Source organism: Callionymus lyra, chromosome 18, assembly GCF_982586985.1.
Source record: "Callionymus lyra chromosome 18, fCalLyr1.hap1.1, whole genome shotgun sequence".
Taxonomy (NCBI): Eukaryota; Metazoa; Chordata; class Actinopteri; order Syngnathiformes; family Callionymidae; genus Callionymus; species Callionymus lyra.
The window spans coordinates 20,087,065-20,157,975 of record NC_141835.1 but is presented as its reverse complement, the minus strand read 5'-3'; the positions used below and the strand labels follow the sequence as shown (position 1 = coordinate 20,157,975).

The following is a 70,911-nucleotide window of genomic DNA, read 5'->3' as shown; positions in this document are numbered from 1 at the left end:
CATCAATATTTATGAGTCCGTCCGTGTTTCTAATTTAGACTTTAAACCCGCCAGGATTTACCTTCAAACATGACGGCTGAATCAGAGCCGCTGAAGCTGCTCGGAATAAATCAAGACGCCGTTTATAAGTTGTGACGTTGAGATGAGTTTATTTTAACTAGTTCGACTGTCGTGAATCCAACTGTTAAACAATGGTAGTATATCAGGGTCATCAGAATATTGACTGGTTGAATATAACATTTAAGTGTTGAAAATGTTGCATTTACTTAATTATTTCATATAATTGAATGAAATACTTTGTCAATTAAAACCTAATGTTTGTATTTTTGTATATTGAATATGAAAAATAGATTTTAAAAACAGTTTGATATTGCAGGTCCAATTGTTTATAAATATATATGTTTTTTAAAATATTAATCAATTTGTCTTTTAAATGTAATATTGTCTTGAGTTACCTTTATATCAACATTTTATATTGAATTTAAATTACTACAGTTTTGTAATATTGAATTCAGAAAACGTGTTCCTAAATAATGGAAATATCAACCATGTATAAATATTAAAATTTTGCATGAAATTATTAAAAAAATATTTAACTTTTCAATTTAAATATTTAAATATTTAATTAAACAACAAAACACATTTCAACCTTTGAACAAGTTTTTTTATTCAATTCCAAATTTTGAAAAATGCAACCTTTCCATATTTTATTTTTTATTTTAAACTTTTTTTTAATCAATCTTATAAATTATCGAATTTAATTATATAAATAAATACACAAACGTACAAAAAAACTAATTCAACCTTTCAATATGGATATTATTGATTTCAATTATTGGAAAAAAAAAAAAAAAGGAAAAATAAATCTTTCATCATAGAAGTGAATAAATTATTAAAAAAAAAAAAAAAAAAATCAACGTTTCAGTACATAATAACAGTAATTAATTAAATGAAATTCAACATTTAATCTTAAAATATTGATTTAAATTATTGTAATAAAATATATATTTTATTATAGAAATTTATAAATTAAATTACATAAAAACAAATCCAACCTTTTAATTTAAAAATTGTAGAATTAAAAAAAATAAATAATTATTGAATAAATTCAACTAGTAAAACGTGATGAAAAAAGAAAACATTTGAAATCTTAAATACTTCCATATTAACTTCCATTCACACGTCACACTCGTACCAATGTTTTCTCCAACACGTCTGAACAACACAATTCTTAATTCCCTTCATGTTCGGCTCAAGCCAAATCCCACCTGTGGCCGGCATCGACTCGTAAAGAGAATAAATGAGCAACAAATAAACAGCAGCAGCTTCCTGTGTGACGCCGTAGTTACTCACACTGCAGCTCCGTGCACAGCTCTGACCCGCGACGTCCCCCGAGGGTCCCGCTGTCCCTCCCTTTATGGCGCTCCATCAATCCCGCCACTAAAAGTCCTGCGGCCCCACCTCGGCTGGGATGAAGCTATTTGAGGATCAGCTGTTGGTCACAAGGTAATTGTGTAGTAGATTTAGTGAAGCCCTTCGTCACTGTAGGAAGTTTGGAGCACCCTGAAGTTACACAGCAGAAGCTAATTGTGGAGCTGAAGAAAGAGCTGAGCCAAGAGACAAAGCTTCACATTATTCTCATGTATGGATTATTTGATGGAAAATACTGTAATGAATTAATATAAAATGGGACAAATAGAGTGCAGCAAAAACATCCAACATGAATTTGCGAAAGATTTAAGCTCATTTAGTTGTTTGTATTTCACATTATATACTTTTTGTAATTGAATTAAATATATTTTGTATTGGAATGTTGAAAAGAAAATAATTATTTTTTTACCCCCATATACTTTGACATACTTATTTAAAACAAATAGAATATTGTAAATTCAATATTTTTTATTGTGATTGTTGCATTTCAATTAGAATAAACAAAAACTACTTCAACTATTCAAGATTCTGATGTCTCCATTTGTTTTTTCAAGAATATACAATTTCTTAATTGAATAAAAAAATTAAAATATTTTACAAACAGTATATTTTTATACAGACATAATTCGACATTCTAAATCAGTAAATTCCATAATACATTTTGTTTATTTCTTTTTGTATTTTAATTCATTATAAATAATGTTGGTATAATATTGCCATCAGATAGTATTGAATTTAAAATTAAAAAAAAAAAAATTAAATCAAGAACATAATTTACTTGAAAATATTCATTTAAAAAAAGAAGAAAAAAAAAAGATTTCTATATTGACAGCTTACTATTTTTCAAAAAGAAGATTCAATGAATGAAAATATTTCAACTAAAACTTTAAAAAAAGATTTCTTGCAAGAAAATATCCTAAATGATATTAATTGAATTTCAAAATGTTGCCAGAAATTATACAATTTAAAATACTATCAATTTAAATATTTATTTAATTTATTTAATCTAATATTAATTGAGAACATTTTTTTTTTATTATTGGAATTAAAACTATGTGCGAGAAAACATTTAATTAATTTTAATAATATTTTTTTCATTATTAATGAAAAAAATAAAACTTGTCAATATAGAAATTATTAAAGAAAAAAAAACACTTCAATGAAAAAAAAATTGAAATGTTAAATTCAACATCCAACATTCTAATGGTACTTTCATAGTTTCCTTGCAAAAATATGTCCTCAATGTCACCATTTTTCTTTAGTAGAAGAGCCACAATATTGTTTTTCGGGAGTATTTGTGCACTTCGACAGGAACATCGCGGTCAAAGTGACGCACATATTTCACTCCCGCCCGTTCACTCGTGCCAACAGGCTGCAAATGGAAGCGATCGCCGCAGAAGTCATTAGGCTCGAGCTAATAAGCGCGAGCAGAGAAATCGTCGCCTTTTTAAAAGCCTTTGATGATCGAGTCTCGTCCCGGTGGCTCGCGCCACAAGTCGAGTCCTGAAAGAAAATGGAAAATTGATTTACCTCAATTTTCATCCCTCGTCATGGCACGCGGCGCCGCACGGAGTCGTGGCCCTGCACGTGGCACCCGTGTGGAAAGACGGCGCTATGATCTGCATTTACGCAGCGGTGACGTCGTGCTGTGACACTTTTAATGTGATGTGAAACACAGTCGTCGCGAGAATAATTGGGCCGACGCTGCGTCGAGGATTGGGATCCTCGTTCTGGTGTAATTGTGTTCAATAGCAAATGTGTTCTGGACCGAGTCAAACCACACGGTGGGGGACTAATGAAGGAGCTTCACTTTCAGAGGAACTTCGGGACCAGTACTTCCTTCTCACACACACCGTATCTGCCAGGTCTGCCCCTGATCTGCCTGATCTAAACTGCTGACTACAGGTGTGAGTTTTGTCCTCTGGCTCAGCTCATCACTGAAGACCCGTCCATTATCCCCGCATTCCCCTCACTGCTGAACAAGACCCTTAGATTATTAAACTCCACATAGGGTCAAAAGTCATTTCCAATTTCAAGTGGGCATTCTGCTCTTTTAACAGGGACCCTCACATCCTCAAATGTCAAGGTCCAGAGGCCACTTTAAGCCAGCAGCAGTGAATGTAGCCGACGAGAGATAACATAATTGGTAAATTTATTAAATAATGAAGAGAAAACGAACAACTTTACAGTGTCAAAACATCAGAGACATTGACTTGATTGATGACAAGCAATACCAAAAATGACCACAAGAGTCCAATCTCAAAGAACAAGTCAAAATTTCAAACAAATCCAACAAACAAGGATGTAACTGACTTTAACACAATGACCACTAGATGGTGGCAGAGTGAAAAGCTAAAGTGTGGCACCTATAACACCTAAGCTCGTGGCATACACCGCTTGTTGGTTTGTAGTGATGCTCTGATGAAGCTTCATGAAGCAGTGTCATTATGTTCAGAGTCCACTAGATGGCGGTCTCTGTATGCTTTTCCTTTGTTTTAAACAACTGTTCTAATGTAACATCACATAATTTCTAAACTAATGGCGCCACCTACTGACCACTAAATAGCAAAATACGTTTTTTATGATGCTTCTCAATCTCATCGCTACTGGTTTGTCAAAAAAGATCCTGGAAGCTAATTTATTATCGCTTAAAAACATATTTTTTCCCACATTCCTGTTACATTCGTTGAGTCACTGACAACATCTGTGGGAGGAGTCCTCGAAAAAAAAAAAAGGAAACCAACATTAAAGTCAGAAACAAACGCACAATCGTTTCATTGTTGTTGTGCTCAGCTTTAATTGCTCATTGTTTTCACTCGCCATCTGTCTCACGTTTCATTCCCACTTTATGGGTTGTGGCTACAACGGCCCGGCGGCGGCGTGTTATTTTGATGCAGGCAGCTCATTAAGATGACGGAGAAGTGTTGAGGTGTGAAGGCGGCTCAGACGGAGGAGCCGAATAAAGACCTGAGCACACATCTGTGCTGATGCTCTCACTGTGGAAGGTGGGAGATTCTGAGCTCGTCGTAATGGCTGAGATTACACAGACTAAACTCAAATACATCAGCAGAGACACGGAACGACTTTTTCTAAACTCTAATGGAGACGTTAACGGGAGTTAATTTTCTTCTCGGAGCAGAAGATCCAAATGAAATCCTGATCCTGGTCAGGATCAACAGAGTTTTCCCCCCTCCATCCTCACCAGTCCATTTTCTTTCACATCTTCATAAGAGGAAATGGAACTCTTGATGCCAGCTTCATGGCAGGGGAAGAGAAATGGTGACGTAGATTTATTACGAGCTGAGCCAGAAGACGAAACTATACATTTTCCGGCCCATCAATGTTTCTCTTTCCCATCTGCTTTGTGCCTTGTGGCCTTCACATAGGGCTTCCACTTCTCCAGGTCAGCTGCTGTAGACCATGATGGTTTTTGGTCTTCCTTTTCTTCTCTTCCCTTCTGGTGCCCATGTCATTGCTATATTGCAGTCGTTGTCGCAGTATATGTCCAGTAAGTTTCCATCTATGCAGCTTAATTTCTTCGCTCAGTGGCTTTATCTCTGCTCTTTCTAGCAGGTCTCCAGTTCTGACGTGATCTTGCCACTCTATACCCAGTATTCGGCATAGGCACCTACTAGCGTTTTGTAGAGTCTTATAGAGAGCTATATGTAGAGAGCTATGTTCTTCTTGTATTGCTGTTGGACTTCCAGATCTTCATGAGTCTGATGAAGGCACCCCTTGATTTTGATTCTTCAGGTCCTTCATTCCGCCTCCCTCTTTACAAACTGTTGCTCCCAGGTAAAGGAACTGCTGTACCTCTTCGATGTCTTGGCCACTGATCTTCATTGTTTTTGTTTTTTGTGTGTTGATCTTAGCTCCTGCTCGTCTGGCTTCTTCATCCATCCTTGTTGTTTTATCCGGAATGTGTTATTTTGTAGGGGAGAGTAACACTATGGAGCTATCACAAGGAGTTGTCTCGCCTGCAGTTGATTAAAATTTCTGACCCACTCTAGTAGAAGAACTCACATTTCTCCGATCCATAAATATCTTCACTGGCTGCCAGTTTCTTTCAGGATCAATTTTAAAATTCTGGTTGTTACTTTCAGAGCTATTCATGGTCAGACTCCTCCTTACATCACTGATCTGATCCAGCCTTACACCCCAGCTCAGGCTCTGATGTCTGTGGATCAGAATCTACTGATGGTTCCTCGCACACGGTTCAGGATCAGAGGAGAGAAATCCTAACTGTTCTTCTCATGATCCAATCCATCACAATCAAAAATAAGAATCCCGACATATTGCAACCTTGTTTGACATTGGTTTTAATATCAAACCACTCACATATTTCACAATTGGGATTCCTTACTTTTCCATGATTATCCACAGGCTTTTGTGATGGACAGAATCAAACACTTTTTTTAAGTCTGCAAAGTTAATGTATAGTGTTGCTTAACACTCATCGACTTGTTCTATGATGTTTCGTAGTTTTAAGACTTGCTCTGTTGTTCCCCTTCCTTCACCTATTCCTAGTTCTTTTACTGTGAACTCTTCGATTCTGTCGTTGAAGCCCCATTCATCATCTTCTGTTATTGGGTTTTCTGGTTCTTCTCTATTAAACACGTCCTTGAAGTGTTCTGTCAACTTTAACCTCATCAGCGAAAGAGACACAATTAAGTTACCATTTTTGTCTGTTCACTGTCTGGGTCTCTTATTGCATAATGTCTTTGTGAGTCCATATAGTGTCTTCATGTGTTGCTAGTGATGTTCTCCAACCATTTCCTTTTGTCTGCTTTTATACTTTTCTTCACCTCTTTGTTCTTCTCTGCATACTTCTTTTTTAGCTGCTTCTTGATTCTTTCCCAATGTGTGTCTAGGATTGTCTTATTTATTCTTTCTCTTTGTTGTACAAGACTCCAAGAACATTTCCTGATCCATGGCTTCCTCTTTTTCCGTGGTCTACCAAGGACTTCTTCAGCTACTTCTATGTATGACTTCTCCATTACTTGGGCGTCACGTTCTACCGCTTCATCTCCTACTCCAAACCAAGGTGAGAAGCTCAGTCATCCGGGAGAGACTCGGAGTAGAACCTCTGCTCCTCCACATGGAGAAAAGAGCTTGGAGAGGCTATGTATCCCTCTTGAACTGGAATCATTTAAATGACATTTCTGGAGACAGGAAAGTCTGGACCTCTTTGTACAATCGCTTTCCCCACAACCCAAATTTAGGGAATAAAACACAAATAACTAAAAGATTGTAACAGGCTGATGAAGCTTCATGAATCAGTTTGAGTTGTTTAGAGGTCAGTTAGAGGTCCAAAAACAGGAAAATAGTGCAGAGAGTAGTCTCTTCAAAATACTGACACTGCTTCATGAAGCTTCATCAGACCATCACTACTAAAAATGTTTAACTGTATCAATTTCTACTCAAATCAGAATCAGAATCAGAATCAGAAATCCTTTATTTGTCCCGCGAGGGGAAATTCGGTTTAAACAACAGCAAGAGCAATATACCACAAATAAAACACCCAGAAATAAAATAATAAAATGAAAAAAAAAAATCTAAATAGAATAGAGTAGAAATCTGCACTATATTATATATACACAACATATTTACAAAAATAACAAGAAGAAAGGTGCTGTTAAATATTTATCTGGCTTTGTTCTTGTTGTGGAGTCTGATGGCAGCAGGGAGGAAGGACCTGTGGTACCTCTCCCTCACCTGGGATGGAGCATCCTATCACTGATGGAGCTCCTCAATGCCCTCAGTGTGTGCTGGAGAGGGTGAGATAAGTTCTTCCTCATGGAGGCCAGCTTGCTCTGTATCCTCCTCCCAGACACTTCCTCCACAGGATCCAGGGGGCGCCCTAGGACGTAACCGGCCTTCTTAATAAGGCTGTCCAGTTTAGCCCTATCCTTTGCTGTCATGCTGCTCCCCCAGCAGACCACACCGTTGAAGATGGCAGAGGCCACTACTGAGTCATAGAATGACTTCAGGAGTGGCCCCTGGACACCAAACGACCTCAACCTCCGGAGCAGGTAGAGTCTACTCCGCCCTTTTTTATAAAGAGCAGCAGTGTTATCCACCCAGTCCAGGCGGTTGTTGAGGTGAACACCCAGGAACTTGTAAGACGTGACAATCTCAATGTCCTGTCCCTGGATGTTCAGTGGTGAGGGGGAGATGGAGGGACACCGCCGGAAATCCACAATCAACTCCTTAGTTTTGCTGGAGTTGATCTGGAGGTGGTTTTCCAGGCACCAGTCAACAAAGTCCTGGACAAGTCCCCGGTACGACCCGTCATCCCCGTCCTTAATGAGGCCGACGATGGCGGACTCGTCCGAGAACTTCTGCAGGTGACTGGTGGGAGACAGGTGTTGGAAGTCTGCAGTGTACAGTGAAAAGAGGAACGGTGCCAACACTGTTCCCTGGGCGACCCCTACACTGCACAGTACAGTCTTCGAAACACCATCCCGGGTCCTCCAGTCCGTGAGGTGAGTGTCCGCTCCAGACAGCTCCAGCTTGTCCCTCAGGATGTCTAAGGTTGATAAAGATCTGCAGTGAATGTCAAATAATTAATTAAATCAATACATTTTGATTTAGAAATATTTATTCTTACAAACAATTCATTAGATGGGGAAATAATTAAATTAAATTTCAAAGTCAAATCATGAAAAATATGTGCAAGTAATTAAGAATACATTTCTGTGCATGGACGTAATGACAGAATTCATCTAGGTCAGTGTTGGGCAAGTTAATTTCCTCAGGGGCCACATTTTATACAGTGACTGTTTTGAGGGGCCATCAAGCAATGGTCTATGGCGAGCGATAAGTCTGTATAATGTAACCACGAAATCTTTCTTTTTTTTAACTTATTGATATTTATACTTTTATATACATTTATTATTATATTTATTCTGTTTATACTATATTGCACTATTTTTAACTTATTATTATTTATATTTATACTTTTTATATATGCAGTCACTCTGCTGTGTTTTTTAACGGTTGCCAAGCCGCAACTTGTTTTGTAAAAAAAAAGGTAAATTGGCTTCGATAATTGTGTTATTGTCTTATATAAATAAAGTATATTTTAATCAGGTGCGAAAGCACTTCTTTATATATTTAACGTGCAATAAATACTCACCAAAATGACAAAAAAATAAAACATAAAACAAAGGCCCATATTTAAAGGTAAACAAGTAATTAATAATACAATTAAGATTATTATATAAATATAAACATACACAGGTTCTCCATAAAGGTCAACAAAATATTTGTCAATGACTGGTTCATCCAAAATAATCTTTGAATCAACAACAAAAATAATGTTGTACAAACCCAAACATAGAGGTACACAAGTAAATAAAAATCTAAAAGTTTGAACCAAACTTGTAAATTAAATGCTTGTTTTTTTGAGCCCCATTTGATGAATTCATCTCCACACGGATAATATTTCACCTCAGACCTTGACTAATGTCTCACTTTTGTTACACAATCTTCACGCCTGCAGCCAGGATGAACATCCTGCAGCTCACGAGCGGAGGAGCACACGTAGGCGAGAGGTCCTAGTGTTGCATTCACTGGAATAATATTTGGGTTCTTAACGTTTTAATCTGCATTTGATCTTCGGATCACGCGGAAACTTTTTTAAGAGGTAACACACCAACCTGCACAGATAGAAAAAGCAGCCTCACCAGGTCACGTGATGGGATCTACAGTCACTTTGACCTCAGAGGTCATAAACTATGTTTAATATTATTTAAATTCCTTTTTTATGTGACTATACCAACACTGGGTTTCACATGCAGGTTAATTGATGACTCAATTGTCAGTTGCTGAGTTTGTCTGTGCCCCAGATAGCTGGTATTCCAGGTAAACCAAATCGAGTCGTTTAAAAAGGTTGAGAACACTTCCCTCTAGTGGCGAGCAACGTTATCTTCAAGAATGAAGTTGAATATTTTGAGACCATGAACCCAAGAACGCGATTTTAAGTTATCAGGACGCTACTGCCCCCTGCTGTCTTGTTACAGTCATCTGGATTTGACTATTGCTGATATTAATATTTAAAATGCCATTTTGTAAATATAAATACAGAAACACATCATTGAGTGATGATGAATTACATGTTTGCTCTGTATTAATTTTCAAATAAGGGGATTCAAATTATGTCCATTACTTACCTTTCTGAAGTATTCTAAATTAATTTGTTAATGAAATGTTGTTGAATCATAACATTTTCCTTTTTTTTTACACTAAAGTTTTTTTTTTAATAATTAAATACTTGATTATTTTCTTAATGAATGATTTTAAGACATATAGGTTGATATTTTTATTCCAATAATTAAAAGGAAAAAAAAAACGTTGAGATAATGGTACAATAGTGCCACCATTATTAAATCTAAGAAGCTACGCATAAAAACAATGAATATGGAAAATAAAGTTTTAATTATTGGCATTACAATATTGAACTTTTTGTTTAAAAAAAAAAGAATCCAAAAATGGTCAAAGAGTCCAATCAAAAAATTAAACATTTAATATAGAAATGATTGATTTAAATTATTAAATAAAAACACATTTGATATTTCAATATGGAAACGAATGGCCTCTGTAACTTGCGTTCATTCTATTTTGTAATTTTCTAATTAAAAGCATGCAAAAAAAACAACACATTTTTATGAGCACACGAAAACAGAACAAAATCCAACTGTATGGCTGTATTTTGATGTTACACATATTGAGAAAATGTTATTTGTTTTTTTCATTTGTGTTTCAAAATTCATAATGAATGGAAGGTACACGTTATTTAAAGTTTTAATAAAAAAAAAATTGAAATGTTAGATTACACCATTAAATATTGTGATTGTACTGTTACATTTCCATAAACCAGAGCTAGTTAAGAAGAACCAATGTATATAAGTAGGTTTGTTTTAATCTTCAATAAGAAAATATACTAATAAGTTGCACAGGATGAGTTTCTTCTCACCTCCAGACGTCGTGACTTCAATCGCTCGAGTTCAGCAAACATGAAAACAAAGCTGAATTATTCACATCTACAAACTCTCTGTGGTTCTGTTCTAATTCCGGGTTGATTTATTCACACGGAACCTCCCCGTCTTCTGTCGCCGGCACCGGCGAGGCTGCTGGGCGGGGCCAGACGTCTGAGGATGGGAGTCATTTGCATATCCATGATGTCACACCGCTGTTATATCAATTGAAAGACCGAGTTCGTACCTGTGACACAAACAAGATAATGGAGCAGATAAAGTTCTAGTTTGACTCCAACGGTTTTTTTTTATGCTGCATCATGATGCCGTGTCTTAACTTTTAAAGGCCACTAGAGGGAACTCTTTGCTGTATCATGATGGAGCGTCTTCAAATCCCACTAGAGTTGATAGAACTGAGCCCAATATTACAATGCAAACAACTGGTCATGAGGACTTAACACATGACTACCATGGAGTGTGTATCTTGGGTATGTTCCTGGGCCTCCTCCCGGAGCTGCAGTGTGTCCTCTACAGCCTCTTTAACATTCCCTCTGAGGCGTCAAGGAGCTCTTTCTCTTTGGAATTCCAGCTCCGTTCAACACGGCGATGATGGATGGACGGGTCAGGCGTCTGGTCCGGTTTGGACCGTCACAGCGGAGTCGGACCACACATGTACAAGTTTGTGACGCCAGGACCAGACCAGGTTCGAATACATTTCACAGGTCAACATTACGCTGTCATCACATTGACGTCTTCGTTTCAACTTTCCAGGTCTTTACAACAGTATATTAATGTATGAATCCCCTGTGAAAAATGGATTTTACCCCGTTCTACGTGAAAAAGAATCTCACTGACCGTCTTAGATTTGATAGTCAACTGTGCTGCTGTTGGAATAACACGGTCGTACATCAACTGAGCAAATTGAAAAAGTCTTAAATCCCCAGTACTCCTTAAAGCTTGATCCTTTCTTCACAGCAAGTGAACGAAACATACTGAAGTAGATGTGAGATTAAGTTGACCAGGGAGGAATTCCACCAAGCAAGAGTTTAGGAGAGAAAGCCTGTGATAAACATATGAAGCGTCATGAAGTATCGTTCAGTTTTAAATCTGGGTGACACCATCAGTTCAATGATCATGCGAGGTAAAATGCCTCTTCAAATCTAAATTACTGCGCAGCAAGTGCCACCTGTTGGACCATGAAGATGAAGCTCCAGCAGCAGCTGACATCTTCATGTAGCATTTCAGATGATGAGCAACATTCAGACTATTCCCACCCTTTTCTGCTCTGCTAAAATAAACAAACAAGTCGGTTCAAGGAGACTTTACAGGTTTCATTTAATCCCAGCAATCTGGTAAAGAGGAAGAGCTCATACAAACAAGAATTATTTTGGGGGGGGAACATGATGGTTGAACTTGCCGAGCTAGACCATTTCTGACCTGGGCTGGACACCGTACAAGGACCTGGTCCAAGGTTGATGATCAGAGAGTTTGGAATGCAGACCGCAGTGGAGACGAACTTCCTCCTCAATCATTACTTCAGTCATTTTCCAACGTGAACTCGACAGCCCACCTAAGGGTCGCCTGGACGACGCACACCGACGCCCCGGCCATTTCCACGAGCGAGGGACAGACGGTGGGGTTAAAGTCTGGGGGCGTCGTAGCGTGTGGGTCCACAGTGACTTTTTTCAATTTGTGTAAAACTTGTTTTCTCAGAATAAAATCAAAAGAAAGTAAAACGAAAGTATATATAACTCTCAGGTCCATGTCAGGGATCCTCACTCATTCTTCTTCACTCTCGTTTTCATGTTCCATGTCCTCCTCTCCGTTCTCTTTTGGATCTTTTCTGGGCTCATCCTCCATCTCCTCCTCCACTCCTCGTTCCTCTTCCTCCTCCCAGTTCTGCATGAAAATCACAGCCGTGTTTTAGAGGCGATACTCAAGTCCAACAACATCCAGTTTCAACTCACGTCAGAATCGTCACCAGCAAGTCCTTCGTCGCCACTGGCCTCTTCATCTGAAGACTCTGAGGAGCCAAAAGTCACGTTAAATTACACCCACATCTTTCAGACCCACTACAAACTGCAGCAAATATTTCCCTGCATTACATGAGTGTCTAAAGAAACAGGAAAATCCCTTCACAAGAGTGTGTTAGTTCAAACGTGCGGCAAAGGGGCCATTTGCAGGTCATGAGATTAAAATCTGTGACCCCTCCATTTGATGAATATTGTAGGCTTTACATCAGATTCCATTTGTCACATGGTTTGGAATAAATAAAACAATTTGAACATTTTTTCCCCCTGATTCACAGTAAAACTACACAAGGCCCCAAACAACATTACATAAGAAAAACGTGCAGTTGAGAGATAATTGTCTTAACAAAGTCAAAAACTGATATCTGTTACTAAGAAAATGAATGACCAAAATAGTTGATTTCATCTCAAATTGTTTTTGCCATTTTAGATCCTCCTGTACATTGTTGCCGGGAGTTCTAGGCATTACTGTCACATTTCTCTGCATGTCAGATTGGCCGCCTCAAATGTACTGCATGTGTAAAGTACTGCACATATTCATACAAAACTAAAAACCATTTCTGAATCCTTTAACTCTGTTGTACGTTTTGAGAAATTTAAAATAAACAGTGACTTCAGTAATCAGGCTTTTTAAAGCAGTTTCGGACAACTTTTAACTCTGAAAAGCCGATGGCAACGTTTCAGCATGCTCTCCGAAAAAGGTTATGAGAACAAGTTTATTTTGTGGAAACTTTCCTTAAAACAACAAATGCCTGGGGCTCCGCTGCAGCAGAGGAAACGAGAGCAGAAATTATTCAGCAGCTCAGCGTGGCAGACAAGAAAAAGCACTCCACCAGTAAACATGTCTAATAAGTCAATAATTTAATTACGTGTGTTGATATTGTCAGACAACATCTCTGATGAGCAAACAGACCATTTTCATCTGGCTGAAAAACCAGATTGAAGAGAAGTGGCTCGTTGTTGCACTTGAAGGGGACAACGTGATGCTGCCGTTCAGGTTGCCTGGCAACACCAGACGTAATTGCGTGTTGTGCATGGCAAAGTGAGGCTGCATGATGGACCGTGTGCCACAAATGACTGAGTGTGATTTAACATTAGGATAATTTATTCAGAGTAAGGAAATTATTTTAAAGTGTCTGGACTGTACAATTCTGAGTTTGGGGGCAGGAGTGGAGCAAAATTATCTTGACATTCTATGTTAATCTTTGTATCCTTTTTCTTTGATCTACATTCTTAGACTTGGACTGTGTAATCTTGTTCTTTCTTTTTATTTCTCTTTGTTATTGTTTTTATTTTTACGAATAATTGTCTGTATTGTATGTCTAATTGGAAAAACAATTTCCTGAAAGGAGACCTCCTGAGGGATCAATAAAGTTCTACCTAACATAACCTGACACAACTGAAACTTTAAGATGAAGCAGCACTTACCCTCTTCGTACACCAGTTTAGCAGTGTGATCCACATCTGACACTGTGTTGCTGCTGTCGTTTCTCGCCACCTGGTGGAGAGAGCATGTTTAGCTGCTCAAAGGGTCAACAAATAAAGACTAAAGTATGCTTTTTTTTGGTAATGCTACAATGAATAGAAAATGTGTGTTTTAAGCAAAACTTGACTGGGAAAACAGATGTTTCGATAATTAATCTATATCTACAATTTCAGATATTCCAACTCTCAACTTTGTGAGTCCTAAAACAAGACAACACATACAAGCTACATTAATAACTTATCAACCCGCTCATATAGCGGTAAGGTGAGTAGCCAAATCATTCAGGACAGATCCAAAGTAGAACATTTGGCAGTTGAGGGAGGTTAGGCACCTTTTTAGGATTAATCCCTTGGGTAGGTTTCTGGCGATAAAGCCCTCTGTCGCAGCCAACATTTTCACAGCGGAGTCAGTGACCATATGATGTCACTCACCTGTGTTGTGAGGAGATACAGTTTCCCGTGTAGCTTGGTTAGCTTGTTGAACATCTTCACTCGGCTCTCGATCATGTGATAAAGCACACCCAGTTGGTTCACCAGGTCAGGCAGCTGACAAAGGAGGTTAAAAAACATTAATACAGGATGTCCAATGACAAACCGTAAGTTCAGCAATATCCTTGAATACAAATACAAAGGATGCATGTCGCTCAAACTTAAACTTCACACCACTCCATGGATTGTTACCAGGCCTGCACAACAAACCACATTTTCATCTTTATTTTGATGTGAGCATATAGGAAAAAGACCATGAAAGTCTTAAATGCAGTTTTTATTACCAGTTGAAGTCACCTTTCGTTTTCTGTTTGATGCAAATGACTAAAATCTCCCTAAATTAAATTATCTGAGAGCGGTCATTCTCACGGATGAATGGAAAAACAATCCCGTTTAGGACTTCAGAACAATATTACAACTGGAGGTCTGTAAACTCCAGCAGTTGTCATAGCAACAGGGAAGAGTGCGGTGCAGCTTGGACTCACCGAGGCCAAGTACGATGTGTGGTGCATGAGCACGGCCTTCAGCCACCTCACCATCAGAACCGCTCTGTAGTCAGAAAAAGGCATCAAATTAGAGGAAAAACTTGCACGAAAAGGTTCACGTCTGGGCAGCTACTCACGAAAAAGGATGCCCTTGGAGTCTCTTGGTGATCTGCAGGTGAGAAAATGAGCAGTGATTAAAAGGTCCTGGCAAAGATTCAACCATGGAGGTTGAAAAATACACTCACAGATTCCACCAACGGCAGAACAGCAGGCAGAGGTAACCGAGCAACAGTTTTCTTTATCACAGCGTCCTTGCGCGTCTGGAAAACTTTCTGCAGAAATAAATGAGATTCAGACTACATCTATAAACTCTTCATTTTCATGATGCAACACAGAAGGATGCTCACGTTTAGGATGTTGGCATCGTCACTCTCCAGGCCTTGAACCAGCAGGACGGCGTAATTGTCAGTCTGCAGAGATGGCGCGTCTTTCGGTCCTCCCTTCTCTGCCGACACGCTGGCGAGGTTGATCTCACCGAGTCGCTCGGCTATCGTCATCTGCAGGAGAATGCAGTTAGTCACCCACTGATACTTTAAACTAATAAAAAAATATACAGTAAACTACTAGAGATGGCATGAGTCAGTAAAAGTGCATGTATATTTGAGACCAAAAACTTGGAAGATAATAGATGTGTCAAATATATCTAATTTATTTGGCCTTTGAACAAATGGTTTAATTTAGAAAAATGTAAACCCCTCATCTTAAATTATCCAAGTTCATCATTAGTCATGGATGAACTCAACCTGAAAATGTAGGTGAACAAAAACCAAGTGAACTCCATGATTGTAAGGATGTTAGACATTTTAAAAAAGAGAAAATGCAACAAAAATGGATTAAGGATGACAAAAATGTAATTTAGTTAAAAAATATATACCTATGAGTGCGTATGTACATGTGTGTGTATATACATTATATATACATATATACACATACATACATGTTGATTTGAGTGCGTTTTTACTGTACCCATTTGTATGTGCCCGTTTGTATAAAACTTTGTTTAAATATTTACATTATAAAATGTGCTTAAGCCCCGCCCACTGAAAATTGTTTCTGGGGATGACCATAACCACATTGAGGTTTGTCATGGCACTTCATCAATCCCATAGGTCTCCATCTTGTATAAACAAAGTGGGGCATTATTGCACGTGCCTGGAGGAGGAGTGATGCCCATTATCATGTTATAGTGGTCTCTGACTGACTCACATTAGTTGCATTTTAATGGGAGTTAAAAATAAATATGTACTGAATATTTTTAAACAGATCAACAAGAACAAACCAGAAAAATCACAACATGACCAAAAACCGAGGGTGGGAAAAAGTAAAAATGAGATGAACTAATCAGGATTATGTTAAAACAAACCTCTTTGGCTCCAGCATCATTCTTCCTCTTCTCTGATCCTTTGACAGGAGCTTGATGACCAGGAAGACCAGGGACCAGCACTTTGCTCTTGTTATTGATGACTGGAGTTTTCAACTGTCAAAGATTTATGACACATTTATTAAAAAAACACTGATGCTACATTTAGTAAATATTAGCTGATCCATAATTTATCACAACCATTTTATTATGTGGATAGTAAGGTACATAAGCACTTGTTTGTTAGCAAGTAAGCTGCCACAAACGCTGGACAATCGATGGTTACCTTGGAAACGGTGGTCTCAATGGAAAGAGACAAGGTTGTTTTAACATCCCGGGTTAAACAGACATGTCTCTCTGAAGTGTTGATCTCCTTCAAAGTAGAGTAATGGCAACATGAAGACACGTGAAAAACTGCCTCTATATCTGAGACATTGCAAACACAGTAATGTAAGAAGAACTCACCACTTTCTCCATCACCGGCTGCAAGTGGTTTCCATAAGCCAAGTGCACAGACCGGGTCTCTGCCTCCAGGGCTGCTGCCAGGAGGGGTATCGGCTGTGGGCAGGCGTTTGTGTCTGACATTTGCACTGAACACAAGGGTGACAGCGGCTTCTTACAGGGCCTGAGGGGACAGACGTGAAAGAAACGTCATGGCTGAGAGGTCAAGGAACCAACCAGAGAACTATGCTTTGAAAAATGGTTTATGTTTATGACAGCAAATATCGAGGCACGCAAGTCTGCAACAGTGAGTCACCAAAAGTTCCAAATCAAATCCTATTAACACTTGTGCATGCAAGATTCCATGAGTCTCATTAATGTACTGTTATAGCAAGCACACACGAAGAGGAAAGGGGGTAAGGCAGCACCATCTACAGGAGCTTGGTTGTTAATGCATTGACTTTCATAAAGCTTTTAATGTGTGCGAGGCAGTGGCAAGTGGACGCATTTAACAGCTAGATAATAACCTAATTTTCCAACCAAGACTGGCCACTAAGATTTTTACACACCATCAGGGGCCCCTCCATGCAAGTACATCAGTGCCATCAGAATATTTAATGGTTTCATTTTTTTTTTCAAATATTCAATATTTGTGATATTTTAATTTCAATTATTTAATATTTGTTAATATTTTTAAATTCAATATTAAAAAATTCTAAGCCATCTAAATTCAATATTAAAAAAATACGAAGCCTTTTAAATTCAATATAAAAAAAACGCAGACAAAACCAAACGAGTATCGAGTTACTGGATCAAATTTGCATTAAGGTAAGGTAAGGTAAAACTTTATTGATCCCTCCATTAACGATCAGGTGACGTCATCACTGCCCCATCAGTTTAGATATTTTTATGACTAAGTATCAACTTTGTTTCAATGTCTGGAGTTTAAACATCTTACACGACATCTTACGATCAATCTGAAGATTTAAACTAGAATGATGTTTTAATTTCATGGTCACGTTCGTTTCCACAACGTCCGTTTAGCTCAGCGAGTTAATGTGAGGTCTCATCTTCTGGAGTCACAGTTTTGAAACCTGCTCTAGAACTTTTGTCAAGCGATGTCATGTTTTAGAATAATCTCATATCTGGTGAGACTGACCCCCTTATAACGCTGGTTTCGGTTAAAAAGGGTACTTTTTGCTTTTTACTTTTAAGTTGCAGGTTCAAACCTCGGAGCCTTATGATCCATGAGAGCATAGTCATACATGTCAACGTCCATATGTATCAAGAATGAACAGAGCTCGGAGCTCGCCTGAACTCCTTTGTGTGATCCATGTCAAAAAATATTTTAAAAGAATGATTATAAACGGTTAATACAGTCTCAATTGATGTTTTCACTGCATTTCTTTTCTGATCACAAAAAGGTAAATCATTGGGAGTTATTTCTATTTTTTTTCTCATGGGAACATTATAACGAGTCAGCCTCAAAAGAAATGAGCTAATTCTAAAACATGACATCTCTTGACAAAATGTTCAAGAGCAGGTTTCAAACCCGCGAACCCCCTCCAAAAGACGAGACATCACATTAACTCACTAAGCTAAACAGACGTTGTAGAAGGGGCTTCAACAAATTATTATAGTCAAGGATCAGACCATCAAAGTAAACTATCATTTCCTTTTAAAACCTTTGACATCCAAATCTACTGATTGATCGTGAGATGTAGTTTAACATGTTTGAACTCCAGACTTTAAAACAAAGTTGACACTTTGTCATGAAAATATCTAAACTGATGCAGCAGTGATGACGTCACCTGATCGTTTATGCAAGTATGATCAAGTAACTTGGTACTAGTTTGGGTTTGTCTGATGGCACCGTTATGCTGTATTTACAAGGCTTCACATGTTTTAATATTGTATTTAAAAGGCTTCAAAAATATTTATTTGAATTGAAAAAGCTTCAAATTGTTTTATATCAAATTTAAAACTGAAAATTAAAAAATATCCAATAATAATAACAAATATAACAAATATTGAATAATTGAAATAAATTCAACCATCTAATATTCTGATGGCATGGATTTACATCCATACTCCTCTAGCAATAAAAGAAAAAGTGTAACAGACACGGGGTAAGATTATGAAATAAAACGGACACTGGTTTTAATTGTTTGCGCATCATACCGTCTTATCATGGAAAACACACCGATTAATGCACATGGGGCAACTTTTAAGTGGAGCACATTTTTCCGTTTTGGCTGCACTGATGCGCGATGAGGACGACAGCGCAATGGTGAATGTGTCTCAAGATGCGTTTAAATTTTGGTTCTGTTCAATTAAAACAACAAAACGTCTGTCTGCGTTTCTGTCTTCATTTCACGGGTTTGTTTGTTTTTTAACCAGACATGCGCTTAAGACTTGATATGTGGCTAAAAACAGAAGGCTGCAGTGACGACAGCAGATCAAAGAAGGCTCTGTGTGAGGTGAATTGTCTTCATGACCGTAAATCTGCACTACCTATTCTTATTTGTGTGAAATCACTCCGAAATAGACACATTAAGAGGGAGAAATCCTACTAGCCATGGTAGCGTGCACATCATTCACAAAGTTAATGCATTCATTAACAAAATCACTTTAGAAGACATTGAATTCTGGCATCATTACAGGTCATTTGCAACAATGAAAAACCTGCAGCTTAGTCGACTACACTTAATAGTCCTGACATTACTTTAGTCATTTAGATCTTTTAGCTGTACTGTTAAGAAAGTTAGCATGTCTTTTAGATTAGACATGGTAACTTTTTTTTGGTAGAAAAATGAATTGTGATCAATATGGTGATTCAATTACTACATTGTTGTGATCTATAGATATCACTATTGTTACATACCCATTTAGAAAGTGCTCAAATAGGTGCAGCTGTCCATCCTTACACACCACCGCGAGCTTGACCGCCTGCCAGAGAATACATTTTGAAAAAAAGTTAGTAACAAAACATAAATTATACAACAATAACAAGCTTGGGAGCCTGACCTCTTCCTTGCTGTTGGATGCAACAAGGTCGATATGTTGGGGTTCATCTGAGAGGGTGAAGGACACCACAGAGTTCTTGTCTTTGCCATCTTCTCGTACTTGCCTACACAAGAGTTTAACGTGAGTCACAAACCAAAGGAGTTTCAATTCTAGGCCATGTCACTACACGCACCACACATTGAGCAGTCTGTCATGTGCAGCTCCAGATAGGAAATAGAGTCCGTTACTGTCTGATGGTCGTGTGGTGGCGAAGCATAGGGTCGTCACAGCCGTTGAATGACCTGTGAACTTCTGGAGACGGAGACAGAAAAGTCAGGTCATTCTGAAGAGAAGACGGCTGATGCAAGTTGACTCAACTGACCCTGTAAACCATTTTGGTGTCCAAGTCCCACATCTTGATGGTCTGTCCAGCCGAGAGCAATAGTTTGCCATCAGGACTTACACACAAACTAGTCACAGCTGAACGATCCGCCTTCCACTTTCTGCCAAACGGAGAAGAGCCAAAGTGTTAATTTCGTTAAGATGACTATTTTTTAATTAATAACGAAACCCTAATTTTGAATCACTTGGGAGACTGTCAATCTAAATAAATCTGAGCATTTGTCTTATTCTTTTACGTTATTTTGAATGTGTTCATGCAGTGATCTAGCGAGAGAAGCTTGTCTATAACAAAGTAAAACCACTTCATTTCAATTGTCCGTCTTGTTCGGCTCTTATTCTTTGGCATGACACTTCTTTAGATGCTTATGATAGTGATGTTTGGTATTGTGGTAATTTTCCAGCTTAAATTTGCTGTTCAGTAGAGACTAGAGTAACTTCCAGTCGACCACATGAAAGTCAATAATATTCAAATAATTCTTAAGTGTTAATGTTGATTTAATTATTGAAATAAAGTCCATTAGAGTTTGTGTTTTAACCTTGTTGAATTAAGGCAGACAGCGCTGACTTCCGTGTGTGTGACATTCATCTCCGGTGTGGGAAGACGTGCAGACTATGGCTGCACGATATCGAAAAAATATCACGATATTGGCACGTGCTATATGGATATCAAAAACATGTGTGATAATTTAGAATTTTCCATTCTATAAATCTAGCATTTCTTAAATGCACACTTTGAAAAATCAGTGTCACGTTCTGTGAAGTTGTCCATTTGTACGTCTATGTCTCGTTGTCGTTTACATCTCAGTCTGTGAGCTGTGCGGCGCAGCTTGCTAGGCTCGGTTGCTATGGCAAAGCGTCTTGCTGTCACGCTGAAATAGCACGGCGCAGGATATACATGGAAGTAAGACTAACTTTTGGGGGCTACTCAAACGCGACTGATCCTGACCCATTGCTAAAGCAACGCATTGCAAGTACTTTTCATCTCGTCTCAGCTGTATTCAGAGTTCTTATAAGACAGAGGAGCTTCCAATCAAATGTAAACTGTCCGTCTTCGCCGTGTGTTAATAAGCCAAGTTGTTAGCATCAGATAATTTATAAACTGTTAGGCGTGTACAAGGAGGTGGGATTGATTATTTATTTGGTGAAATTGCGATGCGTTGGCGGCTCTTTGCTGAGGTCACTCAGTTTTGCGGGAAACTAAAAACAATCCCAACCCTTAGTTGACATGTGGACAGGTAGAAAATCAGCCTCAAATTCAAAATGTGGGTGAACCATCACTTTAACCTTTCTTGAAAGACACCCTTAAATGATTTAGAAAAGCATAAGTTGCACAAACTGTGAGGTTTATTAAATAATGTGAAAGAAATTATACATAAAAACTTAAACAGCTTTGCTTTACTGGTGAATTTATGGGCAGTTTAGAAGTGCATTTTGTGTTGAACCCAACAATATTACAAATCAACTAAAACTAGTGCAATCACAACACTTTTCATAGTTTAAACAAGACTCAATAATTAAGGGAACATACTTTCTCGTCTTTCCCGTTTGCAGGTCCCACTCAACAATGTAGCCGTCGTCTGAGCCGCTGTATAATAAAGTGTCTTCGGGGTGCCACTGTACACAGTTGACTCCTCCACTGTGGCCTCCGTCCTGACAGCAACAAAGCAAATAATTAAGCACCCGACAAATAGACTATATTATTATTATCATAGCTCCATGTTGGCATACACATTTTTCAACGTACCAGAGTGCAGTGCAGGGCGCCCTTTGCTGTACTGTAGATGAGGACGGTACCAGCTGCCGTGCCCATCGCCAGTAGGTCTGTCCGCTCCTCCACATGCTTCACCTCCGATTTCCTCTTTTTCCTCTGAGGTCCCTCCTGAAACACGCATTAAATCCTAAATGTTACAATTGAACTCAAAACAAAATAATTTTTAAATGATCGTTCCAACTTCTCCTGACCGGAAAAAGACTGATAAATGATTCATTATTTATGTCATTTTATTCTAATGCATTTTACTTCATTATTCTTTCATTTCATTTTTATATTCTGTTATCCACCACAAAAAAATCCTGAGTTGTGTTTACAATACTGGCAATTTAAGTTTTTATGATTATGATCATTCTGAAACAGATGAAAAACTGCCAAATGCATTTCCTGTCGCTTTTTATATACATAAAATATGTGATATGGGTTAGGAATTTACAAAACGAAGGGATACATAAAAATGAACATGTTCTCGAAAATTCAATTTCAGTGAAGAACAGTTACAATGATGACAAAATCAGAATCTACAATAATAATTGTAAATGAGCCATGTTTAGTTGTGAAAAGTGGATATTATATTAGATGGATCATCATTGAATATCTGATATTATAGAAATTATCTTGATGTGATTTGGAAGAGTAAATAGATATTCAACCAGGATTTAAGGTTCGCTGAATTTGTGATGCGTCAATATTGGAAGTTTTTAATACAATGCACTTGGACTGACAAGGTTTCGTTTACAAAGAAGCCAAACTGGAGAATCAGGGCACAAATCTCCACAACCATACAGTTGCACTTTTATATTTAAGTGTTTAAGCACGGATTTGATTTGGCACACTTCCTCCCCTGTTGCGAATGTAAGATTAAAAAAAAATAACATTGCTTGGATTTCATTTTGCGTATGGTACTTGGACCACATGATAGGTTAAGGTTAAAGAACCAGAATGTAGTACAGAAACAGTATATAAGAAGGTTGTACTTTAAACGCAAAAGTGTGGTCTGATTCAAATTTTAACTTTAAATATTTGTTTTAACTTAGTATATGAAATGAATCGGGTGTTTCTGTATATTTCAGCATGGGAATATGTCGGATACAAACTTTAAGTACAAATACAAGTGACCTGGTGCCACACGCTGCTTAAGCAACACTTTAGCTAATGCTAAATAAACGTGTAACTTTATACGACTTCCCAGAGGTTGGCAACAACACACACATATTTTTTGTGGTCAATATTGCCCTGGCAAAACTTTGTTTAACGTTACATTGAGTTGAAAGAACATTCAGGAACACTGGTCGTATTTTCGCAACAACCATGTGGGACCAACATGTGCGTTCTGTGCAGCTGTTGAAAGTTAGCACGCCGCTAACGTGGCTACTTTAACACAACTGTCACAAACCTACCGGAGTCTCTCACTACAACGCAATACAAGTCAAGTTTATTTAAAAGAAAAATACCGCTACAGAAAGTATTAAAACTGTCGTGCTGTGTTTATTTCACGCGAGAGAGCTGAGGCCGCGCTAGCTCGGGAAGCTAACTGCCTCCACGTACCTTGACTGTCCGGCATGGTCCCCAAGTTATGCAGGTACAAGTGGCACTCAAATGGGCTGAAGGCACATATTCTTGGTGAAGTGTTTTGCTGTCTGTGTTCCAAATACGAAGCCTGCCATCCTGAGCGCACAAAGCCAAAAACTGTCGTGATTTGGGTGAAAATACGCAAGGTAGCTGCAGCGCCGAGCTTCCACCTTCGGCCGCCATTTCTGAAGCGCTGCGTACGTCTGCGTGGTTTACACCAACCACGTGTGTGCTCTCCCCGCACATGCTCAGTGCAGCGCACGGAGACTCGCCTGCTCATTGGTCGTTGACAGCCAACAGGAAGTTGCCATTTGAAACAATTTGCCTCGAACTCGAACCGGAAGAAAGCGGTTTCTTAACCTAATTTATCACAATAATATAATTGAACAGGTATGATCACGTAATACTTCTCCATAATAAAACAATTTCTATCCAAACCGTGTTTTCATTTTAAAAGATAGATTTATAGGTGGATAGAAAGACGGAAAGGAAAACTATTTTAAGATATAGAATATTAACAGTAGCATATGCACCAAATTGTGTTATTGGTCTGGTTGGTTATTCAGTTTCATTTTTATTTCTGATCCCAGTGTTATTATGCGCTGCAGAATGGCTTCATTGGTGCTTTGTTCTGTTTTTTTGTAATTGTTTTGTATGTTATCTTATTTAATTTAATTATTGTATTCTGTACTGACACCACAGAATTTCCTATGTTGTGTTTACAAAACTGTCCACAACATTTATGATTCTGATATGTTTCTCTCTATGAGGTGTTCAATAGCTTTATAACAGGCATATCCAAAGTAAGGCCAGAGGGCAATTAGAGGCCCTTGAGCAGATTTTTATTTAGCCCGAGGTCTCCCTCAAATGAAAACACAACAACGTGTAGCTGCTAAGATAATAATTATGTCCGTCTGTGAACAAGTTTTTCATAGTCATAACTTTTGGTATGATGTCATTGTTTGGCCACGACTCGTTTTCAGATCATTAATTGCGACTCTCTTCAAAAAAAGATTGGAAAGCCCAGCTTTACAGCATGAGGGTGTACCGTTCTTCTTTTGATTCTGTTTGAACTTACTTTATGCCATTTAGAAACAGCAGAATGGCTGCGTTGGTTCTTGGTCCTGTTTTTCAATTGCTTATTTTGTGTTTTATCTTATTCCATTGTTTTATGCCACCACAAACAATCCAATGATGTGTGTATACAGCACTGGCAATAAAAGTTTCTAATTCTAAAACAATGCTCTTCAAGTTGTCCATGTTGATCCATTCTCAAGGATAAAGTGGACTTTACTACAAGACCAATAGTTTACACTTTCTATTGTTTAATAACTTTTTTTGTTAAGCGAAAAAACATAATTGTAATAACAGTTAACCAATGCATATGACACATTTCCAACACTTTTAAGACACCAAGAACACAAATAACACACCGGCTAACTTTATGCCCAAAAGCTTATATAGATAGATAGATAAGCCAAACACCTATACTAGTTTTAAAAATTAAGGAATACACCAGATAAACCAAACTCCGTCACCTATTCAGTGGTCCTACTCCATCAGAAACCTTGAATCATTCATATGAACACATATTGGATTTACATACGTTGTTTCAGGTATATTCTTTGAGATCTTTTTTTGAAAAGTTTCTATTTTTACACATAACCTAACCCCGTTTTTTTTTTTTTTGCACATAGTAGGCCTGAAATGTATACTTTGTTTCTATATCTTAAACATTCAGTGAAAATTATTTTATTTTAAAGACAGGCAAAACTGTAATGGAATTTTCCCAAAAACTTTTGTGTTGGAAATGCTAGTTACCATTGTGAAAACACAAAACACACAAAAAACTTCTCAATTAGGTAGGTAGAACCTTATTGATTGAAACCTTCTTTTTTTTTCCAATTAGACACAGCATTAGATGACCAAATAACATGACATCCATCAGCTGCTCTTCAACGATAATTGGGGAAAAGAAATCTGATCTTTAAAGTGAACTGCTACATTAGTCTATTGTTTACATTGAAAACATGAGCTGATCTGCTCTAATATACTGCGTGAAAGCATTTGCAAACTCTTTCTACAGTCAATTCTTTAGGCATTTTGTTTGAAAAAGAAGCTACAAATTTGTAAATCTGTTCAATGGATTGCAGTTTACGTTTTTTGTTTAATGCGTGAGATGTATCAGTCCTTGTGTAGGGACGAAAAACAACAACTGGAACGCCCTCTGCTGGAAACTTCAGAATACTGCAACTGTCGCCCATTCATGACGTGTTACGCATGCGCCACCCATCATGGCGGTGTCCTACAGTTTTCAAGCGTGACTTTTATTGAATATGCCGGTTCGCATTCATTTGCCCTCTTTTTCTAATTATTACATCTTGAACATTTTAAATAATGGCTGGGAAAATGCCAAGCATCGGACTACTCGTCTTACAGAGACTTCTTCGTGGTGGTAAATCCTCGCCGGGTCATTCAAACTGTACGGATGTTTATCAAAATATTTTGAGGAGGACATTGAGAACAACCCCACGATGGCACGATGAAGAAGTCGTCCCGCAAAATACTGACACAATTGGATATAGATCTCTGTCGAGGAGGAGATCTTTGTGTCCCCTCGAGAGAATCAGCACTTTGCTACCTGAAAATGTTCCACCAGAGCCAGACCTGGAACAGGATTCTGATCCAGAACCAGAACCCCCGGGTGAGACCCCCACCAGTCTACCAGGAGACCGTCTGTTATCCATCGGGGAGCTGCTGATCGTAGAGAGGTGGAAGAGATCTTGTGAGTACCAAAAGATGTTCAGACTTCAGACAGGTGGACGTCTGAACAGCAGCTGGGGTTTCCTCTGCCATGATGACATTATTGGACAGTCAGCCGGACGCTATTTTACCTCGAACCTGGGAATTAAAATCTTTATCCGACGCGTCGCTCTGGAGGAATATGTGATGTTTATGAAGAAGGCGCCCGTCATCAGCTATCCAAAGGTATTTGTCCTGAATCATCCCCCGTTCAAATATGATGTTCTTAGGTTTTTGTTCCCAGGATATGGCGAGCATGCTGTTGATGATGGACTTGACGGAGGGAGACCATGTTCTGGACGCAGGATCAGGATCTGGAGCCATGTCCTTATTTCTGTCCCGTGCAGGTCTGGCAGCTACTCAACATATTTTAGATGCTCTATTTCATCAATACATACGGCGACTGACTAGACGTTGTTTGTGTCAGTTGGCTCTAAGGGTCGTGTGGTGAGTGTGGAGGTCAGGGAGGATCACCATAAAATAGCTGTTTCCAACTACTCCAAATGGAGAACGGCGTGGCAACTGCGGCGTGGGGTGGACTGGCCTGACAATGTCCAGTATCATCTCGCCGACCTCAGAAATTCATCTGCTCTCCTGGCTGCTCATGGCTTCAATTCGGTCTGTTGTTTTTTTTGTGAAAGTATGGAAGGAACTGGTTATCGAACTGAATGTTTTCCCAGGTGGCTCTTGATATGATTCAGCCACAACTTGTGTTAGGAACGGTGATTCATCATCTGCATCCTGGCGGTGTGTGCGCCGTTTACCTCTGCAAGTGAGTGTTACAATATGCACATCCATCACTTCATGCTCCTTTGTTTACTAGTATTTTTTTTGTAATCCAGTATAACCCAGGTCATCGAGTTGCTTGAGGGAATTCGATGTGAGCAGCTGCCTTTGCAGTGCGAGAAAATCATTGAAGTGCCTGTGCGTGATTGGCTGGTGGCCCCTGCCATCCGCCAGAAAGACGGGAAAACTCATTGCAGGGAATCTCCTGCTCTGGAAGAAGCCCAAAATGAGATGGAAGTGGATAAGGCAAAAGAAGGTAGATTGTTGGGTATGGATGGTTGAGTGAGTTCAGGATCTAATCATGTCTTCTAATCCAGTGGTCAACGCCCCATTTGGGAGTGTCTTGTACGTTGCCCGACCTCACTCTGTGCAGAGGACCCACACAGGTGAGTGCTAAAAATTCAATAAAAATGTTCGTTTTTTATAACACAATTGTGTTTTTCAGCTTTTCTGGTGAAGCTGAGGAGGTACTGTCCTTGACAAGAGATTCTGACGTCACTCATGACAGCGCTATATGGTCGCGGAACACCATGATGTCACTTGGATTTGACTTTTTTTTACTGTAACAAACGTTATAAATATACAATATATATATAAACCAAAAAGCAGGTTTCTGTGTTTTTCTCGCTGAAAAAAAGAGTTGAAAATTTAACCCCTGTGTTGTCTCTGGGTCAAAGTGAATGACCTCCACCACTACATATGAATTTATGGAAGCCAGGGAGGTCATTCACATTGACCAAGAGACAACACAAGGCATACCACAAACACATTTATTTTCTGTCCTCAAGGGTTTAGAAAACGACCATGAAAATAGACTGAAAGTTAAATATATTTTAATATATTAAATATAAATACACCAGCGACAGTGAACATTTTAAATGAACTCTTAATACATTAATATAATAAATAAATAAATAATTATGGGTTTAAATGTTTAGGTGAACCGTTTGAAACTTTTTTATCGGACGACTTTAAAGCATTGTATCACTCCTCGGGGTTCCAATCCAGAGGTGTCATGTCCGCAGGAGCCGTGGCTGACTAGAAGATGAAAAGCACATTTATTTAAATGCTTTTCTGCGTCACTTAAATCAACCTGTAATCATAAAGTTAGAACTTCTTGTACCTGGAATTTCTCAGCGAAGCGACTTAGGCTGCAGAGGGCACAATTGACCGGTGTGGCATTAGGTCCGAAAGAAGAATAGCATTTGTCCTCATAAATTCTCTCCGCTCCTCCATGGTGTTCAGCCCGTTCTCGCTTCCAGAGAACATTAGAAGGAACCAACGCCATTATCTAAAGGCACGTAACACAAAACCAGTTTATTTTTGGTGGATGTATGAGACAATTTTTCAATCTATTTGGATCACCTTTTCGCAGCAGCGCCTGTTCACTGCGGCTCTGTAATTCATTCGAGCCCACATTCTGTCCCGCTGCTTCACAAAACTCGAAACCTTTTTCCTCCAGTCGGGCAACAGAGCCCAAAACAATATGTCGTACCTGCTGAACTCGTCCTCCTCCTCCATTGTGTTGGCTAGAAACCTGCCGGCACAGAAGCCGAGTCAGAACAGAGACAAAGGCTCTGATAAAGATTTATAAAAAATTCTCCTGGACTTGCAAGGCAACGAAGAAGTTCTCTTTGGTGTATTCTTCGATAGTGAAATAGCATTTTTTGAAGTACACAAAGACCATCGCCAGAAGATACTGAAAGATGAGGAATAGAAACATGTTAGAAATGGCGGCGTAATGGTGATATCATTAAGACTAATTTTACGATTACTCCAATATTTCAGAAAAATAAAGGAATGATCACTTGATCTTTAAAATATATACTTTATTGAATATTGTTTTGAATGTTTAAGCGCTTTGTGACCCTGGTCTGGAAAAGCGCTATACAAATAAAAATTACTTACCTACTTACTTAAATCCTACATGAATAGATGATATATTTATTTTTTCTTTGCAAAGGTGATGACCAGGAAATATTTATGACCGACAGGATCTCACCTTGTCTGCGAGTATACAGCACGAGTCCTTCCACAATAAATTCTTCAACATTTCATCATCTGAAAAAGAAACATCTGTAATTCTTGTCGAAACCAAATGAACTTGAAATGCAGATAAATTTACCAAAAATCCTCAAGTATGCTGCGATTTCTTCGCTCCGAATGACGACCGTTGGCCTGCTGGGCGTTTTGAAAAGATCCACATGATCCCAGAGTCTCTTCGATCGCTTCTTCGACTGTAGTTTCCTTCTTATACTTAGTTTGAACTTGACTCCTACTTGGAGGGGAGTCACATTGACGCCGTGTCTCATGTTTCAGTTGTGAAGAACCTGAAGAAAAATACAAACAAGTTATGTATTATAGTTTCTATTTGTTCAGGCTTTTCCTTGATTTTCTGGAACTCCTGTTGTGTTATCAGTTTTATCTTGATCTTTAAAATATATACTTTATTGAATATTGTTTTGATTGTTTAAGCGCTTTATGACCCTGGTCTGGAAAAGCACTATATAAATAAAAATGACTTACTTTTTCTTATAAGGTGTTTTCATTAGCATTCAAACTAGCATCAGCAGTTCCTTGTCTCTACGTGCTTTTATGTGCTTCTAGACAAACCTTTTCAATACTTTATATTAACACATACTAAAAGTAGGTGGAAACAATGAGATATAATTAAATATATTAACATTAATGTACTTTTCGAAGCTACAATTGTACATAGCTAGCAAAAGATGGAGAAAAGTCCAGTTTTATAGCTACACACAGCACTTTTTTAGCACTTTATGTGGAGTTTTAATATATATAAGTTGAATATTCAGATTACTTACAGAACTGAGAGGAAACTTTTAGATATTCGAAGCCGAAGTTGATGGAACTCTTGGTTAGCATGAAACGATCACGTTCGCGGGGGTCGACCTGTCAATCAGACGCGAGGCTGCGCACATGACTAAGAACCACAACAAGATGGCGCCACCGCTCTGTTGTTGACCGACGAATCCAGTACACTTTTAATGAGCATTATTTGTTAAAAACTCAGGTGGCAATCAACTCAACTAATGGCATTAGTTACCACAGATTTAACAGGGGAGTTTGAAGTCTGACATTGTTTTCACGCATTTTTACTTTTAAATAAAAAAATACAGATTATTAGTAAATTGGGTAAGACATATTAACTAGTATCAATATATTTATTCATATGTGTAGTAGAGTCAAATAAAACACTTTTCAACCATTATAAAATACTAACTCGAACCTTTTTCTATATTGTACCCTTATTATTAAAGATTAACTTTGGTGAAAACTAACTTTTCTTTTTTTACCCCTTATTATATTAAGTACCATGAGAGAAGAAAATCCCTTTTAATAATACTCTTAAAAGAAAAAAATTCAATACTATACTTGTATTGGTAGCATCCGTTTAAAAATAAGTTTAGTGTGTTACCACAGTAGACTGAAATGTGTTAAACATTTTTGACGTTATAACTGACAAATACAAATATGCTGCCACTTTAGAACAGGAAACATATTCACAATTACCATTACTTACTTTTGAGTATTTAGGAAGCTATAAATACTTTTTATAGTTGTAGTTTTTTTTTCCATTAAAAGCGACAAAATTGTTATTACTGCATTACTTCCCTCATGGTACTTAGAAATAAATATAGAAATAGAGAAGCTAGTTCTCACCAAATTTAATCTTGAACTATGTCTTATTTCCTTTTAATAATCAGTAATTGCTGTGTAGTTCAGATACTTTTGTATAGTCACAATGAACAAGGTATGAGTTAGTACTTTATAATGGTTAATATGTGACTAATTATCTGCTAATACACATATAAATAAGTAGCTTGTTAATAGATATATATGTTTCCCATTCTACAAATGTAACCATATTGTGTTCTAATCCATCACAAAAATGTGCAGCGCCACTAAAGGAACATGAAAAAAAGTACTGTTAGAGAAAGTTTTAATATATAAATAATGTATACACTAGCAGGGTGAATGAATAAATATTGTTTATTTTGGGCATGTCCCGAAAGGGAAAGCGGGAGAAGCAGAAGCGTATCTGGTCACGCCCCCATTATTCTAGTCCCGCCCACATTTCCAGTACTCAGGGTGGGTACTATTGTGAAGGCTATAAAAAGCCACTGGACCTTATTAGCCAAATAGGCTTAGAGATCCAAGGTGAGTTTTATTCGTTCTTACGTGACATCTGTTCATGCCGAGGAGTTCACTGAAAGCCCTCGTAATCCTTTTAGCTGCCAGTACTTGTTGACGATAGACAGAATCTCTTCAGCTGCATTTTTTAAAGAAAAATTGACCAGTTTGTGGATTAATTCCTTTTTTATGTATGGATTTGACTTTGACAATGGATTCAACAGTTTCTTGGCTTCCTTTTCTGGAGCATGATCGAAAGAGATTAGACCACCATCGTCATCTGAAGCTAAGAGATACAGCAGGTGGCTAGGTTAGCAATTTGCTTCGCTGTTTAAAGCCGAAATCTCTGGATATCAAGCTTACACGTGTTTTTCAAATGGGCTGCTCACCATCTAAAGGTAACAACTTTGTTACTATGAACGCACACAGGAGGAATAGAATGCTGCCATCACAACCTCGGGATCAACAAAGGGATTTCATTCCAGGTGAGGGGAATCACAGCGGTGTCAAACCAGCAGATGTTCATATCCAGGAAAATCTCATGCCTGAGAAAACGCAGCAAAGAGAAGCACAAAAGACAAGCGAGATCAGTTCGGAAAAGGCAGTGAGTCAGAAGACGAGCGGTGCTTCACTACAACAGAGAAGGGAGACACACGTGGACAAACAGGAAGCGACAGAAAAAAAGTCTGGCAGGAGAACGAAGAAGAACACGAAAGGTGCTAAAGGGGGCAAAAGGAAAGATAAGGATAAAGTTGTTGACCAAAAAGTCGACTTTCCAGAACAACTTGTGAGAGCACATCAAGCAGCTTATGCCTTTTTAAATCCCAACATCGACAAATACAATTCAGTGCTTGAACTGTTGGAGCAGGCGACTCAGACGCAGGAGTCAGTCCAGCCTATGGTCGCCTTCATGGCCTTAAGCTATGAGCAGACCATCCTTGTGTTGGAAGAGATTGCAGATGAGGGCGAAAAGGTACTGAAAGAATACGGAGACTTTCTAGCGTGGCCAAGCCTACAAAAGAACCCCCCTGCGTCCTCCAAATCTAGCTCCTGTAGTGAACAGCCCCCTCCGGATCTATTGCAGCAGCTTCTTCAGTACACGACACAGAGGATGCGGAATGTGATTCAGACCATCAGGGGACTCGGGGACTCGGCATTAGAGGAGGCTGTAGAATACTTTTCGTCTGTGGCAGAACTTTTAGAAGAAAAGCTAAAGGTCAAGAAGACAGCGGAGATAAGGCTGATGCAGCTTTTATCACGTATTGAGTTAGCCTCACTTCGTAAACCAGGCCCAGAGGATTGTGCGCTATTCAGTGAAGACAGTGGTATAGGAGGGGAAAGTGAATCTGTCGCCGGGTCTGAAAAGCGTCTTTGCAGAGAGAGTTGTGGGTCCACAGGGACAAGAAGAACAAATCCCGTTTGTCCAAAAGGACTTACCTCCATGAGCACTAGAAGAAGAATACAGCAGCAGATAAGTCCGAGTGACTCACTTTCTTCCTTGAACTCACTAGGGTCGACTGGCACTGTAATGTTTAGTGAAAATAAAGAACCCTTTTTAGCATCAGTCTACTTGTCCAATGATAGTGATCACAGCACCATTATGGAAGAGGGGCCCAAGAATGTACGTGTAAGGTTTAATAAGCAATCTCCGCTTCTGAATCGAGAAACACAGCAACCAAGGTGCATTGCTTCAAGACACGTTGAAAATCCTAAAAATGTAGAGATGAAAAATGCAATCAGCGTTGTCACACCCTCGAGTTTCAGTGCCAAAAAAGCATTAACAGGCAGTCCAAAATGTACAATAAGGCAGTGGTCAGATGAGAAAGGAACAATTCCAAAGAGGCCTCAAACTGTAGCACCAGTCCGCAGAGCAGTGGTCAAAACCCCCCCAAAAGCCATAGAGAGACGATCCCGTTCCGCAGAATCCATTCGGAGCAAAAGTGAGGATCCAACTTTGCTAGAACTTGAAAGAACACAGAAAACCTTGAACCAGAGACTGCAGAAAATAAACAAAGGCAAAGAAGTTTCCAATAAAAAGAATGAATTGTCAAGACAAAAAAAAGGAACACAATCGCCAAAAATGAATCCTAAAAGGCAAACATTGCAAAAGAGCTGCCAAACATCAACTCAAGACCAAGAAGGCCTTACACAGACACACATCCAAGAACAAGAGAGTACCACGGATTTAGAAGAAAACTTTGAAGAAGGGAAGAAAAAAATCCCTTTTATTCTAAGGGCCACCCCTCCTCCAAGCCCACCTTTGTCCCCAAAGCCTTCCACAGGTTTTCATAGAGGTAGAAATTCAGTCAAAAGATTGATTGATAGTTTCAGCCAGGAAATAGAAGACCATGACAATGCTAACATTATGGGACCCCTAAAAGGTGTTCGCAAATGTGGAGTTCCAGTCCTGCCAGGTTTGGGAAATGTGGAGGCTGCGCTAAGTGTGAAAAACTCTGCTAAACTGGAATCGTCATTATCAGTAGATCTGGACAGTCTCCCTCCACCCCCTTTGGAAGTTTTGATGGACAATTCTTTTGAAAGCGCAGAACATCTCATTGGTGGGGAAGAAGAGGATGCAAGATTTGCAAAGTCACCTGTTGTAAAACGGGCAGCCATGTCAAAGCTGCGAACATCAGTGCAATCTGTGCTGCCTAGTAAAGGAAGCTTCCCACAGGGCTTGAAGGGGTTAGTTAGAACTAGTCAAAGGGTGATTCCATGTAACTTAACGGCCAGTGAGCCTGAGAGTCAAACAGAAAAATCAATGAACTACAGTGAAGATTGTTCATCAACAATTAAAGAAAACTTGCAAGGTGCCTGCAAACCTTCTGTGTCTGGGCATAATGCTACATATTCAGGTGCCACTAGTCAAACACCTTCAACTGGGCCAAGAGGCCGAATGCTGCCATCCACTCCCTCCACCCCTTGCACATCCAATCGAAGACTTCCGAGTCCTCAAACCTTCAATAGGCAGCCCACGCCCCCTTCTTCAGCGAGTCCTCCTGTGTACGGAAGACTACCCTCACCCAATGAAATACGAAAGGTCCACACGAGTCCTTCAACAAGTCAGAAATTCTCAAATACTTTTTCATCTTATTCTTTTAAAGCACCTTCTCCGCCAGCATCACCAAAGGTACAAAGAAGGAAGAGCAGCACAGAAGACGCTGCTCGTTCCTTCAACAATGCCCGGTCCGTCTTCTGCCCAGCATCACCAACGATGTTTGAGACTCTGCCTTGTCCCAGACCTCCACAAGCGTGGACCTGTTCTCGAGTCTCTGTTTTGTCAAAGGCTTGGGAAGGTCGGGGGAGATTTCCCGTGAGTGTTCAAGGACCAAGACCTTTCCTTCGTCGAAGCCATTCGGACAGAAGACCAAGTCTAACGCTTCCATCTAGATCAAGGAGAGTCTCAGTGGCCGAGACTTGTGGGAGTGAACCGTCCATTTCAACACAGGGGTGAGTATTCTTCGGTCACGTTGTGTTCAAGTTTGGTCAAGTTCTCTTAGTCCTATGGTTAATTAGGGTTTTCATCTCATGTGCACAAAGCAATCTGTCTGTGTAACTGATGGAAAGATTATTAAAGATTTATTTTCCAACTCTTTATAAAGGCTAATTTAAATTGTTTATATTTATTCATTTTATTAGTTAAATAGTAATTCTACTGTATTGTAATCATTAATAGGCGTATGTTTATTCTTAATTAAAGGTATTTCCATAGGTAAAAAAAGTACATCAACCATACTTTTAATTAAAATAGTTTTATTTTTACTTTTGTAAAAAACTTTCATTTAATTTTTCAAGGTTTTCTATTTCAATGTATTCTATTGAGCTCACACGTTTTTAAAAGTCAAATTATGAAGGCATCTATTTCTTATTTGCTTATATTCCTCATGTACCAGAAAGTAACTTAAACACTTATAAAATATATGTATCTTCTAAGACACTACGACACCTCCACAAATGTAGTTAAAAGTTTTATTTCTGTCTCTTTTGTTTGTTTGTGTTGTATGCTTAGACGAATAGAATCCTCCAGATACACGTAATCTTCTTCTGACAAAAAACAATGTTTTCATGAAAAAGTTTCAAGGCTCTTTCTACTCTCTGCAGGCTCGACGACGTGCCGACCACGGAAGACGAATTATGGGGGAGCCAATCAGACCTCAGCTTTACGTCACGCTCTGCCTCTCATCCAGACCTGTGTGTTGTCGGACATGCCTTCTACAGAGACTGAGGCGCCTGGTGGAGCCCAGTTATGGATTATCAGGCTTAACCAAGGACATAATCTGACCGGGAGGGAGGAGAAGCTAATTCTATTTCCTTCCACCCATGTGTGGAATTTAAAGCACAACAACATAGAAACAGTATTTGACAGTTTATAACATAGAAGAGAAGCTTGTACTCATTACTGTTAGTCAATCAAACATTCTTAAGTTCTGATCAGTAAGATGTTCATTATGTACCACACTGTTGGATCCAGAATACGTTTTAAAAGCAGGGTTTTTTTATATTTGTATGTATATTTCAGAATATCATGATATTTTTTTCTGTCTCTCTCCTGTTTTTTATTTATTTTATAATGTTTTATAATTAAAAAAAATATTTGAAATGGCTGACTCTGTGGTTCAGTGCTGAAAGGTGACTCAGAAACTGATAGAGTTCTGTCAGGAACAGAAATTAGTTTAACAATTGAATATCACTCGAGAATTAGTCAGAGAAACACTAAACTGACAATCAGAGTTCAAAGTCAAAACCTCACAGTATGAAGGAGAATAACAAGGAAAAAAAGGACGAGGCTGCAAACCTGAAACATAAAACAGGGAGGTGAAAACACACTGTAGTTGGACAATATAACACAAAGTTACAAGTGTAAGCAATCACACACAGGCACACATACACACATACTGAGGTCAACACATGTAATGAAACCATAAAAAACAAAACTAGAGGTGAAGGAACACACTCACACAATGGAGGAGGTTTAACACAAACTTACACACTCATGCGTGTACTCACAAACAAACACGCCAATCTGGACACACCTACTCACACACAAAACACATGCGCACATAGCAGGAGGTCAACACACACGCACTCAAGTATGCTTATACACATACACACACAAATTCACACACACACATCTAGACACACAAACACACTCACACTTGAAAAGGAACAACAACTCTAAGAAGTTAACGCACACGTACAGATCAACACACACATGAATGAAACAATAAAACACAAAGTTAGATGTGAAAGAACACTCACGCACTAAAGTGGAACACAACAACATGAAGATATTATCTACTCCAACACAACAATCTGTACTACACACGTTAAAAAAAAGTAATGAATAAATCAATAGTATTTGCTACTTGGTTCAGGTGGAAGATGTCATGTAGTACACTCTCTTGGCCACTGGTGGGCAGTCGTAGCCCAACATCCAGACGAGCACAGTCACGTGATTAGAACTGGTCTTTTACATTGAAGTCAAAATAAAGCAAGGCTCTGTTGTACGATACGAGAGGATATGGTTGTTTTTGTTTGGCTCCATCTGCAGAAGGAGAGGAGCAGCTGATGAACCAGGAGCTTCATGGGTCGACGATGATGATTAACCATTGGAGCCTCAGAGCTGCTGAGTCAGCAGCAACCAAACACATAATGATTGATGGCAGGAGGGAAGAGAGACCTGCTGGGAAACATTGCCAGTGTTTTTAAACTCAGAGTATGAAAATGATCAGGATTGAATAAAATTAAAACCATTAGCTCACCTCACCGCATCAGTCACTGATACCAATACTGGTATCCCTGTGTTTCTTCTTTTTTCCGGCTTGTTTCATTGACGGGAACAAGTCCTGTCGACGCTGCTGTGCTGTTATCACCCATGTACACTTTGATCCGGACCCATCTGAGTGCCCTAGGGCCTGGCACTCTTTCATCTCACACTGGCACAGAGTCACGTTTCGGTGGTTTCATCGTTCATTTCGTGCTGATTTTATGCAACTGAACTGTTTCCACAGAATTAATGAAACATCTGAAGTGTCAACTATGTTGTATGTCTATAGATAAAAATTGAATTTGAAGAAGAAATAAAGTTACATGAAAAAACAGCTACTGCTGCTACTAGTGATGGTTTGATGAAGCTTCATGAAGCAGTGTCATGTTGTGTAGAGGTCAGTAGGTGGCGCCAGTTTAAAAATGATGTCATGTTTCATTAGAACAGCAGAGACCGCCATATAGTGGACTCTGATAATAATGACACTGTTTCATGAAGCTTCATCAGACCATCACTAGCTGCTACTACAACAATTCCTTGTTTATTAAGACCACTAGATGGCACTCTCTGATCTATAATCATTGGATTATATCCATTTCATCACTTATTCATCACTTATTAAAACTAATAACGACACTGTGAATTAGTGGTCTGTATTTGCAAAAATCTGGGCATACGATACATTTCACGATACAATATATTGTGACATTGCATTGCGATACTGTAGGAACAAAGATTATTATTATTATTAAATTAATCTTTTTTTATTATTATTATTATTTTAAACAGCAAACTCTAAATGTTCAAAATGGTATGGTAAAAAAAAAAAACTAATTTGATTTGATATACAAACCTTTTTTGATCGAATTAAATAAATAATAATAATTGAAACAGTGCTTTCGAATATTGATAAAGTATCGTGAAAAGTGCGACACCGTCCTGGGTCACTTGATCCAGAGTTGTTCTGCTACTAAAGAAATGTGTTGAAAGTTTTGTTTTCTAGAAGAAAGGAGAAGAAGGAGTGTGACACTAGCATGTAATAAATCAAAGTGACACAAGTGTGTGTTTAAATAAAGATCCTTCCCACAACATTTTTCACACAGAAGTATGAAACACAATAAGCCACCGACTGCCCGCGACATTTGCATATAGATAACACAATCACCACATCTGTGGTGGCAGGAGAGCTCAAATTTCCCAGACTGCACCAGTGTTAACGCCGCGAACGGACGCAGCCTCGTGATTAACAGCTTTAATCTGTTTCCATGTGATCATGGCGGACCATTAAAAAACAAGCGAGGGGAAGAGGAAGGACGAGCAGGCCGTCGTCCTTATTATTCAGAGTGAGATCACGACGAGACAAACGGCGTGTTTCTGTCCCGAGCTTCAGAGACGACGCATACATTTGGAGGCTCTGTACACACTGACACTCCACATGAAGGCTTACTCAGTTCTCGCATGGTCTGCATCCTAATAGCACCAATCAGCATTCCTGCTGGATTCCTAAAATACTAGCTGGCTACATGACTGCTAACGATCTTATCCGTAACATCTATTTTATTTTTTATCTATTATTTATTATTATGGCATTTTATGGTAATGTTTATTATTTTATTTCAATTTACTGTGATTGTAGTAATCTGTTTTTATTTATTTTGTATTATTTTTTTTAAATACATTTATTTATATATGTAATGCCACCAAAACAAATTCCAGTGGTTCGTTTACAACACTGGCCATAAAAGTTGATTTTCATTCTGACATATATTTCAATGAAACATACTAGTTTCAATAACTATTTCACAAATGCTGTTGTTATGAAATCTAAGTCTAAAAACAATTGTTTTATAATAAAAGTTGTATTTAATGAACATTCATGTGTTTCCTAGTTGTTTTTTCCAATTGAATTGTTCTTTATTACATACAGTACATAATAGTATTTCCTACGTTTTTCGAACATTAATATTTGCATAGTCACTTCCCAAACTGTAGCTGGTTGAAGTTTGCATCGTAATTAAATTATTTATATCATTGTTTCTTAATGTGCTGCAGTTCTTCAACTTACCACTGGGTGGTAATGTGAGCACATGCGTCCCTGCATCTTAGAGTTGCTCTTTCTTGAGTTCCTCCCAGGCACGATGTCCACGCAAATAGTCTCATTTCTTTTTTAAGCTAACATCAATATTCGTAATTAGATTGTTGTTGAAACACAAATGCTGCGCATCTTTTGTTGAATTGTTGCTGCAGGGTTAGAGTAAACTCGTGTTATTTCAAGAGTTATTTCTTAAAAAAAAAAAAGGAAAAAAAAGCAGCATCATGACATGGGCTCCTTGTTGAGGTACTGTTCTCAAAAGAGTGTGGCCGGAGACTTTGTGAAAGGTCACATAAGCAGCTGTGACATTGTTCCACTCACCAAATGTCAGAATGTCCCCGGGGTCGACATGACTGACAGGGGACCTTATCTGCGGGGATAACACCAGCACTGGTGGAGGACCAGAGGGTCGCTGGTGAGGCTCAGAGGGAGATAATAGTGCTGGGAGGAGAACATGGTGGTCAAGTGGCTAATGGTGCGCTAGGGTCTACGTTTATAAATTAGAATTTGCTGATCTTGCTTTAGGGTTTCTTGAGGTCTGGTGCTTTTGTTGCTGTGTTGTATTTTCTAATGCGTAAAAAAAAACACACACACCAGTGTGAATAGACAACAACTCACAATCAGTACATACAACACACAACTGACTTATGCACTCATATGACCGACACGACACAGCAATAGCTGAAACAACAACACAAATGCATTACTATATATATCTGTATAGACACAGCAATAAACCCACAACAAAAGACAAAATACACTGCAAAACTACACACATGCACAGAGAAAAAGACATGCACACATATATGCACTTTGTCATGCACAAAGATACACACATGAACACATACACAAATACAGACACACACACATATATATGCACACATAAACACAAATACAGACATGCACACGTGAACACGCACACAGACAAACACACATTCATTCACACATATACATGCATGCACACATGAAAATATGCACACACACATATATATATACACACAGACAAATACAGACACGCACACTTGAACACACACGCATATATACACACATTCATGCACACACATATATATACATATATATACACACAGAAAAATACAGACACGCGCACTTGAACACACAAGCATATATACACACATTCATGCACACAGACACAGACACGCACACATATATACACACGTTTGTACACACAAACACACAAGCATGCACACATATACAGAAAAGCACACACTAACACACACAAACTCCCCGTCACTAATCCAATGAACAGCAGCACGGACACACTTGTGGACAGAGGGTGAGACGTGTGGACAGCTCTGAAGGTTCATGTCGCACCAACATGTTCCTGAAAATAAGTAGATCTGAGGTCGATGCGATCACACACACAAAGATGTGAGACTTTTCACGCTGAAACAAACCCGTGCATCCATCAGTAAGCGAGCGTGCGGCAGCTTGTTTCATCATCGTTACTGACTTCCACGTCCAATACTCGGCCGTGATATTGACCTCCGCCAACCTTTTGATGCATCCACTGACTCTGGGCTGAAACTTTTAATTAGAATTGACTCTCACGGCTGCTCACAGCCATAGTTCTTCCAAGCTACGCCTTAGACCGCTCTCCCTGGAAATTGTTTCTCATTTCATTTTATGTCCCATTGATCATTTCTGATTATTCTTTCTTAATGTTTTGCATGCAAACTGGAACTTTCTTTTTGCTTCAGATGATGCAGGGAAGTGGGGCGTCTCAACGGAGCTAAGACTTTCCAAATAGAAATGAGATTGAGGCTCAGGATCCAGACTCTCAGTTTGTTTGCCTCAACGCTTTCCTGCGTGGAAGAGTTCAGACTTGAGGGTGAGCATCTTATGGAGGTGAGTGAAGACTGCTGACATGGGATCATGAAGATCATGAAGATTGGGCACCAGCCAAGGTTTTGGGTTCAAGAATACCTGCAAAAACACTCTTCATTTTGCTGGAATACAATAAAAAAGAATTAAAAAATTGATATGAAACTGTCCGCATTGACAAGAATAAAAATATTTTTTATTTTTCATTGGTGTAGCCGGTTTTGTAAGGAATCTTGCTTTCCAATGTGTGTGATATTTATATATATTTGTTCAATTGTACTTTCCAGGTGTGTTTTCCAAATGTTCAACAAGTCATCTGCAAAACACCCACCATTTTTTGAAAAAATAAAATACAAAAAATAAAATACAATTAAAAAGTGCTCAAAATATGTTTACATATTCTGTTAGTATAGCCAGGTTTATTTAGCATTATGCAATTGAAATGTTGTGATATTTATAAATATATGTTATATTGTCCACCTTCCAGGTGTATTTTTATGGTTTCAAGGCTAAATAAAGACATTTTATACAAATCATTTTATGACTTGTATTGCATTACCAAGCCAAGGTTTTGTGCTACTTATGATTAAAAATAAAGTAAAATTGAGAAGATTTTTTTGCAGCCTAGATCTAGTTGTTCGAAGAAGTTCTAGCAACTACTTGTTGATCAGCATTAGCTGTCATATCCAACTCAGAAGTTTAAGGTTTTTAATTTTTACAGTTAAAAAATTAAATGAATATTTTTTATTCAAATTAATTCATGACTTGTATAGGATTACGGAGACAAGGTTAAGTGTTAAACAAGTCACCTGGACATCTGGCTAAAATAAACACAATTAAATAGACTGCAATAATAGACTCAACACCAATAAGCTCAGGCTCCCTTTCAGCTCAGTCAGGGAGGAGTTTATCATGGCAAGGGCACGGGAACACCTGCAGTACTCTGGATCCAAAGATGCCAAAGTGTCCGGGGGAGGGATTGGGGTGAGGACAGGGCGGAAGTGGAGGGCAGCCGAGGCGGTCCAGCAAGCTGAAAACCGATGGAAGCATAAGGCCATTCTTGGAACAGTGGCGCAAGGCAGAGCTGGACTTGGGAGCCTAACAGCGACTCGGTACGACACAGCAAGAGGGAGGGAGAGGCAGAGGCTGTTGCCGGAGGAGGTGCAAGCACCTGGATAGATATCTGGATAGGGAACCCTCAGAGGATCAAGGGGGGTCTATGATGTCCTCCCAAGCCCATCGAACCTGTGCACATGGGGCAAAATAGAAACACCTGCATGCCCCCTGTGTCTCAAAATAGGAACTCTGGAACACATTCTGAGCAGCTGCTCCAAGGCTCTGAGCGAGGGACGGCATCGATGGAGGCATGACCAGGTCCTGAAATCCATTGCTGAGGCAATTGGCAAAGGGATCAAGGATAGCCGGTACACCTAGGCCACAGCTAAGGCCATGAACTTTGTCAGGGAAGAAGAAAGGCCCAAGAAAAAAACAAAGAACTGCTCTGCTGGTTTGCTCTTCACGGCCCAAGGCTGGGTGATGATGATGCTGACCTGGAGAGGTAGCTGAGAATTCCACCACCCATCACCCAGTCCAGATTGAGACCTGACATCATCTTGGTCTCAGATGCCACAAAACAACCCACCTTGCTCGATGAGAGGATGGATGGAAGAGGCCCAAGAAAGGAAGAAGGCAAAGTACCAAGAGCTGGTGGAAGATTGTCGAAGGAATGGTTGGATGACCAGGTGTAAGCCAGTGGATGTGGGCAGTCGGGGATTTGCCAGTCCTTGAGCAAGGCCTTTGGCACACTGGGCATCAAAGGAGCCAACCGAAGAAGAGCTATATGCAACAATGTGGAAGCAGCTGAGAAAACCTCCAGATGGCTCTGGCTGAAGAGGGGAGAGCAGTGGGGGCAGTAGAATGCCACTTGGGCACAGGCCGGAGTCTGATCAGCCTCGGTCGGGTCGTCTGGAGTAGGGTGTCTGTTGCAAGCCCCGAAACACCCAGTGATTCCAGGAAAGAACACTAATGACACTCGAAGGTTGTGCGTCAGTAGATGTATCCGTTAACTGAAAACCCCCCCCGCTTATAATGACTGTACAGTAGGTGCCAGCAGAAAAAAATCGGACTTCCTAATCGCAATATTGAAAAAGAATAAATAAAACGCAATTCAATTATTTTCCCCCAAAATCGTTCAGCTCTTTTTTCTTTCTTAATCCTTTTCATAGAAAAACATGAGCGAACATGAGACTATATATATCTATCTCTCTACCCGAGGGCGCCAGCCGGCAGACGGCACATAAACAAACGCCGTTAAACGTTCTATTTGACCTGAAGCTTTGCTGTATTTCGTAAATAAATCGACGCGGCCTGATCTGCAGTTTTGTCACTGTACGCCTCCCGGCTGATGTGGCTGCTGTTTGTTTTCCTTCCACGGAGAAATTACTTCTGTTGGTGTTGTTGACTCAGGAAAACTGTGAGCCGCAGACAAAAGGAAAAGCTTTAAATCTGCCATAAATGGAAGGATTTATGTATCAGAGCGCTTGTGTGAGGATTATACTTTAAATCAAACCAATGTTTTCTTAGTTAGTTTGAACGTCAGGAGCAGAACTTTAGTCTTGATCATGTGATTACCCTCGAGAGGCTATCGCTGTAGAAAATGTCCCTAATTTGTTTCCATACCGGAGGTTTTTCCCTCCAGGGTACACTTGAAAGTTCTAACCGTGACAATAGCGTCCTCTTTTCCAGCCTGATTCTATTTATGTGAACAAGAGCGTCACGCTTATCACCTGTTGTGTTGTATAATGTGTCGTGTAACGCTGAGAGTTACAGTGTGGGTGTCCAGTCGTGAAACAGACTACGGTCGTGAATAGATGCTCGAACTAGTGTGATGAATCAGTTTGAAATAAAAATAAACCAGTAATGTAAAACCAGCCATGCATCATCTCTCTTGGACACACACAAACTTGGCATCGGAAGTGTTATCATGGGATGTCCGGCTTCAAAGCCAGGGTCATAGTGTGCAGGTAGAGGCACGTGTCAAGAGTCGTGCCGAGTTGTGTTGACCCTCGATCCCGTTCCTGGTTGGACGGTCACTTGTGGAGAAGCAGCAAGAATTAAAGGAAGTTGGTGAAAAAAAGAAGAAAATGTAAATAAACAAAATAGGAAAAAAGTGAATTAAATTATATTAATAATTAAAAGATATTTTGTTATGAAAATAAGTAAATATAATTTAATTAATTAATCTTCTAGAAACATCTTTAAATAAGTTATAATATATAGTCAATATATTTGATAATATACATTTTTCTTCTAAAAGGATAACAACAAATGAAGTTTCATTTTAGGAAAAAATTAAATTAAGTGAAATTTTATCCTTGAGTCTCAATGTCAATTCAATTGTATTTGACGTGTCATAACAACGTTATCTCAAGACACTTCACAGTTTAGGTAAGACTATATGGGAGAAAAAAAACTGGATCCCAGCGAATCAACAATAAGAGAGTGAAAGCGGTGAAGAAAAAAAACGTCCTTTTAGAAGGCAGAAACCTTGAGCAGAACCAGTCTCAGTGTTGGCGGCCTTCTGTGTATCGAGGGAAATCTTGAACTAACTATTAGTGATGGGTTGATGAGTTCTCATGATGCAGCATCAGCTGTTTGACGGATCATGATTCAGTGTCTTACCTTTGAAAGGCCACTAGATGTCACTCAACCCTTTCTGTTGTAGTTTGTATAAACATCACATCCTCAATAGATCAAGCAGAACTTTCGGTTTGAAAATAAAAATCAACAATCTAGGCAAATGTTTATGTTTTATATTAAGTGTCAAACAGATGACCTACTTGTACTTGACAAGTCCAGATCTCAAGATATTATGAAAAAAAAAAAAATTAATTGGTTTTAATACAGGAAACTAAACAGTTTTTCTCAACATATTGGCAATTTGTATTTATTCTTAAGCAATTGATCTCAATGAGTCTTTTATCTGGTTGAATAAAGGTTAAATAAATAGGTAAAAAAAAACTTTGATGTAAATGTGACTCATGTGAATTCTTACCAAACAATTTTAACTTGAAACAAGACTTTTAGAAGTTTTCTAGAAACAGAAACTATTTGATGATCCCAAGTTCAGGCTTGTATGAATCGGAGCCTCTTCTCAATGATGAGTACCAAGAGAAAAACTCGCCGAGCTCGTCTCGAACGTCTCTCTCGCGCCTGCCACCTCGGTCCAGCTGTCAGGCGTCAGGCGACTAATGAACAGGACAAGGAGCCAGAAGTTCTCACCAAGTGACGAGTGCAACTTTGCAGTGGCATGGTAAATGTCCAAGAAGTGCCCAGAACTGAATATATGAGCGTTACATTTCCATACGCTCGGCTTGACAAGTCGGCTGCGCTGCTTAGCATATGTTTGAGATCTATGTTGGAATTTTGGTTAGAAAAAGAATAATAATTGGTGGCCCTCTTTAAACGAGATGATTTAGAAATTTAAAATGTGATACAATTTGAAATAACGTGTCCTGAATCTTCCTTCTTTATGGTTGTCAAGATCTCTAAATCTGATCTCTAGTCAGCAATGTCTCCGCTCTAGTGTTACCTGTAGATAAGCTGCATTTAAACATTTACCTACTTACTTACTCATTTTCTACTCACCCTCTTGTCAACTAAAGCCCGATTCGCACCGAATAAGTATGACCTGTGGACAGAAAGCAATTTGTAATAATTGCGGAGAATGTCGGAGATTTTATCCCGTGAAAATGAGCCATGTCTGTGATTTAAAATGCAATAATTCTGCCGCAAATTACCTACTGTATTTACCTACCACAGGCTTCAGGTGATAATACTAGTGCAAATCGGTATATGCTATCTTTCTCTTTCAGTAATTGCGGGACTTTTTTCGATCTGTATCACTAGGCCATTGTTATAGAATAATGGAGGCTGTGAGGAAAATTTTGATAAGGGGTCTTGGCAGCTTTTGACCACAGATTCAAACATTTGTTGGTATAGGGCCTTGCCCCCTACAGATATTAAATGTAGTGTCTCGTCTTGAGTCCAGTGCCTACTTTTGGAGTGTTTACATATGCTAGGTACCATCTTGTCATTGCCTGAAGTAGTAGCGTATGTGACATATCCAGCCATAATGTCAGTAATACAGACGCTGCTTATCCTGTGCGAATGTACTTCAAGTAACACAGACCTTACCCTTTGTAATTTACAAATCACAAAAGGTAAAACTAATCCTGTGCGAAAAGGATTTAAGGGTTGGGATTATTATTAGAGTAATCCGAGTTTCAGGCAAAATTGTGGCCACTAATTCTCAGTCGTCTTTGTCTTTATTTTCATCTAAAATTCAGCACTTTAAAAACATCGAAATACCTCCATACTGCTTGTCTGTAACGTCCCTCTTGTAGTGAAGCCATGACAAGAAGAATTTTCTGAAAAACCTTAAAAAAGTCTTTATTTTCCAATGTTTGAAGCTGAAGTGATCATTCTCTCAGGTCCTGCCTTAAGTTTTTCCTCAATCAAACACATTGCAACTGTCAGTTCAGTAAGATTTAGCAGCGTCCGCTAAAAACAAGTTTAAAAAAATAACGTATTTACGTTTTTCTAACACTTTCTAGTGTCGAGGCTTCAATACAAGAGGGGCATTACAGACAAGCACTGCCAAGGTATTTAGATGTTTTTAAGTGTGTTCTATTGGACAAAGATGAATGTGACAACTGAGCTCCAGTCGCTACATTACAATGGACATACAGTTTGGCCTAGAACTCTAAAAGGGAATAATTCTGGCTGAACTATAACTTTAAAAGGCGCCAGTAAGCTAAATAAAACTGTTTTCAAGAGGGGCTGATAATGCAACAAGAAAGAGAGGGTTATATTAGGTGGTGTTTTTGATGACCATCTGGCTCCACACATTTTTTTAAAAATGCTTTACTCTTTCTGTTATAAAATAAGTTGCAAGGTGAGCTCCTATATTTGCATTTATATGTGTTAAAAACGAATGCCACCTGTTTTCCCGTTGAACCCATTGATAAACAATATTTGAAATGCTAAAAAAAAAGGTATCCAATTATTTTGATAAAATACATTTAGAAATAAAATCATAATATCGGTCTAGAAAAAGGCGTCTCATACTCACCAGATGTCTTATTTTGTTGTTAATGTTTTATGGGTTTTTACGTGGTTTGACTTTGAATTTACACAATTTTGTCTACTTCAATGTTTTATTTAATTTAGAAATATGTTACATCTTAACTATTTATTAAAGCTATAAAAATATTAAACCTTTGATGTGATGATCTGTATTCTTTAACTATCTGATGTTGAACAAAAATAGAGTGTATTGCCCCATGTTAGCTCTTCCCAAGAGCAGAGTTTTTTAAGAACTATTTTGTTTTTATTCTGTGACTCTGTGGCGCATCAAATGAAATGTGCTGGAGGAAAAAAGTTGTATTATTCATGCATGACAGACTCACAGGCTTCTCTGTCTCAATCTACCTTATGCCCCCGGAGCCTGCGGGATGCTCGACGGTGTAAGTAGAGACGTCGTCCGTCCATCTGTTCCAGGTCTGCTCCGTGGTCTTGTCAGGGCTGGTAAACGTCCATGGTGACCAGGTGGTGGAAACTTGGCAGCACTGAGGTGCACGATCTCGCAGCAAAATCAGAACACAGAGATCTTAGACAAATTTTGGCAGTTTGTATCCATGAACTAGTTTTCATGAGGGCATGCATGAAACTGATACGTCTTTCGCATACGTCTCCTCATGTGGCCCAGCCCTATTACCAATACCAAAGACGTATTACCTTCATATACAGGTCCTGTTTTTTAGCTTTAATTAAAAAAAAAAAAAAGCTAAATAGAAATCAAGAATATATGTTTTTTTTTATTTTTATATTCTACACTTACCTACATTTTGTTGCTCTTTAATGAGGTCTGGTATAAAATATATTAGAATTTAAGGGCCTAAAAATTCTATATCTTTCAACCTTTTGTTTTTGTTAAAAAATATTAAAAAGCGTTTATTATTAATTATACATAGCTTCACTTTTTCCTGTGAAGAATTCAAATGGGGCTATTTTTTTTAAATTATTTATTTTGTTGTTGTCATGCCTTGGCTGAAGACAGGACTCTAAAGCAATTCAAGTAAATAAATAACAAGTATATTTCTTTTAACCTGATTCTTCTGAGCAAGGTGACTTACTAACTGCTGGACATCCACAGAGAAACCAAAAAAAACAGACTGAGGCAGAAGACCTCCAAGACTTTGTTCTCTACAGAGGAGGAAATAAGGATATAAGCAATACAATAAACGTCTTTATATATATATTTTTTATATATATTTTTTTCATCACAAATTCACAAACAGAAGCAACTCACTTAGGAGGATCAAGAAAAACTGAAATACCAACTTGTTAACTTGCCATAGTCGTGGCGAGGGATAATGGCTGGAGGTCAGACTTTTTCTGTTACCAACTGACCCCAGCCTCCCATCCACATCAGAGGGAAAAGTTTGGGGACCCCTGCTCTAATGCCAAGACTAGACTGGTTTCCTTCTAGTTTGCTGCCTCGTTGGTCTAACAGGGAGAAGCTCGAGGGCATTTGCCGTGGAGGTTCGGTTCTCTGTTTCGAGAGACTTGATCACCAGATCCTGCTGAGAAGACTAAGGGATGAAGTGGGACTGTCTGGGTCTGTGTTAGAATGGTTCTCATCTTACCTTTCTGGGCGCAGTTTTAGTGTATCTGCCAATCAAATGAGGTCTGAATCGGCAGATCTGTTGTGTGGAGTCCCTCAAGGTTCTGTTTTGGGCCCTTTATTGTTTTTGCTGTACTTGATTCCCCTCGGTAAAATCATTCAGAGATTTCCAGATGTTTCTTATCACATTTTTGCTGATGACATCCAGCTCTACTGCTCTTTTGACCCAACTGAGCCCCAAAGGCTGAACAGCTTAGTCAATTGTTTGCTAGAAATCAAACAATGGCTGAGTGAAAACACTTTACAGCTAAATGTGGACAAAACTGAAACTCTGGTGATTGCTCCTGATGATAAGATTCCAGGGTTGAGTCAGTACTTGGGTGACTTAGGTCAGTCTGTCAAACTGAGCCTGAGAAACCTGGGTGTTGTATTTGATAAAGACATGTCTCTTGTTCGACAGTGCAGAAAACTGACCAGAAACTGTTTCCTTCAACTGAGAAAAATCTCTAAACTTAGGAAAATGTTGTCGGAACATGGAGCTTGTAATCCATGCATTTGTTTCTTCTCGTCTGGACTATTGTAACAGTTTGTTTTCATGTCTTAACAAGAAGGAGCTGTCTCGTCTGCAGTTGATTCAGAGCTCTGCAGCGAGAATTCTGACCCGCTCAAGTAGGAGAACTCACATTTCTCCAATCCTTAAAACTCTTCACTGGCTTCCAGTTTCTTTCAGGATCAACTTTAAAATTCTGGTTCTTACTTTCAGAGCTATTCATGGTCAGGCTCCTCCTTACATCACTGATCTGATCCAGCCTTACACCCCAGCTCGGGCTCTGAGGTCTGTGGATCAGAATCTACTTATGGTTCCACGCACACCTTAAGACGTTTCTATTTGTTCAGGCTTTTCCTTGAATTTCTCGAACTCCTGTGTTGTTCTCAGTATTATCTTGATCTTTAAAGTATGTACTTTTTTGAGTATTGTTTTGATTGTCTAAGCGCTTTGTGACCCTGGTCTCGAAAAGCGCTATATAAATAAATATTACTTACTTACTTACTTACTTGGAAATTCCCTCAGAAGAGTCAAAGGTGGGAGCTCAGTCAGGTGTCGGCGACCTGACCTCTTATAAGCGGGGTTGTTCCAAGTCATCAATGATGTGTAGGATCTCAAGAATCTATCTCTGTGTGATGTTCAATAACGCGGGAGTTGATCCCTTGCTAGCAGGTTCGCCTGACGCTAAAGCTGAGTGAGAGATTTTAATGCAGAATGGCCGCGGCCAGGATAACCATCTGGCCCTCAGGATGAGTTCAAAGTCTCGCCCTTTGTGTGGTTCGCCTGTAAACCAGGTGACATCCATCAAAGATGGCACATCTCTATCTCTCTGCTAACCTCCAGATGTAGAGGCAACATTCACAGATGGGATTTTCCTTGAGATTTATTTTTTTAATCTTTACAAAGACTACTCTCAAAGCAGATAAACAGACAAGAAACAACATTAAGGGAATTTTTAAAGACATTTTCCTGAAAAGAACTGAGCTCACGGTCACAGGCACCTACACTTTCCTCTCCCCTGGAGCAACAAGAACCTTTTGAAGAAGAAAACATTTGAAGATATCAGACACTTTAATCATTCGCTCGGTTTAGAGTTCCGTCAATGGTGGTGGGTCTTAATAAAAAATGCACATCAGTGGTCCGCCACGTCGGCGAGGAACCTAATGTGTCATGAGAAGAGCAAACTGAGAGTTAAAAATAGTGCAAGAAACGTCCAAAGAAAATAGCTTTCTTTTGAAGCACCGAACTAAGAAGGTTGATGGAAAAATACCGATCTGGATTAAGCTCTCCCAGCAAGTAAAATTGTCGTGACTTCCAATCTCTGATGTCTCTACTTTGTCTAAATTCACAACTTCACTAAATTCCTAAACTGACGAAGGTAATCCCTTGTTGAGGCTCAATCATTGGACCTTAAAATTGAAAATATTCTCAGTGAAAATGATTTGAATGTACCTTACTTAGTATAGAATAAATGTGGTTTAAATGTAATTTTATCTGATCAATTTAAGTCAAGTCAGCAGAGATCAGATGTTTGACTCATGGTTCTATGTGATTAATTTTTAAAGGATCAAACTGAGTCAGAAATGTCTTGTCTTCAGGTGAAGTCCAAGAACATGAAGTCTCTCTCTCCTGCTTTATGGTACCTGTCTGGTCTCCAGGGCAATGTTTTTAGCTGAAGCTCACTATGGGGAAAAATTCCTCAGGAGAAGCCTCGCGAAAAGGTGCTACAAAATAACAACTGATGCTGAATATAACATGACAACTTTGTCTCTGGTTTTGTTTATACTCACTCACTTCAGATCCTGGCAGGTTTGAAGAGAGGCAACATGCTTTTGACTCAGTCCTTCTGCTTTCTAGTTTCCAAGTGGGATATGTCTTTTCTGTGATGCCTCGACTCACAAAGCACTCGGTTCTAGTGCATGCTCAGAGATTATATATTTTAAATTTTAAGTAGTAAGTAATAGTTATTTGTAAAGTAAGTTAGTAAGATATAGTTATTTGTGAAGCCTCTTTCTAGACCAGGATCACAAAGCGCTTTAATCATCAAAAGCAATACCCATTTAGTCAGTAGAGTCAGTAGACTCCATCAAGCGCAAAGAGAGAGGAAGATCATTCCAAAGCTTAGGAGCAACAGCCTGGAAGGATTCCTCTCCTCTGGTCCTGAACCTTGTGCGTGGAACCATCAGTAGATTCTGATCCACAGACCTCAGAGCCCGAGCTGGGGTATAAGTCTGGATCAGATCAGTGATGTAAGGAGGAGCCTGACCATGAATAGCTCTGAAAGTAAGAACCAGAATTTTAAAATTCTCGCTGCAGAGTTTTGTATTAACTGCAGGCGAGACAGCTCCATCTTGTTTAGACACGAAAATAAACTATTACAATAGTCCAAACAATTATAAGCTCCAGATTGTGTTATGACACCATTACACATACGATTAGAGATTTTTCTCAGTTGAAGGAAACAGTTTCTGGTCAGTTTTCTGCAGTGTCGAACAAGAGACATGTCTTTATCAAATACAACACCCATGTTTCTCAGGCTCAGTTTGACAGACCGACCTAAGTCACCAAAGTACTGACTCAACCCAGGAATCTTATCATCAGGAGCAATAATTTCAGTTTTGTCCACATTTAGTTGCAAAGTGTTTTCACTCAGCCATTGTTTGATTTCTAACAAACAATTGACTAAGCTGTTCAGCCTCTGGGGCTCAGTTGGATCAAAAGAGCAGTAGAGCTGGATGTCATCAGCAGAAATGTGATAAGAAACATCAGGAAATATCTGAATTATTTTACCCAGGGGAATAAAGTACAGCAAAAACAATAAAGGACCCAGAACAGAACATTGAGGGACTCCACACAACAGATCCGCCGATTCAGACCTCACTTGATTGGCAGATACACTGAAACTGCGCTCAGAATAGCAGCAGGATCTGGTGATCAACTGTGTCAAAGGCTGAGGACAGATCCAAGAGAACCAGAAAAGTGTATTTACCAGAATCAGCCGACATCATGATGTCACTGGACACTTTCAGTAAGGCCTTCTACGTAGAGTGATGTTTACTGAAGCCAGACTGACACTTCCCCTGGATGTCGCTATGATCCAGGAACAAAGACAGCTGCACAGACACAACCTTCTCCAAGATCTTGGACCAGAAAGGGAGCTTAGAAATAGGCCTGAAATTACTGGGGTCAGTCGGGTCCAAGCTTAGTTTTTTTAAGTAATGGTTCCACAATGGCATGATGCATTGGGAAAAACACCAGTAGAAAGGGAGAGGTTCCCCATTTTGGTAACCCAGAGGCCAATTACATTAAAAACTTTAACAAAGAGCCTACACGGAAGGATATCGGACGAGCAAGAGGAGGGTTTCATCTTGCTCACCAGTGCCGATATTTGAATATATTATTTAATTTGTCATGTGTTTCCATCAGTCTTGATGCCACACCATTGATTAGGTCAATAGTGGACTCACCAGTGAAACTTTGACCTCCTACCTTTTTTTTTTCATTTACTGATTTATTTCATTTTACGTTTTTTTTACAGTCTTTGGGCTTTCCAGTGATCTGTCTTATAATATAAAAAATCCCATGCTAAATATTTCTTGACATGCTTGTGCATGGTCCGGACCAGGTGACATATGGTGGCCCATCAGACTTTCATCAAAACAATAGTTCCTAATTGATTTACTATTCAAAGCTGCTTAATTAATATGTAGCGGTATAGTTGTCTCACCTCATGATTTCTTATATTAACATTCCCTTTTCACTACTTTTTTGCATTTTTAGGAAAACAAAGTTTAACGTTTCATCTATGTGCATAAGGGAGGATACCCCATGGAAGACCCAGGACACATTGACCTGGGAAGATCATTTTATTTATTTCTTCTTTAAAATTATGGGTTATATTTTGTGTTTTTATTTTATATTTTTACTTTTAGTACTCTCACCTTATATGCCTCTAGTGCTCTTCTAAAAAGTTCCCTGTAGAGTCTTTCCTAATTTAATCCCAAATATTTACTTTTGTGATATTACTTTCCACTTCGAACTGAAGTAAAAAAAAAAGTGATGATGGTGCTCGTCAATACTTTGTAAAGTTTTTTCTTCGATGACTCACCTGCTGTCGCTTTAGTTACACTGAACATTTGAAGAAATCACACACTGGAATTTTCATCACCTTTCCTGCTGGCAGAGTTTCAGACTCAACCTGAAACAACTTTTTAAAATTCTGTTCTGGAAATGATTTCTAAAACACCCACTAATGTTGCGCCATGTTTTATTTCTCTGCCAGCAGACACATTCCTCTTTCCCTTCTTCAGAAATATTGGTCTATGAGAAAATGTTTTATTATTCTCTCCAACTTCTTATGTTATGAATATTCTTACACTTGGGAGGTTTTACTGCGAGGACGTCGAAGACCATATATTCACTGACAATATATGCACCCTTAACTCAAGCCAAAAGTTTCAAACTAGTCAACGAGCCAGTAAATCATAACCACTAAATTTGTTTTAATTCTGAGGTGGAGGATATGACCAGAGAAGAAGCAAACGTCTTGATAGTATATATTGTAGCAGTTCAATGTGAAGTCGCTGGGATGCTCCTCCTTGGAGACCAAGCAAAAAATGCAGTAGAAATTCTTCTCCAGGTGGAGTTTTAGGTATCTTTAGGTTCGATTTTTCAAGTATGGGAAAGAGGTCTCTGAGCCAGAAAAAAATCTCTCTATATACTGTTCCTACTTTATTTATGGCCACCAACTTTGTGATGCAAAGATCGAGATCGTAGATAAAATTGGCCAAAACGGCTTTTCTCTACCTTTACAACTCAAAGAGCCATTTGGACCCGTTTCCTACAGGAAAGAAAACCCTGGGAGCCACAATTCCCTTTTTGAGTAAAAGAAATGTTCATATAATGTTCATTTTCTTTGTTTTCCTTTATGTTACATTTAAACAAACTATAAATAAAATGGTAGTTAGTGATAGTAGTAGTAATTTGGAGTGAACCAATTCAAACTTTTATTTTATATTCACCCTCATGTCGACTAATGCTGGATTATTTTCAGATGAATCTGTTCCTTTTTAGAGTTGTAGACAAAAATATATGTTCATTTTGATGTAGCAACTGGAGTTAGGATCTCCTTGTCTTCATTTTCCTCCAAAAAAGACACACTTAAAAAGATCCAAATATAAGGAATTGTTCCCAAAAAAATTAAACAAGTCTATAATTTAGGCTTGTTGTTAGGGGATGATACCAGGCGCGCAGCCTAAAGCTCTCATGTGGAAGCTTCAATACAAAATGGACATTACAGATGAGCAGTGTGGAGGTATTTTGACATTTTAAAGTGTCTCTTTGGATGAAGATGAAGACAACGGAGCTCCAGTTGCTAAGTTAAAATGAATAAAAAAAGTTCAATAATTCCAAAAAGAAGAGATTGACCTGAAAGAATCCCAACCCCTTTGTCGACATGAGGTTGAGTAGAAAATGAGTGAAATTTGAATTCTAAGTGAATTGATAATTATAATAACAATGTTTAGTATATTTAATGCTGTTTGTCCTGATGAACTGACACATTTTTGTTTTTAACTCTTTTTATGTAAATAACTATGTGACTGTACAAGGTATATATACATAAGTAAACATCATGATGTTTGCATCACCATCACCTTTAATATTATTATTTCAAAAATGCAAAAAACTAAATATTAGTATATTCATAATGAAATGATTCTTAAATAACTTAATTTTAAATAATATAAGGTTCTCTGTAACTGACTAATTTGCTGAAAAATATAAAATATTTTCTATGTAGGCTGAAAGAAATTAGAGTTCACCAGGTCTTGATATTTTTTTAAGTCTACACCAATTTGAAATTACATTATTGAACTTCAGTAAAATAATAAAACGCTCGTTTTTTTTGCATGTGACTGTTCCTTTAAGACCGAGACAGGGGAGGGAGGGGGCAGGGAGGAGTCAGAGTTCTGCGCTGAAATAATATTCTTATGTTCTTGTATCAGTCTTAAAGTAACATTTTTGTGAAATAAAAGGTGAAGGAGAGTGCTGATCATTGGAAAAACTACGAAACATTAAAATTAAATACCCAAGTTTACACAAATACTTATTTTCCGGCCGAATCAGAGGGCTGAAAGAGCCGCGGGTTGCCTACCCCTGGTCTAGACTCTCCTTAGAGATAAGGTGTGGAACTCAGTCATTAAGGACATATTCAAAGTAGAACCCAGGCTTGGGCACCTTTCTAAAACCTTTATTTTTAGAATTCGCACATTGGCAATAGTATGTCATCCTGTCCTAAAAGGGTTCTCCCAGAAGAGCTCTAAGAAGTTTCTTGAAAAATGAAAATCTCGGCCTTGACGGCAGCCCCCATGACTCGACCTTTGATATATATTGAGGGATGGATGGATAAATATGTATGAATAACAATGATTGAACATAATATGAATGCATAAGTTATATTTGTAGAGCGCTTTTCTAGACCAGGGTCACAAAGCGCTTAAACAATCAAAAGAGTATTGTCCTGTCGCTGCAGTAAAAATCCAGAAGACTGAGTTACCAGAAACATATGACAGACAAATCACTTGGTAGCAAACCAGCCTGAGCTGCATTCAAATCAACCGTTTGCTGATACAGCTGGAGCGTGTAGAACCAGCTTGAACGGCCAAAAACAGGATTAAAATTAAAGGGAACCTAACAAAGCAACATCAGTGAAATAGCAACAGGCATCAACATCAAGTGAACAGAGAAGAAGAGGAAAAGAAAAAAGAGCGAGGTTCAAGGATGTGTTGTAGATTGACGTGAGGGTGATCAAGACCAGTGGAGGACTTGCTGACTGGCAGGTAAAACCCCTGATGGGAAATGCATGAAGAAGAAGAATTTATATTTTTTCAACAAAAAAAAAAACCAAGGGACTGTTTTATCTCTGGAGTTCTGGGATGTTTGCCAGCTCACAGCAGGAACAGCCTTCAGCAACAGCGGCTTGGATGAGGCCTTCAGGAGCAGATAGATGTTGAGAATGACGCCCGCTGTTCGTGGTTGACTGGCCAGCGTGAAAGAGGAACACTTGTTCACATAACAATTTATGTCACCTGGATGACGAGGGAACCTCTGAAGCTGTGCCGCAACATGTGTATGAGCAGTGCCCACTCGACAAAGGAACAGAGACAACACGGTTTGTTAGCCAGGAGTCCTTTCCAGGGTGTCCCTCATCAAATTTAATGTTAGGAATGTGTTTATCCCGGTACACCTTCCTCCTCCCACAATTCAAAACTAATTTGACTTTTATTGAGTGATCGATGTGTCTGCTTGTCTGTGTGTCTTATGGCGGGCCTTTCCAATGTGTCCATCACCTGTAAAACTCTCCTTTGCCTAAATTAATATTATTTTGTGATCCTTTCCAAAAAGATGATTGAATGTGTTGATTTGAGCGTGTCTTAAATTTATCTTGGAACTTTATTGTACTCATTAGTATGTGTCTGTGTTGTACAATAGCCACACCTACTGTACTGTAATTCGTCAAGCTTTGAGGTTCATCACCACATCCCGGAAGTCTCCACCTCCAAGAGACTCGTTATATAAACAAAGCAGGGCATTATTACAACTGGCAGTGTAGGAGTGAAGCCATTATTATCTTGCTTTACCAGACGGGGGATAACATTATAAAGTAATAACTTCAAATCTTTGTCATGAAGACTTCAACATTTGAAAACATGTGAGTATCTCCAGAAAGTTTGAACAAGTTAAATAACCTAACCATTTTGAGCTTGTGGTGGAAGCAGCAAATGAAAAAACAGGCGAGAGATGTTGAGAGGTTGAGAGAGGTTGCAGCTTTGACCACAAATAAAGAAGAGTTCAACAGAAACAAATGGGGGTTAGAGTCCAGGAAAAATAATATTGAGAAAGTGGAGTTCCTCAAGACAGGAAGTGAAGGAGGGAAAATAAATACAGCTTACTTTCCTTAGAGGTGAAGGTTAACACCAGGAGAACAAAACTATTGTCTACAATATCAATCTACACAAGATAAAAAGTTTTAAAAGAAAAGATGGAAGAACCAAGGCACATCTTGCAGGGGATAGAGTAAGACATGCCTTTATTATTCCAACTTTGGTTAAAATTAAGTTGTCAAATCAGCTGACAAAACATTGATTACCATATAAACACATATTCAAACATACAGTACACATGTAATATACATTATAACATAAAATAATAAAATAAAATAAAATAAATAATGACTATTATAATAAGCAATAAATCAACAATGATAATGTAACATTACGTTTATTTTGCCTTCATTTTGTAATTTTATGTCAAAATTGTCTGAAATATTTTTTATTCACATTTGTAATGGTTGTATTTTTTCCATTTGACACCGTGTTATGATTTCCTGCTGAACCAATGATCCTTGCTGAACATCCCTGTCTTTGCTATAAAAGTGCTTTTGAAAGTGGATCTGTCTGCTCAGGTCAGAGTTCTTCCCCACTCTCACTGGACTGCAGTCTGAATAAATACAAACATGGAACGGTAGAGCAACTAGAGGACAGCCAAGAGTTTAAGGGTTTGAGAGGGAAAGAGGAGATGGAGGGGCCATCACTCCGGCTCAAGAGAGAGGGGTCAGTCCACTTCTCAGAGGGTCACTTTGTGGTGGAGTGGACAGAGGTGAGGGAGGTCAGGTGTGGAGAGACAAGTAGTCAGTCGAAGAGAGAGGAACATTTCAATTTATTCTAAAGAAAGTGTGAACACTAGACGTGAAAATTATATTACAAGCAATTATCATGACTGACGAAAAAAATAATGGTTAATTGTCAGATGTCGAGTTGTTATAAAAAAGGAATTAGCTTTCAAACACATGGAGGTAAAACTGATTTTAATTACCAGAGTCAATTAGTCAGTTTTAACACAGATGGAGTCTTCAGTCAAAACAGTGGGAGGTGTCATATAGTCAATGGAAGACAATTGTGGGTGTTCTGAGACTAACAGCCAAGTGTTAAAGAAACCTTTATGTTTTTTCACTTATCTGTGATCTTTTGGTGACAACGTTGCTGACTATAGATGAGAGTAGGAACATATATGGACTGATACAGCTGTGTCTTCTGGCTCAGCTCTTTCTTCACAATTATGAACGATATAGAGATGATGCTGCACACGTCTATCTCATGCCTCATAGCACAAGACCTTTTACGATCCCTCTCTCCCACAACAAACTAACCAGTGAAACTTGACTCTTCTGTTCAATTGTATGTATTTTTTTATAAATATTATCAAGAAAAAACACAGAAAGAAAATACAAGGTAAAATAATACAATACAACTTAATTAGTCCCTTCTCTCATGTTCAAAGGTTCAATAAATCCAAACAGAAAGAGCAATTATCCAGAAATATGGCAGAGCAATGGCAAGACACACAAACCACTAAAGAAGGTCTATTGAGAAGAGTCAATAATCAAAGCAAAAACTCACCAAAAATGAAGTAGAAGAAAAACTATAAAAAATGAGCCAGGAATAATCAACTTAAACATCCAAGAAAATACGAGAAGATACATGAAGGAAGGAGCATAAACATCATACCAGGCAGTCCTAAGGAACAAGCTGACTATGGTCTATGGAAAGTCCGGTGTATATGAAGGGATTATGATTAGCACATTGATTGCAGCCGTGTGTCATTAGGAGTAGTGATGGGCCTCTGAAGCTTCATGAAGCAGTGTATTGTTGTTTAGAGGTCAGTAGGTGGCACGATTAGTTTAAAAATTATGTGATGTTTCACTGGAGCAGTTGTTCAAATCAAAGGAAAATTGAGACAACCATCTAGTGGGCTCTGAAAAAAAACAAACACTGCTTCATCTTCCTCAGATCATCACTAGTTAAGAGGTTTCGCCACACACCGTCTGGTACTGGCCGTGTTAAATGCTGACAGAAAATGGGAAACAAGGAAGCAAGTCCTGACAAAACAAGAAGGAACAAAGGGGTATCATAACATATATTCCCGGATACTCACACATTGTTTAGTACTGCTTTACAATAAATGTCAAAAACATTTTCTTTAAAATTGTAAATCTGCAATCCGAGGACATTTCAGATGGACATGTGTTGACATCTCAAAAGTTGCCCCAGGAAAGCTGCGATAAACTAATTAATAAAGCATGTGGTCCTGGGTCGAGGAGCTGAGATGCGGCACAAAGGTTTTACTGCTGTTGCTAGGTTACCAGGCAACAGTGTGAAAGAGCCAGAAGTCACAGTGTGCAGCTGCAACTGCCTGAAAAAAAACAAAAACCAATTGCTTCCATTTGTTTTTTTAACCCAAGAAACACAAGCAGCAGGATTCAGGTTTTTATTTTACATTTACCTTCCTCTATGTTTTTGTCTGCTGCAATTTTAAGTCAAATCCTTAAGTTTGTAGAACCATCTGGAAAACTTCTTCAGCCTATATGACACCATCTGTTACCTTATATGAACTAACGATGTGTGTGTGTGTGTTTGTTGATCCCGCAGGGTAGCTACAGATTAAATTAGATCCATGACATCCCAGCAGACATTCCCTCAGCAGCAGCAGAGTGAGACGCACAGACGACACTGATGTGCGGTCCAGTGGAGTTCAGACAGGACTGACCGGTTCTGAGAGTGAGTAATGGTGAGATGAACCGTCGAGGAGTCGCACACGTGGGTTATGAATGGATGGTGTGTGGAAAGTGGATATCCTCGGGGGAGTGGCTGACCTGAAGATGGATCGATGATACGCCCTTGGCCTCACACAGGAGTGCAGAGGCGCGAGGCGTGCTGATTGTGTGTCATCTGAAGCTATCACTGGTCAAGCAACAGAAACACTCACAATGTTGCGAAAAATCTGTTCATGTCACATCTCTATGGCTGAAGAAGCTCCGTGAAGCGTAATTCTGAGTTTCAGCGCTCAGTAGGTGGCGTGGTTCCTTAAGCTGGTTCAAATGTTTGTTGAAGTTCTGTGCTGTGTCTCAAATCGCCTACTTGCGTACTCAAAGTTAGTATTTTTAGTGCGTAAGTGCGTCTCAATTCTTAGTATGCGAAATTTAGAGCGCCATGCACACTAAATTGACGTAATAAAACGCCCACAAAACTGAGCATGGTTCGATGGACACTAACCACCCTAAACAGCTGCCATCTTAGTGACGTTGTAAAGGGAAGTTACGTCATATATAAATGCATATATATTCATATACGTAGAGGTGTATTTTCCGCATCAGTTGAAGGATGACACGTCTTCGGTGCGGAGCATAAATATCTCGCGAATATTTCGATTCTCATATTTTTTTTTTATTTCTCTTTCCAAACTTGCAAAACGTGCTGCCAGCAGGTGTCGATAGTGTTCACACAGCTGGTTGAAATCATCGTTAAATAAGTAGAAGAAGAAGCTGTCACGTCAATTCCGGTTAGTGCGTAGCGGCAGTGTTTGATTTGAGACATACTATCTGTGGAGAATTTGCGTACTAGTTAGTACGTACACTACCCTGATGCATACGAACTTCTAGTATACTAAGAGAAGTATGCGATTTGAGACACAGTACAAGGATTAGTAAGCAGAGAGTTCCATTTTGTATGAAACTGACATGAAACTTCGTTGTCAATTATCTTTCAGGTCTTAGAGAGGTCTCCATTTAGTTGCAGGGACCTTGGCGGTTTTGCTCTGTTCCCTCTTTTTCATTTATAAACTGTACGCAAACCGGTGTGTGCAAGTGCTTGTTTTTGATTGGGTCCTGTGGTTTGTGTCTCCTCCCACCACAGTGTTTGGGGGATCCAGTTCTTTCTTGTCTGCCCAAATCCTGGATCAATTTACCTGTTCCGCACCTGACTTAAACAAGTTGCTAATAGTCATTGGGGTTGACTCTGGGGTTTGTCCTTGCCTGTGATGTCGCTTTAATCTTTCTGTCCTTTATTTAACTCTTCTTCTTATATGTTAACTAATTGTTGCAAAATTGTCAACTGTTTCTATGGCCTGTGTACCTTTGACTACCATTTTCCTTTAGTTGTGCTATGAACCAGTATTTAGGTTTCTTATTCATCTTAAGTGTTTACAATTAAAAGGTGTTATTCCCATTTTGGTATTTTGTATTGTTTTTTGCATTTGTTTTATCCAACTGTAAATTTACGTTCCTTAATAAACTACCTATTTTTCTATAAAACCAACGTCATCTGGTTATTTATTTATCCCCCCTTACCCTAACCAGCTGGGGTCGTAATACAGACCAAGAAGAGCTAAAAACCTAGTGGAGACGGAGACACCTTCTGTGACGTCAAATGTCACTGTGCGAATTGGTTGCCAGGAGTCTCCGCCAGTGAGATACTACCTTAAGACTCCAGGATAACTATCTTGAAAGTCATTCCGGCTAAAATACTTTACAGTTGAACATTAGTTTTCTCTCTTTTATCGCATGATCATCTTGTCTTATTCTGGCCAACAAATGACTCATTTTAACTTGAGATAAACGACCATTAGCATTGATGCAGCTGCTTATTTACTTGGTGCTAATTCAAAACAATGAGAGTGTGATATTCGCACAGGCCCAGCTGTGCAGCATAAATGCCGAAATCAGCAGAGTTAAAAATAAACAGCATCACAGCTGCTCTGGGAAAGAATTGCTACAGAAGAATGCTGTGAGGCGTTTAACTGAATATCTTGAGACATGGCTTGCTGAATGATTGTTTAAACTTTTGACGTGTATTTGCTGGACCCTCGGAGTTCTTGAGTGAGTCTTTGTAAATTATTGAGCTAAGTCAAGCCTATACAAGACAAACAAAAATAACAGCGATGACACGGTGATACAATATACTTCTTTTCTCCGTAGATGACAGCGAGCAACCAGCGGAACAACTCAGGTTTATAAGCCACAATTGAAACACAGATTTCATAATCCGAAAACAGAGACATGGTTTAACTACAGACTGAATGCAGTATGAGAGAGTATTATTAAGTGATGACTCACTTCCTGTCACACAGCTTGAAAGCTTAGATGTGCTTCCACATCAATTTCCTGAGTTGGACTCACTTCAGTCCCTTATTTTGAGTCAGATTTACTTTTCCTTTTGGCAACTTAAATGGATAGTTCACCCAAAATGCAATCTCATTTTCTACTTACCCATATGTTGACAAAGGGTTGGGAGAAGTTTCATCGTCTTCTGTGTCTTTTTGGAATCTGGGTAGCAGTGCATGTCCATATCGAATGGTCGCGAATGGGGCACTTTCCTTCGTCGAAAAAAAGGGTTCATCAAGTAACATCCCAATACCTGTTTGTCTATAAGTCATACATCATTTTAGAATATTTTCTCTTGTCAGGGCTTCAATACAAGAGGGACATTAAAGTCAGACAAGCAGCATGGAGGAATTTAGGTCTTTTTTAGTGTCCCTTTTTTGACAAAGAAAAGTGTGTCCCATTGGCTATAGGCATATGGATAAGCCTTCCTGCACAGACAGCCATGTAACTCTAAAAAGGCCTGGATGACTCTGACCCCTTACTCAGCACGAGGTGGAATAGAAAATAACATTGGAATTTCAATTCTGAGGGAACTGAAACGACTCAGAAAACGGATTCAAAGTATCTTCCTAACAGTCATATGAATGGTGAAGGAATATTCAAATTAAAAGGCTGCGAAAGCTTTCGAGGCGACAGATTCTTTTTTTTTTTTTTACCAATTCCAAACAAAGAAACTCAATTAAGGTCTTTCTCATGTTTGCTGCTCCTCACAAGAGTCCCACTGCAGCAGATGTGTGACAGATTCTCCCTCCGTCCAACAAGCCCCTCGGGGAGAGGCGACGACGAAGCAGGAAGATCTGTGGAGTCATGAGGCAGCGTCTGTCTCCCACCAACTATTACTCTCGGATAGATGGCTGCATGGACGGAGGGTTAGTGGGTGATAAGGATGATGAGTGAGTGGTTGACAGGTGTTTGGACCTCTCTCGCGGTAGACTCCCTTCACTCTGGCTAGCTGTGGGCTGCAAGGGAGGACGCATACATCATTGTAATCCCGTGGCTGTGTAGGGAATACAAGCTTCGGAAATAATGGCTCGCCTTGAAACTGTGTGTGTAAATACCAGGGCAGAGACAGTGCTCCGAGGATCTCTGGTGTATCGTGTCGTGGAGTACAAATGGCTTCCTCGCAGCAGCATCACAGCGTGGCAGTAAGGCTGAGTGTATCGGTTGACCTGTTTGTGAACCGCCATTGCTGCTGTTCCCCGATTGCATCAAGATTAACCAACAGTTCTGGGCCCTCAGGGTCTTTTAACTTCATCAGTCAAGTGCGGAAGGCTCAAACCCGGATTAGACATCCTACCTCAACATATCTTAAAGCTCCTGGACCAACTGCATCAACAAAGGCCCAGAATGTTGTAGTAAAATGATAGTAAAATAGACTTGACAACAACCAATTCAGGACTCTGTCAGACTGGGTGAACTTGGTTGTAACAAATAAACCAGTTGGCAAATGTTGGCAGTCAATGGCAGGCCACACTGATACTAACTAGCATTCACATCTACAGACATTTAAGAGTCATTGGCTTGTTTTTGGGAAGGAAATCATAGTCTCAAACAAAATGGTAATTGAAATAAATAAATGCTCTTCCTTGAGCTAGAAGCAAACCCACAACCTTCTACTTTCACTCATTGTTTGAAATGCAGTTGACTCGTTCTACTAGGCAGTATGAACAAGTCTCTGTGAATCGGGATCCAAACAGACTAGATGAACTTGAATGTCTGAGGTAGACCTATTGAAGTCGTGGACAAAATGAATTTATTCATTTACTACAACGTATTCCCTTAGCAGGGTCACCGGGTTGGGGGGTTGGAGCCTATCCCAGCAACTCAGGGTTAGAGGAAGGGACACCCTGGACAGGTTACCTTCCTGTAAATAATATTGTATGTTTTTGGACTGTGGGAGAAAAGCATTTTGAGAAAATACAAACCCCCTAACCCTCCTAACAGAATGGATGCATGATGCCCCAAGTTGGAAGCGTACCCGCAACCTTATTGTAACCTTGCGACTTTGGTAAAATTTTGGAACAAAAATAAAAACCAAATTTGAAAGTCAAATAAACTTGGTTAACAGGGTAAAGTGTTAACTAACTTGATCAACTGGACTAAAGTAGGACGTCTAATGGAAACTGGTTCTTGGTCAAATCAAAGACCCTTAAAATACTAACACAATTATTTAAAAGTTAGAAAAACACTTGCTTTGACTTTCTGAGGATTCACAAATATAATTAAATTAGTAAATCTCTTTAACTAAGTTTCTATTAAGACGTCTCAACCAGCAAACCCCAAAACATGTTGTCATCATCTTCAAAGACGTTTGAGATTAAACTGTGACCCTTTAAAACTCTGCAGCGTGAAACAATAATCCAAGAAGCGAAATCACTGAATCTAATATGGACAAACAAGTCTCTAAAGGCTTATGGGCAAGATTAGAAGGAGTACATTTCCTTCAAATGTACTTTAAATATGTAATTACTAGAGCGAGACATAATAAGATAATGAAGATATACATCAATTTGAATTCAAGTAGAAACTTTTGTTATCTTGAGCCACAGTGTTGTGTTTTGTTGTTCCAAATAATTATGACACTGTCCCGAAAGTACAGTACTGTTCTTATTTAGCCTAAATTAAATGAAGTTGTGTTGATACTTTTCATAGAAGACCATTAGTGTGACACATATCGTTTTTTTGTCTAAGTTCTTTGAATATAAAAGTCTTCATTTCACAGTTTTTTTGTTAAGAAGGAACATGGGAGCTACGACGTGTACCAGTGATGATGATGAATGGTGGAATAGAAAAAGAATCTTGTCTGAAGGCAAGTCAGTGATATTTTTATTATTTTCCTGTTAAATTAGCTTTTCACTTAGCTTTCATTCAACTAATTTGATATGTAGTTACTGTAGTGAATCAAAATACTTTGTCAAACACTCGACAGAAAAGATTAGAGAGACAGAAACTCACCCTCAAGTGGTTTCAGTTATGATGAGCTGCGTTTTTGATGCAGGAAAAGAGTGAAAGTCTGAATAACACCAACAATAATAAAGGGGTTGAGATGCCTAAAAGTTCATGTTTTAGTCTGAAACCCCTGATGTAATTTCACTGTCTCACTCTAACATTCCTGAGACAAACAGAGTTTCAGATTCAGCTACCATTAAAATTACCATCAGCAAACCCTGAATTCTAACAAGAGTCTCCAATGAAAAACGAAGGCCAGTCTTTACAGGTGGCACTGATAACCTGGAGGCAAACAAATCCCTTCAGTCCCAGATTGTGGCCATGAATTAAGGGGAACTATGTTCAAGTCAACAACGTGGTCAGGAATACCAGTTCAGACCCCAGGAAGGACTCAAGGAATACTAATTCAGAGAGAGTGAGTACATGAAAGTCGATTCAGAAAACAGTTGATGTGTGAAGTGAACAACTTTAAAATAAATAAATGAATAACAAACATGCATTTTAAACCTTGATAATAAAGGATAACATGGCTAATGATGCTAATTCAACGCTCTTAATTTGAAGGCCTAACGCTCCACTTTCTGAATGGTGTTTGGGTGAAATTATATTGGGACAAGCGATAAATATCCAGTTTAAAGTGCGGCTCATGACTGGAGAAACTTGAAGTAAAGATAGCTTGACACCTGTACAATTTCGGCGCTGTTGTATTCAAATATTAAGTTACGATAAGTGTTGTGACTAGTGTTAATGTAATAAAAGATCTTTCACCCTTGTAATATCTCAGGGTCAAAGTGAGCAAGAGGCACGAAAATTTGTCTCTGGGTCCAGGTGAACGGAGAGATAGCACAAGGGTTAAAGACGCCAAGACCCGCCTGATGTTCCTTCTGATTGATATTGCGTCAAGACTTCCGTGGTTGTACGAAAAAAAAAAGTTTATCATCATGAAAAAAAACAAAATAGAATAGTAAATGGGTATATAAATGTGAGAAATGTGTAGTGTATATGACAATTGGCAGCATATATATATATACAGTATATATATGGATGGATGGATGGATGGATGGATGGATGGATGGATGGATGGATGGATGGATGGATGGATGGATGGACGGATGGATGGATGGATGGATGGATGGATGGATGGATTTATAGATACCAAACAGGTATTTTGAAGCTGTTAAAGTGCTTAAAGAATGGAGGAAAGTTACTTAAATGTTCTGTTGTTATTATTTACATTTTGTCAACCTGACTCTGCATTACATTGTGTGTGAGACAGCTTTACCATACCTGTGTTAACTGATTGACTATATATTTTTAATACATGCTGAATATTTGCGTTTTTGACCCATAAAATATCAAGAATATCACAGTAATCCGTTTTTGGTCTGGTTACTACGATTTATGTTAGAACTGATGCCATTAATGCACCGAAATATACTTTCCTTGTTTTTAAAGCTAACAATAAAGGGTTTGCGATAGAAACAGCAAATTACAACAGTGATGAAATATGGTTTGACAGAGTGTGATGTACGAGGTGGTCTTATAATCAAATCATTAATATTGTTGTTATCAATGACAGAACAAAGAGTCGACAGAAAAAGTCTCTCAGAAAAGCACATTTTAAGACCCAGTGATGGATTGTCAGTGAAAAGGACACCAAAAAGATGAGTGGCAGGAATTTCATTAAACCTATTTCTGGAATTACATTTATCATGACAGCATGTGCCTTAGTTGCAGTCTAATGGGCACCGCGAATACTGGAGCCCTTCGAGCGATCTGATAATAAGAGATGCAGAAAACTCAACTCCCTTGTTAAAGTCTTTAAATGAGACACGTTTCAAAGGTAATTGAAGGGTTTTTCCGCTGCAGCTGTAGGCGTCAGCCTTTGTTGAGATGGCACAGCACTCCTTTTCTGCTGGTGTTGATTCAAATTTGGGCGGTGGAGAGACGGTCTTTCTAACTCAAGGATGTAATGAGGATTGCTCACCTGCTAGTTATAGTTTTTCATCATGACTGCAGAACGCATAAACCCCAGTTTGGACGTATGCTTAACAAAAGAAAGCAATCAGAGAGCGTAGACTTTCTCTAAGCAGCTCATTCCCAACATCACCTGATCTTCAAAGTTATACATAAAAACATCAACGTGTCCCCTTAAGTCGTATAATTGAGCTAAGAACTTATTTATGACGTGGAGCTTATAGAGTCGAGGAGGAAACAAAACAGGAAGTGAAGTAAAACTGGACATGACATGGTCAATAAGTTTTCAATGATGTGATAGTTCACCTGAAATTAAAATTGACTCATTTTCTACTCACCCTCATGTCCTCTAATGGTTGGGATTATTAAAAATGGTTGGGATTATTAAAATAAATAACTCTGTACTGTTTATTTGAAGTTTATTTTTAGCAGACACTGCTAAGCTAGCAGCGTAAATCTTGTGCATGCGCACTTACACTTGCAATATGTTTCAATGAGGAAAGTCGTCAGGGAGAAATTGAGAGACTGTAAACTTCTGCTACAAAAAACTTAATATGTATCCAGACTTGTTAAGGTTTCTTGAAACAATTACTTTTTTGTCGAGTCTTTATAACAAGAGGGACATCACAGACGAGCATCATGGGGGTATTTGGATGTTTTCAAGTGCATACCTTTGGACGAAGATAAAGACAACGGAGCATTAGTCGCTACATTAAAATGCACATTCATTTCTGCCTTTAACTCTAAAAATTAACAAATTAATCTGAAAATAATCCCAACCCTTAGTCGACATGAGGGTGAGTAGAAAATGTTTGGGGGACTATCACTTTTTTAGTATTTTGTGTATTTTGTTTTGCTCAACCTTAGAATTTGTGTAATCAATAATTGTGTTTAAACCTTTCAGTTCTCTTGTTGAAAGAAGAATTCACTGGTAGACCACACTGAATAAAATATAATGTCAGAACCTATAGTAGCTTCTCCTCACCTGCAACTACTCCTCCAGCTCTGCTCTGTCGATTCTTCTCTTTCATCCGGCTTCTTCCTGTTCCTTGTCCGCTTGTGCTTGGAGGTGGATGTCCGGCTGTGTTTGCTCAGCGTGAGCCCTCTCAAATGTAACAAACCAAGAATACAGAGAGGTGAGAGCTTCCACATACTCATTAAAAATAACCAGCGGTCAAAAATATAAAAAAAAAAGATCGGGTGTATTCTGTCCATTTCATGGCAACTCCCCATCTAACAATACATTCGATATAAGAACAAAATCAAAAGGGTTAGAGCACCATACTCAAGTGTAGCTAAACATTGCATTGCTCTATTGTACTGCCCTGAGACATTGGAAAGCTAAAAAAAAAACTCCCCCAAAATAACCAATCTGAGGGAAATGTTGCTATCAAGTGGTCTTTAAAGTCTAAAACCAGGGTCTGAAAACGGTGTCCAGGTTGTAAGTGAGGCCCTACCTCAAATTAAAGTGGAAGTTCACCCAAAATTCAAACTTCACCCATTTCTGACTCACCTTCCTGTCGACTAAGGGTTAGGATTATTTTCAGAGTAATCCGTTCTTTTTATAGTTAAAGGCAAAAATGAATGTTCATTTTAATGAAGCGACTGGAGCTCAGTTGTCTTCGTCTTTATCTTCGTCCAAAATGAGCGCTTAAAAACATCCAAATACCTCCATGGTGCTCGTCTGTAATGTCCTGCTTGTATTGAAGCCTCGACGAGAGGAATGGTTCTGAAAAAAATCAAACAAGACTGGTTATTTTTAAGCTCGTTTTTTTGGCAGACTTTAAAATTATAACAAGAGTTATAGACTGGAAGTAATCCGGGTAAACAGCGAACGCTTTCAGTGTAGACAGTAGACTGCACCAGCTCTGAAAATAATGCGTTGCGACGCTCACATTAAAAAACATAACAAAAACGGTGACGATGAAAACACCTCAGTTTCACATGCTTAGCTGTCGACACCCTAGAGCCAGGTTGTGTTCTGCCTCTTCAGCGGTATGGATCATGTAATCACCTCGCTGTTGTGCTGCTGCGCTTCCTAATTATTCAGATGAACAACAAGCCCCAAATGGAATGTACCAAGAATAAAACTCACACCCCTGGTGTGCTAAATATGCAATACAACATTTTAATTGTGTTTTTCCCTGTTCTACGCGGTTTTCATTTAACTGTTGATCAGACGACAACACATATGTGACATCAATACATAGATTTACAAACAAAATGAAAGAACTGAGACACAGCACACGTATGCCAAAGAGCTAGAGCTGGACTTTGTAAAATAATACTGATCCTGAGCTAAAGCATGTTTATCAAAATTTCATTTAATAATATTCTCTTACTGATTTTATTTCTTATTACTGCTTGTGGTAGTAATTAGCCAACCCTGATCTTAAGGATAATAACGCGTTCAAGTTTGTGTTTGGTTGAAATCTTTTATTAAGATAATGGCTTGTGAAACTGCGAAGATAGTCAGGTGGTAGTACGGCTAACTAACAGCGCTATGCTTCAGAAAGGAATCAGACAGACATGTAAACTCTGTTCTGCTTTCTCCTTGCAAGTAAAACATGTGATTTTAAACCTGTACTGATTTAAGTAAACGCGATAACCTGACACAACGTAAATAGAAGATGAACTTAAATGATTCAAGAACTGGATTATAGTGAGTCTTCACGTCCATCAGGGATTCTTCTGTGATTTAAAACCATTTTTTATGGAGGCAAACTTTGTCATAAATGTCAAAATACTGCATTTATTATTTACAATTTTACAACTTATTTATGGTATCACCGCCTGAAGTAGCTGGAGGTCCACCGTGATGATGTAGGTTCTGCTAGTGGATGGAAGGACAACAAAAACAGAAATAATAACTGCTGGTGAGTCAGTGCAGTGATGTCAGAGGTGAGTGCGAAGGCATCCGTGTAGCCCCCAGAGACGGTCCGGCCATCAGATACGACTCACATGGTGCCTGAAGTGCATGTGATGCTCATGAAAGATTCAGCTGCTGTCGAAGGACAAGGCTCTTCTCAAGTATGAATTTTTTAATTCAGCTTTTTTTGAATCCTCACACCTGCTTTTGGTGCACTGCAACAAGTTTGTGACACTGTAGGCATCTGCATTAGTTGACCAGAGTGATGAACTGATGAGGAAGAACGAGGCTGACTTGCTGATGATAAAGGAAGATGATTGATCGAAAAATGTATAAAAAAAAGTTGAAAAAAATTAACCATTATATAATAATTTGTCATGTTATGAATTTAAAGTGTTTTATTCATGGATTGCAGTTGAATTTTTGACGAAACCAGCCCTGATGGCTCAATTACTAAAGAACCTGCTACATATAAATATATTTAGTTATCATTATAAGACATTATTTGCGGAATAACTAAACTTTGAAAACGTATGGTCTGTTATATATGTTTATAAATATTTGGATTTTTATCAAAATATAATGTTATATATCTCTTGTAATGTAACAAATTATGTAAATACTGAGGTAGTAGATTCTTAAGAATAAACTCTCTGGTTTGAATAATGTGAGAATTAAATTTGTTATTTCTCGTGGGTCTTTCTTGGTTTTTCCTGTTTTTATTTTGAAACCTGCTCCCTTCTGTGTCTGTGAGTTTCCTTTCCGGTCCCTCCCCCTGCTGAGTCTTATTGTCTCCACCTGTCTTGTGTTCTGCAGCTGCCAGTGATTGCTGGCAGCCTTCATATTCTGCTCACTCTCCCTCAGTCTTTGTCGGTACGTCACACTTGTCGCTCCATGTTCGTCTAGTTCGTGTTTCACGTTTTAGACTCCC

General features: G+C 38.8%; 4 protein-coding genes across 4 annotated transcripts; 2 read left to right on the top strand and 2 right to left on the bottom strand.

Moving 5' to 3' along the window:
- Positions 1-11,725: 11,725 nt before the first annotated feature.
- Positions 11,726-23,723, bottom strand: wdr43 (WD repeat domain 43). Its single transcript, XM_087780095.1, has 18 exons — positions 23,487-23,723; positions 21,912-22,046; positions 21,696-21,817; positions 20,148-20,268; positions 19,959-20,077; positions 19,787-19,889; positions 19,644-19,708; positions 16,784-16,943; positions 16,605-16,691; positions 16,322-16,435; positions 15,306-15,455; positions 15,144-15,230; positions 15,036-15,067; positions 14,899-14,962; positions 14,357-14,470; positions 13,868-13,937; positions 12,377-12,432; positions 11,726-12,308 (listed from the first exon to the last, which is right to left on the bottom strand). Exons 1-18 carry the CDS (start codon positions 23,691-23,693, stop codon positions 12,189-12,191), a joined length of 1,926 nt encoding a protein of 641 aa, XP_087636221.1. The 5' UTR covers positions 23,694-23,723; the 3' UTR covers positions 11,726-12,188.
- Positions 23,724-25,821: 2,098 nt separating this feature from the next.
- On the top strand, positions 25,822-27,682 carry trmt61b (tRNA methyltransferase 61B). Its single transcript, XM_087779930.1, has 7 exons — positions 25,822-26,498; positions 26,557-26,659; positions 26,740-26,930; positions 26,993-27,084; positions 27,155-27,354; positions 27,416-27,484; positions 27,544-27,682. The coding sequence occupies exons 1-7, from the start codon at positions 25,908-25,910 to the stop codon at positions 27,576-27,578; spliced, it is 1,281 nt and encodes a 426-aa protein (XP_087636056.1). The 5' UTR covers positions 25,822-25,907; the 3' UTR covers positions 27,579-27,682.
- A 294-nt stretch (positions 27,683-27,976) lies between these two features.
- spdya (speedy/RINGO cell cycle regulator family member A) lies at positions 27,977-30,000 on the bottom strand. The gene is made up of 7 exons (XM_087779961.1): positions 29,924-30,000; positions 29,224-29,428; positions 29,101-29,159; positions 28,712-28,797; positions 28,464-28,635; positions 28,222-28,389; positions 27,977-28,136 (listed from the first exon to the last, which is right to left on the bottom strand). Exons 2-7 carry the CDS (start codon positions 29,408-29,410, stop codon positions 28,083-28,085), a joined length of 726 nt encoding a protein of 241 aa, XP_087636087.1. The 5' UTR covers positions 29,411-29,428; positions 29,924-30,000; the 3' UTR covers positions 27,977-28,082.
- Positions 30,001-31,629: 1,629 nt separating this feature from the next.
- Positions 31,630-35,478, top strand: pcare1 (photoreceptor cilium actin regulator 1). The gene is made up of 2 exons (XM_087780097.1): positions 31,630-34,703; positions 35,355-35,478. Exons 1-2 carry the CDS (start codon positions 31,630-31,632, stop codon positions 35,476-35,478), a joined length of 3,198 nt encoding a protein of 1,065 aa, XP_087636223.1.
- Positions 35,479-70,911: the final 35,433 nt, after the last annotated feature.

Coding starts and splice junctions, on each gene's coding strand:
- wdr43 (XM_087780095.1), bottom strand. CDS start 23,693: ATGGCGGCCGAAGGTGGAAGCTCGGCGCTGCAGCTACCTTGCGTATTT. Junction 20,078..20,147: donor ACACCAAAATGGTTTACAGG/GTCAGTTGAGTC, acceptor CTCCGTCTCCAG/AAGTTCACAGGTCATTCAAC. Junction 14,471..14,898: donor ACACATCGTACTTGGCCTCG/GTGAGTCCAAGC, acceptor CTCCTTTGTCAG/CTGCCTGACCTGGTGAACCA.
- trmt61b (XM_087779930.1), top strand. CDS start 25,908: ATGGCTGGGAAAATGCCAAGCATCGGACTACTCGTCTTACAGAGACTT. Junction 26,499..26,556: donor CCGTCATCAGCTATCCAAAG/GTATTTGTCCTG, acceptor TTTTGTTCCCAG/GATATGGCGAGCATGCTGTT. Junction 27,485..27,543: donor TGTGCAGAGGACCCACACAG/GTGAGTGCTAAA, acceptor TGTGTTTTTCAG/CTTTTCTGGTGAAGCTGAGG.
- spdya (XM_087779961.1), bottom strand. CDS start 29,410: ATGAGACACGGCGTCAATGTGACTCCCCTCCAAGTAGGAGTCAAGTTC. Junction 28,798..29,100: donor GCTGTATACTCGCAGACAAG/GTGAGATCCTGT, acceptor CTCATCTTTCAG/TATCTTCTGGCGATGGTCTT. Junction 28,636..28,711: donor GAGAACTTCTTCGTTGCCTT/GCAAGTCCAGGA, acceptor CTGTGCCGGCAG/GTTTCTAGCCAACACAATGG.
- pcare1 (XM_087780097.1), top strand. CDS start 31,630: ATGGGCTGCTCACCATCTAAAGGTAACAACTTTGTTACTATGAACGCA. Junction 34,704..35,354: donor CCGTCCATTTCAACACAGGG/GTGAGTATTCTT, acceptor TACTCTCTGCAG/GCTCGACGACGTGCCGACCA.